Source organism: Astyanax mexicanus, unplaced genomic scaffold (assembly GCF_023375975.1).
Source record: "Astyanax mexicanus isolate ESR-SI-001 unplaced genomic scaffold, AstMex3_surface scaffold_46, whole genome shotgun sequence".
NCBI lineage: Eukaryota > Metazoa > Chordata > Actinopteri > Characiformes > Acestrorhamphidae > Astyanax > Astyanax mexicanus.
In genome coordinates, this window is record NW_026040056.1 from 146,783 (window position 1) to 218,871 (window position 72,089).

A 72,089-nucleotide genomic window follows, 5' to 3' on the forward strand; every position below is an offset into this window, starting at 1 on the left:
AATAAGAATATTTTTATTTGTAATTTGGGAGAAATGTTGTCTGTAGTTTATAGAATAAAACAACAATGTTCATTTTACTCAAACATAAACCTATAAATAGCAACATCAGAGAAACTGATTCAGAAACTGAAGTGATCTCTTCATTTTTTTCCAGAGCTGTATATGCTATCGATGCTTTTGTAAAAAAATATTTAAAAAATGTAATAGTGTGCTCATTGTAAATATATACAGATCAAGCATAACATTATGACCACCTCCTTGTTTCTAAACTCATTATTCATTATTGTTTCAACTCCACTGATTATAATTGTATAATAATTCCAGACTGTAGTTGTGTTTGTGTTTCTCTGTTTACTTTATTATTAATAAATATTAAGCGGTAAATTAATGCTTTGTTTTTCTCCTCCGTATTTTCACTCAGTTCTTTAATACTTAAAACCCACAGGATAGAAAACCACCACAGAGATACAGCTATTATTATTATTTTTATTATGATTATTATTATTTGGGTGGTTAATCTCAGCACTGCAGTGATTAGCACTGATGGGGGTGGTGTATGAGCTGCTAGCGTGTGTGTATCCTGTGGGTGGAGTCCTGTGGTCTATCCTGTGGGCGGAGTCATGTGGTCTATCCTGTGGGCGGAGTTCAGGGTGAAGGGAGTAGAAGTTGATATAACTAATTTTAACTTGTTTCAGTTTTTGCTGATCAGGATGTAGAAAGAGGAAAAAACGTGAAGCTCATTTGTGACGCAAACACAGGAAACGTCACGGCGACGTGGGCGAAGGACGGCTGTCAGCTGCGTGTGAAGGGGAAGCACATCTCAACCGCCAGGAACTCGACCTTCAGCCTGGAGATTAAAAACGTAGAGAAGGATGTAGGAAAATACAGCCTAACTTTAACCAACATCACCGGCAGCGTCTCCCATTCCGCCAACATCACCCTCGGTACCAACCGTCCCCAAACCACAGAAAACACTGATTATCATAATAATTCATACAGAAATACACTTAACATAACTACAGTTATTTAGTGGGAATCATATTGTAAAACAAGCTTTAATTTATTATTAATTAACTGCCAGTTCTCTAGTATTTTTTACTAGTAATTTGTACAGTATATATTTTATAGTTTTTTTAAGTAATTAAAAATAAAAGCGGTACATTAATGGTAAATAGTAATAATCTAATAATGTAATAATTGAATAATATAATAATCTAAGAATCTGATCATTTTATCATGTAACAATCAAATCATATGATAATCTGATAATCTAAAAATCTGTAAAACTGAAAAAATCTCTGATCACTGTTAAACTGTTAAACTGTAAGCCTGTAGTTGAGCTTTAGATGAAATTAGTCACAAATATAACATTATGTGGTTCATTTTTTTTAACCAACCATTAAAGCTCATCAAAACGATAAACAAAAACATTAATATTTGAGAATGTTGTTATTATAGTAAATTGAGACATTAAGTAAAAATTAAGTTATTGTTAAACATCATTTATTTTTGCGTATAAACCAAACCAAGGACTATCAAGGAACCTGTATTATGAAGAATTCCTCACATTTTTTTGTTTTTATTTAATCAATTAATTTGTTTCTATTTTAACAGCACTGAAGGAATGGAGGAACATACCAAAAGAGTAAGTTTATGTTCATAAATATATTTCATGCATTTAACTTGTAGGACCTTATTTATTGATCTAAAGGTGATCTGTTGTTATTTATCAGCAGATCTATAAATAAATAAAAAGCGTGACTGGGATGAGTTCTGGTACAGGGGGTCCAGACTGCTGATAATTTACTTAAGGATTAGGCTTGGTTGTGGTTTAATATTCTGATCATTGTAACTCATTTAGAATTTAATGTTGTTAGCAGGTGATGGTTTACCATTTAAGAACAAAAGCTGCACCTGTTATTGATGTTATCAGCTGGTGGAACAAGTTGTTTACTAAATAGTCATGAGACTGCTCTGTATTTCTGAGCAGGTATTAAGTGTAGAACGGATGATGGACGGTGATTGTTTAGCTGTTTTCTTTGTTTGTCAGGCCGAATGAAATGATAAAATCCCTGAAAAATCTGAAGATCTGTACTGATGAGGTCACAGAACTCCGCCTCCTCCTGCACGGTCCAGTTGGGGCAGGAAAATCCAGCACCATCAACACCATTAAAAGTATTTTTGAAAATCGTCCGTTTGTTAACGCTCCGGCAGCGACAGGTTCCTCCACCAGTTATACTCTGAATGTGAGTACACTTTACCATCATTAATCTGGTCTCTATACAGGGCTCGCAAGTTTTTTTGAAGTGAGAATGAGATGGGGGGGGGGGGGGTTGGGTAGTGGTGGGTTGAGCGCCGTTCTTCTTCTGTTTGAATCTGACAGTTCTTCACGCCTGACACTCTGGCTGAAACTCAACCCTCTTTGACTAGGTCTGCCTAACAACAGAGCGTTCTATATTCTGATTGCCAAGCGTGAGAAATACCATGTGTGGCGTGTGAGTGTGTGAACTCGCTGAGGTGCATGTGTCACACGCTCAAAACGTGAGACTTGAGAACACTGTCTATATATGTATAATTTATTAATTTCCCCTCTAAAAGTATTACAACAGTGATCACTTTATTTCTGCTGTAGACAGAAAACATTTGGGTTTCTCAAAGCTTATTATTTGTCTCATTAGTCCATAATCAATCCGTAGGCATGATGGCAGATTCCAGCCTGGCCTTCCTGTTGTTCTTGTCAAGGGTGTTTTAATTTTTACTACTGAAAGCACTTCTTACGATGGTGTCCTTTTATGAATAAAAAAGAATGTAACTTTATGTTTTATAGAGATTTTTGTCAGAAGTTAATATAAATGTTAGATAACCCAAACTCCTCCAGTCTGATAGCAGAATAAGACATTAACCAGAAGTCGTTTCCATTGCTCTCATCACCGACCTCGCGGTTAAAGCCGACATCCAAAGAGCGAAAGCTCAGTGAATCTGTGTATATATTATAATAAGTATCCTGATATATAATGTCAAAGGCAGAAATTCTGCAAAATGACTGTTGGTGACCTAAAAATAGTATCATATTTTACTAAGAAGCCCATTAATAAATCCATTCCTCAATAAAGTATGCAAAACAGTACAGCAACAACGGATTTCATATAACAATGTTTCTTCTTTCTGAATTGTTCTATTACCTTTTATGACACACTGAAACAAAATATTGAAAGAAATATTAATAAATATTACTCCTAAGGGGCCTACTCAATTAATACTCTTTAAAAGTTATTCATGTTTCATAGTCATAACCTGTTTCTTTTGATCAGTTCAGTTAATTTCAGTCTTCTCCACATTTCCTCATTTACCCCTCTAAATAATAAATTACACCGCAAACTCTAACAGACCCTAACTCTAACCCTGAACTATTAAAATAAATTCATTTTTCAACATTCACAACTCAACTATTAAGATTAACTAATTTTACAACATTCTCTTTCTCTTTATACTTTTTTTGTCTTACTGTCTTACGGTCTTACTGTGATCTACAAATGAACAGAAGTCAGGTTAGATCAGTGTTTCTCAATCATGTTCCTGAATATTCTACTGCATATTCCCACTGTTCTGCATATTCTAGAGTTTTCTCTGCTTTAAAGGCACTTAATAAAGTAAGTGGTGGTATGATGTGTCTAATACACTGCTGATATACATAATGACTGATTTATGATCCATAGGGGGCTAAAGGTTTTTAACAGGTTAACTCAATAAAGTCCAGCAATCCTAAATGAATAAACACAGTTTAAAAATGAAAATTGGCTGATCAGGTACATCAGGGCAAGTTGAACATTCTAATATAGTTTTTTTCTCAAACCTTGATTATCTATGTAGTTAATTCCAAAGTTAAGCTAACTGCATCACAAGCTGCATTTTATTAAGCACACAGTGGGTTTATTCTGTGTTTTGAGTCACAGATGTGTATTTTTAACCAAACATCTCATCCCAGTTTACATGGTTAGCTCTGGTTCTGGTGAAGCCTCCGTACTTTTGTTATGAAGTCTTCTGTGAACAGTAGATTGTGATATCTGATCTCTGGAGGTTGTTGCTGATGTCATCAATAGTTGTTTTTTCCTTTACAGAACTCACAATATTTCTGTTTCATCAACTGCTGTAGTTTTCTTTGGTCTACCTGTTCTACCTGTTAGTACACCAGTGACGACTTTCTTTCTCTAAACATTCCAAATGGATGTTCTGGCTGTGGCCAATATTTTTGATTGCTGTGATTGATTTTCCATTTTCTCTCAGCTTCACAACTGATTGTTTTTCACTTATAGACTCACAGCTCTCTGGTTTTCATGTTACTGGTTAAAAGCTTAGTCAGCACAGATAAAACCTAAATCTGAAACTGAGAGTTTATTGTTTGAATAATTAATGTATCAGGACACACCTGGGCAACAAAACACACCTGACAATCACATGACATCCAATAGTTTTACTAAGAAGGAAAAATTCTCTTTCCAATTTGTCCTCTTGTTATAACCCCATCCCTTTAATAAAGTAGCCTTTGACATCAGTACTGACATCATACAATTTACACTGATTTATTTATATTACTGCTGCATGTTCAGCAATTATTCATATTAATTATTAATATATCATAATAAATTACTTAATATTTCTCCTATTTTTTATGAGCTTTAAAGAGGTAAAGCTTAAGTTTCAGTCCACCCTGTAAAATATCACAGTAATTAAAATCTTTTAGAAAATCTAAATGTAAACAGAAGAACCACATCATCAACAATTCAGTAGTTATCTAACTGCAGCTCTAGATCAACTATGTTTCCATCAAATGCGGGGTTTCACTAGAATTAGCTTTTGAAAAAGCTTTAGACAATAATTTATTATCATTTACAACCAAACTATTTTATTGTGGCTAAACCGTTTAGATGTGTTTATGTACTCGATATTTCTATTTTATTGCATTTAGCTGATGACTGTAAGGTCCTGGCCCTGTTTCCTGTCTGTCCTCGTGCCTGTGTTTTTCCACTCACCTGTGTTCTTCTGTAACTCCGCCCCTTCGTCCCAGGTGTTTCATGTTTCCTGTGTGTGTGCACCTCTATTTAAGGTCCGTGTTTCATTTCCCCGGTGTCGATCCTTGTACGTTTTACGTCTGTTAGTGTTCCATGTGTTCCCCAGTTTCCTCAGCCTTGTTTTCATTATATTCCATGTTTATTTTGTATTTTTGTTAATAAATCCCCTGTTGTTTGCATCTGCGTCCGCCTCCTCGTCCTCCCTGCACCCACCCTGACAGAAGGATCGACCCCAAAAATGGACGCAGCAAACCGCTGGACCGGCTCCAGGTTGGCGATCCGCCATGCACCATGCGGGACCCCGGCGTTGGAATCCCCGAGGCCTAAAGGACGCCGCAGGCCTCGGGGTAGACGTTCTAAGGGGTCCCGCCAGCATGAAGAGGATCCCTTTACGGGGGAGGATTTGCTTGGGGGGGCGCTAAGGGCTGATGCGTTGAGCCTCGGGTCTCATCCCGTGTGTGGCAGTAGCCATGAGTACCCGAGGCAAGTGGCGCGCAGCCCGTGGGACTACCTGGGATGTGCGCCCAGTAGCTCCGAGGAGGAGGAGGAGCTCTACCCCGCACCAGCCCGTACTCCATTGCCGTTTCCCCCAGGGGCTGTACTCTACCCACGCTCGGTGACTTTCGCGGCCAAGATGCCGCGCTCCGTGAAGCTAGCGGATGGGACGCCACGCTCTGTGACTCCCGTGGCTAATCCGCGCTCCGAGAATCCCGCGGCCGTGACGCCGCGCTCCGAGAATCCCGCGACCGAGACGCCACGCTCCGTGAAGCCAGCGGATGGGACGCCACGCTCTGTGACTCCCGTGGCTCATCCGCGCTCCAAGAAGCACGCGGCTGAGGCTCCACGCCCCGTGACTCCCGTGGCTCAGCCGCTCCCCGAGACTTCAGCGGCGGCCGCGCCGCTCCCCGAGACTACAGCGGCAGCGGCAGCGCCGCTCTCTGAAGCTCCAGCTAAGCTAGCTAGCCTGCTAGCTCGATCGGCTTCCAGCTCTCCAGCCCGGCCGACTTCCAGCACTCCAGCGCGGCCGGTTTCCAGCTCTCCAGCCCGGCCGACTTCCAACACTCCAGCTCGGCAGGCTTCCAGCTCACCAGCCCGGCCGGCTTCCAGATCCTCGACTCCGGCTCCGGAAGCAAGCTCCGGTCCGGTGTTTACAACCACGCCCACTGCTGAATCTGCGGCTCCAGTCCGGGTCTTGGCGGCAGCCGCACTCTCAGCTCCGGCTGAAGCGGCTTCTTCGCCAGCGGTGCCAGCCGCCTCCAAGCCCGCGGTGGCAGCAGCCTCCACGTCAGCGGTGCCTGCCGCGCTCACGCCAGCAGGACCCACCGCTTCTGTTTCAGCGCTGCCCGCGGCTCCGGCCGCCTCTGTTTCAGCAGTGCCCGCGGCTCCGGCCGCCTCTGACCCAGTTCCCGCGGCCCCGGCCGCCTCTGACTCTGTGCCCGCGGCTCCGGCCGCCTCTGACTCTGTACCCGCGGTGCCTGCCGCGCTCACGCCAGCAGGACCCACCGCCTCTGTTTCAGCGCTGCCCGCGGCTCTGGCCGCCTCTGTTTCAGCGCTGCCCGCGGCTCCGGCCGCCTCTGACTCTGTGCCCGCGGCTCCGGCCGCCTCTGACCCTGTGCCCGCGGCTCCGGCCGCCTCTGACCCTGTGCCCGCGGCTCCGGCCGCCTCTGACCCTGTGCCCGCGGCTCCGGCCGCCTCTGACCCTGTGCCCGCGGCTCCGGCCGCCTCTGACCCTGTGCCCGCGGCTCCGGCCGCCTCTGACCCTGTGCCCACTCCCAGAACTTTGTATGCCCCCCAGCCTATCCCCAGGCCTGCTCCCAGGTCACGGGCTCCTAGGCCCGCCCCAAGGCCCCCGGACCTCTGCCCAAGAACTGTGCCCAGGCTGGCCCCTCTAACTACCCCACAGACTTTAGCCAGTCCTGGGCATCCCCAAGTTTTGTTTGTTCCCATGTCTCTCCCTGTCCTGGTCCCATTGTCTGTGTTTGTTCCCATTCCTATCCCCGGTGGTTTTTCTGTTCCCATCCCTGTCACCGTATTTGTGTCAGTCCCAGTAAGTATATTTGTCCCGGTTCCATCGCCCTGTCTTGTCCAGACCCAGTTTGTCCAGCCCAAGTCCTCTGTCAAGTCTAAGCCCCTAGCCCAGTCTATGTTCTCCTCCACAGTCCAGTCTCTGTCCCAGTCTAACGTCCAGCCCCCTGTCAAGTCTCAGCCCCGTGTCCAGTCTCAGCCCTGTGTTCTGTTCCCTGTCCAGTCTCAGTCCCCAGTCCAGTCGTTTGTTCAGTCTGAACCCCCTGTCCAGTCCCAGTCTCCGTTCCCTGTCCAGTCTCCGTCTCCTGTTCGGTCCCCTGTCCAGTCCTTGCCCCATGTTCAGTCTGTGTCCAGTGTCATGCCCCAGTCTCCTGCCCTGTCCAGTGTCCAGTCCCCAGTACGGCCTTATGTCCAGTCTCCGTCTCCCTTTGTGTCCCCTGTCCAGTCCCTGTTCCAGTGTCCGTCCCTGTCTCCTGTCCAGTTCCCTGTCCGGTCTCCGTCCTAGTTCTGTCTTGTCTTGTTCTTTGTTTTCCGCCCTCTCCTGACCTGCTCCTGGGGTTTCGTTTTTCGCGCCCCGGGAGTTGCGCGTTAAGGGGGGGGTTATGTAAGGTCCTGGCCCTGTTTCCTGTCTGTCCTCGTGCCTGTGTTTTTCCACTCACCTGTGTTCTTCTGTAACTCCGCCCCTTCGTCCCAGGTGTTTCATGTTTCCTGTGTGTGTGCACCTCTATTTAAGGTCCGTGTTTCATTTCCCCGGTGTCGATCCTTGTACGTTTTACGTCTGTTAGTGGTCCATGTGTTCCCCAGTTTCCTCAGCCTTGTTTTCATTATATTCCATGTTTATTTTGTATTTTTGTTAATAAATCCCCTGTTGTTTGCATCTGCGTCCGCCTCCTCGTCCTCCCTGCACCCACCCTGACAATGACTCCTTTAGTAATAACCTGTTATATAGACTATAGGACATTTGCATTGTTCCTGCAAAAATTAAATATTATTTAAATTAAACCTAAATCGAGCCTCTTTTCTGTCCCTGCTGATACCAGAAACTCCACCTCCCATAATGCACCTCTCCCTGTCACATGACTACTGATAATCATGTGCACCTGTTTTGACCCAATAGCCTCTGTGTAAATAACCCTTTTCCTCAGCTTTACAAAGTATTGCCAATTCATCCTGTCACTGTGTACAAAAGAGACTTCATAACTGTTTTCTATGCTCGTGGTTTACCCTCTCCAGGTCTGCCTTGTTAGCTGTCTTGTTATTAATGCAGTGGTTTAGCCCTGTGTTATTATTATTATTATTATTGTTTGTTTACAGTACAAGAAATACAGTGTGGGACGTTTTGCCATCTATGATGTGAAAGGTCTGGAACGTACTTCAGGAGGGGTTAATCCTGATGACATCATCAATGCTTTAAAAGGCCACATAAAAAATGGCTACAAAGTAAGTACAATCAAACAACAGTAATTTAATTATAATAATTTATTATATATTAATAATATATATATATATTTTTTAATAACTAATGATGAATATCGTCTATTCCCTTAAGTTTGGTGATGATCCAATAAATACAGATGATGAATTTTACAACATCAGTCCCGGCCTGAACGATAAGATCCACTGTTTGATCAGCGTCATCCCGGCAAGCAACCCCTCTGGTCGGGGACCCGACGGCAAAGAGGCCTTTATAGATGAGGAGATGGTGTAAAAGCTGAAGAACATCAGAGAAAACGCTAGTAAACTGGGTGAGTTCACCACCCTGATAACACACTGCTCTATAAACACACTGCTCTATAAACACACTGATCTATAAATACACTGCTCTATAAACACTCAGCTCTGTAAACACTCAGCTCTATAAACACACTGCTTTATAAACACTCACCGCTATAAACACACTGCTCTATAAACACACTGCTCTATAAACACTCAGCGCTATAAACACACTGCTCTATAAACATACTGATCTATAAACACACTGCTCTATAAACACACTGATCTATAAACACACTGCTCTATAAACACACTGATCTATAAACACACTGCTCTATAAACACACTGATCTATAAACACACTGCTCTATAAACACACTGCTCTATAAACACACTGATCTATAAACACACTGCTTTATAAACACTCACCGCTATAAACACACTGCTCTATAAACACACTGCTTTATAAACACTCACCGCTATAAACACACTGATCTATAAACACACTGCTCTATAAACACACTGATCTATAAACACACTGCTCTATAAACACTCAGCGCTATAAACACACTGCTCTATAAACACACTGCTCTATAAACACAATGATCTATAAACACACTGCTCTATAAACACTCAGCGCTATAAACACACTGCTCTATAAACACATTGCTCTATAAACACTCAGCGCTATAAACACACTGCTCTATAAACACACTGCTCTATAAACACAATGATCTATAAACACACTGCTCTATAAACACTCAGCGCTATAAACACACTGCTCTATAAACACACTTCTCTATAAACACACTGATCTATAAACACACTGCTCTATAAACACTCAGCGCTATAAACACACTGCTCTATAAACACACTGATCTATAAACACACTGCTCTATAAACACACTGCTCTATAAACACACTGATCTAGAAACACACTGCTCTATAAACACACTGATCTAGAAACACACTGATCTAGAAACACACTGATCTATAAACACACTGCTCTATAAACACACTGATCTATAAACACACTGCTCTATAAACACACTGATCTATAAACACACTGCTTTATAAACACTCACCGCTATAAACACACTGCTCTATAAACACACTGCTCTATAAACAATCAGCGCTATAAACACACTGCTCTATAAACACACTGCTCTATAAACACTCAGCGCTATAAACACACTGCTCTATAAACACACTGATCTACAAACACACTGCTCTATAAACACACTGATCTATAAACACACTGCTCTATAAACACACTGCTCTATAAATACACTGCTCTATAAAAACTCAGCTCTGTAAACACTCAGCTCTATAAACACACTGCTTTATAAACACTCACCACTATAAACACACTGCTCTATAAACACACTGCTCTATAAACACTCAGCGCTATAAACACACTGCTCTATAAACACTCAGCGCTATAAACACACTGATCTATAAACACACTGATCTATAAACACACTGCTCTATAAACACACCGATCTATAAACACACTGCTCTATAAACACACTGCTCTATAAACACACTGCTTTATAAACACACTGCTCTATAAACACTCAGCTCTGTAAACACTCAGCTCTATAAACACACTGCTCTATAAACACTCACCGCTATAAACACACTGCTCTATAAACACACTGCTCTATAAACACTCAGCACTATAAACACACTGCTCTATAAACACACTGATCTATAAACACACTGCTCTATAAACACACTGATCTATAAACACTCAGCTCTGTAAACACACTGCTCTATAAACACACTGCTCTATAAACACACTGATCTATAAACACACTGGTCTATAAACACTCAGTGCTATAAACACACTGCTCTATAAACACATTGCTCTATAAACACTCAGCGCTATAAACACTCAGCTCTGTAAACACACTGCTCTATAAACACACTGCTCTATAAACACACTGACCTATAAACACACTGATCTATAAACACACTGCTCTATAAACACTCAGCTCTGTAAACTCACTGCTCTATAAAAACACTGCTCTATAAACACACTGCTCTATAAACACACTGCTCTATAAACACACTGCTCTATAAACACACTGATCTATAAACACACTGCTCTATAAACACTCAGCGCTATAAACACACTGCTCTATAAACACACTGCTCTATAAACACAATGATCTATAAACACTCAGCGCTATAAACACTCAGCGCTATAAACACACTGCTCTATAAACACATTGCTCTATAAACACTCAGCGCTATAAACACACTGCTCTATAAACACACTGCTCTATAAACACAATGATCTATAAACACACTGCTCTATAAACACTCAGCGCTATAAACACACTGCTCTATAAACACACTTCTCTATAAACACACTGATCTATAAACACACTGCTCTATAAACACTCAGCGCTATAAACACACTGCTCTATAAACACACTGATCTATAAACACACTGCTCTATAAACACACTGATCTAGAAACACACTGATCTAGAAACACACTGCTCTAGAAACACACTGATCTAGAAACACACTGATCTAGAAACACACTGATCTAGAAACACACTGATCTATAAACACACTGCTCTATAAACACACTGCTCTATAAACACACTGATCTATAAACACCTAGCTCTGTAAACACACTGCTCTATAAACACACTGCTCTATAAACACACTGCTCTATAAACACACTGATCTATAAACACACTGCTCTATAAACACACTGATCTATAAATACACTGCTCTATAAACACTCAGCTCTGTAAACACTCAGCTCTATAAACACACTGCTTTATAAACACTCACCGCTATAAACACACTGCTCTATAAACACACTGCTCTATAAACACACTGCTCTATAAACACACTGCTCTATAAACACACTGATCTATAAATACACTGCTCTATAAACACTCAGCTCTGTAAACACTCAGCTCTATAAACACACTGCTTTATAAACACTCACCGCTATAAACACACTGCTCTATAAACACACTGATCTATAAACACACTGCTCTATAAACACACTGATCTATAAATACACTGCTCTATAAACACTCAGCTCTGTAAACACTCAGCTCTATAAACACACTGCTTTATAAACACTCACCGCTATAAACACACTGCTCTATAAACACACTGCTCTATAAACACTCAGCGCTATAAACACACTGCTCTATAAACATACTGATCTATAAACACACTGCTCTATAAACACACTGATCTATAAACACACTGCTCTATAAACACACTGATCTATAAACACACTGCTCTATAAACACACTGATCTATAAACACACTGCTCTATAAACACACTGCTCTATAAACACACTGATCTATAAACACACTGCTTTATAAACACTCACCGCTATAAACACACTGCTCTATAAACACACTGCTTTATAAACACTCACCGCTATAAACACACTGATCTATAAACACACTGCTCTATAAACACACTGATCTATAAACACACTGCTCTATAAACACTCAGCGCTATAAACACACTGCTCTATAAACACACTGCTCTATAAACACAATGATCTATAAACACACTGCTCTATAAACACTCAGCGCTATAAACACACTGCTCTATAAACACATTGCTCTATAAACACTCAGCGCTATAAACACACTGCTCTATAAACACACTGCTCTATAAACACAATGATCTATAAACACACTGCTCTATAAACACTCAGCGCTATAAACACACTGCTCTATAAACACACTTCTCTATAAACACACTGATCTATAAACACACTGCTCTATAAACACTCAGCGCTATAAACACACTGCTCTATAAACACACTGATCTATAAACACACTGCTCTATAAACACACTGCTCTATAAACACACTGATCTAGAAACACACTGCTCTATAAACACACTGATCTAGAAACACACTGATCTAGAAACACACTGATCTATAAACACACTGCTCTATAAACACACTGATCTATAAACACACTGCTCTATAAACACACTGATCTATAAACACACTGCTTTATAAACACTCACCGCTATAAACACACTGCTCTATAAACACACTGCTCTATAAACAATCAGCGCTATAAACACACTGCTCTATAAACACACTGCTCTATAAACACTCAGCGCTATAAACACACTGCTCTATAAACACACTGATCTACAAACACACTGCTCTATAAACACACTGATCTATAAACACACTGCTCTATAAACACACTGCTCTATAAATACACTGCTCTATAAAAACTCAGCTCTGTAAACACTCAGCTCTATAAACACACTGCTTTATAAACACTCACCACTATAAACACACTGCTCTATAAACACACTGCTCTATAAACACTCAGCGCTATAAACACACTGCTCTATAAACACTCAGCGCTATAAACACACTGATCTATAAACACACTGATCTATAAACACACTGCTCTATAAACACACCGATCTATAAACACTCAGCTCTGTAAACACACTGCTCTATAAACACTCAGCGCTATAAACACACTGCTCTATAAACACTCAGCGCTATAAACACACTGCTCTATAAACACACTGCTTTATAAACACACTGCTCTATAAACACTCAGCTCTGTAAACACTCAGCTCTATAAACACACTGCTCTATAAACACTCACCGCTATAAACACACTGCTCTATAAACACACTGCTCTATAAACACTCAGCACTATAAACACACTGCTCTATAAACACACTGATCTATAAACACACTGCTCTATAAACACACTGATCTATAAACACTCAGCTCTGTAAACACACTGCTCTATAAACACACTGCTCTATAAACACACTGATCTATAAACACACTGGTCTATAAACACTCAGTGCTATAAACACACTGCTCTATAAACACATTGCTCTATAAACACTCAGCGCTATAAACACTCAGCTCTGTAAACACACTGCTCTATAAACACACTGCTCTATAAACACACTGACCTATAAACACACTGATCTATAAACACACTGCTCTATAAACACTCAGCTCTGTAAACTCACTGCTCTATAAAAACACTGCTCTATAAACACACTGCTCTATAAACACACTGATCTATAAACACCTAGCTCTGTAAACACACTGCTCTATAAACACACTGCTCTATAAACACACTGCTCTATAAACACACTGACCTATAAATACACTGCTCTATAAACACACTGATCTATAAACACTCAGCTCTGTAAACACACTGCTCTATAAACACACTGCTTTATAAACACTCACCGCTATAAACACACTGCTCTATAAACACACTGCTCTATAAACACTCAGCGCTATAAACACACTGCTCTGTAAACACACTGCTCTATAAACACACTGATCTATAAACACTCAGCTCTGTAAACACACTGCTCTATAAACACACTGCTCTATAAACACACTGCTCTATAAACACACTGACCTATAAACACACTGATCTATAAACACTCAGCACTATAAACACACTGCTCTATAAACAAACTGCTCTATAAACAGTCAGCGCTATAAACACTCAGCTCTGTAAACACACTGCTCTATAAACACACTGCTCTATAAACACACTGCTCTATAAACACTCAGCGCTATAAACACTCAGCTCTGTAAACACACTGCTCTATAAACACACTGCTCTGTAAACACACTGATCTATAAAAACACTGATCTATAAACACACTGATCTATAAAAACACTGCTCTATAAACACACTGCTTTATAAACACTCACCGCTATAAACACACTGCTCTATAAACACACTGCTCTATAAACACTCAGCGCTATAAACACACTGCTCTATAAACACACTTCTCTATAAACACACTGATCTATAAACACACTGCTCTATAAACACTCAGCGCTATAAACACACTGCTCTATAAACACACTGATCTATAAACACACTGCTCTATAAACACACTGCTCTATAAACACACTGATCTAGAAACACACTGCTCTATAAACACACTGCTCTATAAACACATTGACCTATAAATACACTGCTCTAGACACACTCAGCTCTGTAAACACTCAGCTCTATAAACACACTGCTCTATAAACACTCAGCGCTATAAACACACTGCTCTGTAAACACACTGCTCTATAAACACACTGATCTATAAACACTCAGCTCTGTAAACACACTGCTCTATAAACACACTGCTCTATAAACACACTGACCTATAAACACACTGATCTATAAACACACTGCTCTATAAACACTCAGCTCTGTAAACACTCAGCTCTGTAAACACACTGCTCTATAAACACATTGATCTTTAAACACACTGCTCTATAAACACACTGATCTATAAAAGCACTGCTCTATAAACACACTGCTCTATAAACACACTGCTCTATAAACACACTGACCTATAAACACACTGATCTATAAACACACTGCTCTATAAACACTCAGCACTATAAACACACTGCTCTATAAACACACTGCTCTATAAACAGTCAGCGCTATAAACACTCAGCTCTGTAAACACACTGCTCTATAAACACACTGCTCTATAAACACTCAGCGCTATAAACACTCAGCTCTGTAAACACACTGCTCTTTAAACACACTGCTCTATAAACACACTGACCTATAAACACACTGATCTATAAACACACTGCTCTATAAACACTCAGCTCTGTAAACTCACTGCTCTATAAAAACACTGCTCTATAAACACACTGCTCTATAAACACACTGATCTATAAAAACACTGATCTATAAACACACTGATCTATAAAAACACTGCTCTATAAACACACTGATCTATAAACACACTGCTCTATAAACACTCAGCGCTATAAACACACTGCTCTATAAACACACTGCTCTATAAACACAATGATCTATAAACACACTGCTCTATAAACACTCAGCGCTATAAACACACTGCTCTATAAACACACTGCTCTATAAACACTCAGCGCTATAAACACACTGCTCTATAAACACACTGCTCTATAAACACAATGATCTATAAACACACTGCTCTATAAACACTCAGCGCTATAAACACACTGCTCTATAAACACACTGATCTATAAACACTGCTCTATAAACACACTGCTTTATAAACACTCACCGCTATAAACACACTGCTCTATAAACACACTGCTCTATAAACACTCAGCGCTATAAACACACTGCTCTATAAACACACTGCTCTATAAACACTCAGCGCTATAAACACACTGCTCTATAAACACACTTCTCTATAAACACACTGATCTATAAACACACTGCTCTATAAACACTCAGCGCTATAAACACACTGCTCTGTAAACTCACTGCTCTATAAAAACACTGCTCTATAAACACACTGCTCTATAAACACACTGATCTATAAAAACACTGATCTATAAACACACTGATCTATAAAAACACTGCTCTATAAACACACTGATCTATAAACACACTGCTCTATAAACACTCAGCGCTATAAACACACTGCTCTATAAACACACTGCTCTATAAACACAATGATCTATAAACACACTGCTCTATAAACACTCAGCGCTATAAACACACTGCTCTATAAACACACTGCTCTATAAACACTCAGCGCTATAAACACACTGCTCTATAAACACACTGCTCTATAAACACAATGATCTATAAACACACTGCTCTATAAACACTCAGCGCTATAAACACACTGCTCTATAAACACACTGATCTATAAACACTGCTCTATAAACACACTGCTTTATAAACACTCACCGCTATAAACACACTGCTCTATAAACACACTGCTCTATAAACACTCAGCGCTATAAACACACTGCTCTATAAACACACTGCTCTATAAACACTCAGCGCTATAAACACACTGCTCTATAAACACACTTCTCTATAAACACACTGATCTATAAACACACTGCTCTATAAACACTCAGCGCTATAAACACACTGCTCTATAAACACACTGATCTATAAACACACTGCTCTATAAACACACTGCTCTATAAACACACTGATCTAGAAACACACTGCTCTATAAACACACTTATCTATAAACACACTGATCTATAAACACACTGCTCTATAAACACACTGCTCTATAAACACACTGCTCTGTAAACACATTGACCTATAAATACACTGCTCTAGACACACTCAGCTCTGTAAACACTCAGCTCTATAAACACACTGCTCTATAAACACTCAGCGCTATAAACACACTGCTCTGTAAACACACTGCTCTATAAACACACTGATCTATAAACACTCAGCTCTGTAAACACACTGCTCTATAAACACACTGCTCTATAAACACACTGACCTATAAACACACTGATCTATAAACACACTGCTCTATAAACACTCAGCTCTGTAAACACACTGCTCTATAAACACACTGATCTTTAAACACACTGCTCTATAAACACACTGATCTATAAAAGCACTGCTCTATAAACACACTGCTCTATAAACACACTGCTCTATAAACACACTGACCTATAAACACACTGATCTATAAACACTCTGCTCTATAAACACTCAGCACTATAAACACACTGCTCTATAAACACACTGCTCTATAAACAGTCAGCGCTATAAACACTCAGCTCTGTAAACACACTGCTCTACAAACACACTGCTCTATAAACACACTGACCTATAAACACACTGATCTATAAACACACTGCTCTATAAACACTCAGCTCTGTAAACACACTGCTCTATAAACACACTGCTTTATAAACACTCACCGCTATAAACACACTGCTCTATAAACACACTGCTCTATAAACACTCAGCGCTATAAACACACTGCTCTGTAAACACACTGCTCTATAAACACACTGATCTATAAACACTCAGCTCTGTAAACACACTGCTCTATAAACACACTGCTCTATAAACACACTGCTCTATAAACACACTGACCTATAAACACACTGATCTATAAACACTCAGCACTATAAACACACTGCTCTATAAACAAACTGCTCTATAAACAGTCAGCGCTATAAACACTCAGCTCTGTAAACACACTGCTCTATAAACACACTGCTCTATAAACACACTGCTCTATAAACACACTGCTCTATAAACACTCAGCGCTATAAACACTCAGCTCTGTAAACACACTGCTCTATAAACACACTGCTCTGTAAACACACTGATCTATAAAAACACTGATCTATAAACACACTGATCTATAAAAACACTGCTCTATAAACACACTGCTTTATAAACACTCACCGCTATAAACACACTGCTCTATAAACACACTGCTCTATAAACACTCAGCGCTATAAACACACTGCTCTATAAACACACTTCTCTATAAACACACTGATCTATAAACACACTGCTCTATAAACACTCAGCGCTATAAACACACTGCTCTATAAACACACTGATCTATAAACACACTGCTCTATAAACACACTGCTCTATAAACACACTGATCTAGAAACACACTGCTCTATAAACACACTGCTCTATAAACACATTGACCTATAAATACACTGCTCTAGACACACTCAGCTCTGTAAACACTCAGCTCTATAAACACACTGCTCTATAAACACTCAGCGCTATAAACACACTGCTCTGTAAACACACTGCTCTATAAACACACTGATCTATAAACACTCAGCTCTGTAAACACACTGCTCTATAAACACACTGCTCTATAAACACACTGACCTATAAACACACTGATCTATAAACACACTGCTCTATAAACACTCAGCTCTGTAAACACTCAGCTCTGTAAACACACTGCTCTATAAACACATTGATCTTTAAACACACTGCTCTATAAACACACTGATCTATAAAAGCACTGCTCTATAAACACACTGCTCTATAAACACACTGCTCTATAAACACACTGACCTATAAACACACTGATCTATAAACACACTGCTCTATAAACACTCAGCACTATAAACACACTGCTCTATAAACACACTGCTCTATAAACAGTCAGCGCTATAAACACTCAGCTCTGTAAACACACTGCTCTATAAACACACTGCTCTATAAACACTCAGCGCTATAAACACTCAGCTCTGTAAACACACTGCTCTTTAAACACACTGCTCTATAAACACACTGACCTATAAACACACTGATCTATAAACACACTGCTCTATAAACACTCAGCTCTGTAAACTCACTGCTCTATAAAAACACTGCTCTATAAACACACTGCTCTATAAACACACTGATCTATAAAAACACTGATCTATAAACACACTGATCTATAAAAACACTGCTCTATAAACACACTGATCTATAAACACACTGCTCTATAAACACTCAGCGCTATAAACACACTGCTCTATAAACACACTGCTCTATAAACACAATGATCTATAAACACACTGCTCTATAAACACTCAGCGCTATAAACACACTGCTCTATAAACACACTGCTCTATAAACACTCAGCGCTATAAACACACTGCTCTATAAACACACTGCTCTATAAACACAATGATCTATAAACACACTGCTCTATAAACACTCAGCGCTATAAACACACTGCTCTATAAACACACTGATCTATAAACACTGCTCTATAAACACACTGCTTTATAAACACTCACCGCTATAAACACACTGCTCTATAAACACACTGCTCTATAAACACTCAGCGCTATAAACACACTGCTCTATAAACACACTGCTCTATAAACACTCAGCGCTATAAACACACTGCTCTATAAACACACTTCTCTATAAACACACTGATCTATAAACACACTGCTCTATAAACACTCAGCGCTATAAACACACTGCTCTGTAAACTCACTGCTCTATAAAAACACTGCTCTATAAACACACTGCTCTATAAACACACTGATCTATAAAAACACTGATCTATAAACACACTGATCTATAAAAACACTGCTCTATAAACACACTGATCTATAAACACACTGCTCTATAAACACTCAGCGCTATAAACACACTGCTCTATAAACACACTGCTCTATAAACACAATGATCTATAAACACACTGCTCTATAAACACTCAGCGCTATAAACACACTGCTCTATAAACACACTGCTCTATAAACACTCAGCGCTATAAACACACTGCTCTATAAACACACTGCTCTATAAACACAATGATCTATAAACACACTGCTCTATAAACACTCAGCGCTATAAACACACTGCTCTATAAACACACTGATCTATAAACACTGCTCTATAAACACACTGCTTTATAAACACTCACCGCTATAAACACACTGCTCTATAAACACACTGCTCTATAAACACTCAGCGCTATAAACACACTGCTCTATAAACACACTGCTCTATAAACACTCAGCGCTATAAACACACTGCTCTATAAACACACTTCTCTATAAACACACTGATCTATAAACACACTGCTCTATAAACACTCAGCGCTATAAACACACTGCTCTATAAACACACTGATCTATAAACACACTGCTCTATAAACACACTGCTCTATAAACACACTGATCTAGAAACACACTGCTCTATAAACACACTTATCTATAAACACACTGATCTATAAACACACTGCTCTATAAACACACTGCTCTATAAACACACTGCTCTGTAAACACATTGACCTATAAATACACTGCTCTAGACACACTCAGCTCTGTAAACACTCAGCTCTATAAACACACTGCTCTATAAACACTCAGCGCTATAAACACACTGCTCTGTAAACACACTGCTCTATAAACACACTGATCTATAAACACTCAGCTCTGTAAACACACTGCTCTATAAACACACTGCTCTATAAACACACTGACCTATAAACACACTGATCTATAAACACACTGCTCTATAAACACTCAGCTCTGTAAACACACTGCTCTATAAACACACTGATCTTTAAACACACTGCTCTATAAACACACTGATCTATAAAAGCACTGCTCTATAAACACACTGCTCTATAAACACACTGCTCTATAAACACACTGACCTATAAACACACTGATCTATAAACACTCTGCTCTATAAACACTCAGCACTATAAACACACTGCTCTATAAACACACTGCTCTATAAACAGTCAGCGCTATAAACACTCAGCTCTGTAAACACACTGCTCTACAAACACACTGCTCTATAAACACACTGACCTATAAACACACTGATCTATAAACACACTGCTCTATAAACACTCAGCTCTGTAAACACACTGCTCTATAAACACACTGCTTTATAAACACTCACCGCTATAAACACACTGCTCTATAAACACACTGCTCTATAAACACTCAGCGCTATAAACACACTGCTCTGTAAACACACTGCTCTATAAACACACTGATCTATAAACACTCAGCTCTGTAAACACACTGCTCTATAAACACACTGCTCTATAAACACACTGCTCTATAAACACACTGACCTATAAACACACTGATCTATAAACACTCAGCACTATAAACACACTGCTCTATAAACAAACTGCTCTATAAACAGTCAGCGCTATAAACACTCAGCTCTGTAAACACACTGCTCTATAAACACACTGCTCTATAAACACACTGCTCTATAAACACACTGCTCTATAAACACTCAGCGCTATAAACACTCAGCTCTGTAAACACACTGCTCTATAAACACACTGCTCTGTAAACACACTGATCTATAAAAACACTGATCTATAAACACACTGATCTATAAAAACACTGCTCTATAAACACACTGCTTTATAAACACTCACCGCTATAAACACACTGCTCTATAAACACACTGCTCTATAAACACTCAGCGCTATAAACACACTGCTCTATAAACACACTTCTCTATAAACACACTGATCTATAAACACACTGCTCTATAAACACTCAGCGCTATAAACACACTGCTCTATAAACACACTGATCTATAAACACACTGCTCTATAAACACACTGCTCTATAAACACACTGATCTAGAAACACACTGCTCTATAAACACACTGCTCTATAAACACATTGACCTATAAATACACTGCTCTAGACACACTCAGCTCTGTAAACACTCAGCTCTATAAACACACTGCTCTATAAACACTCAGCGCTATAAACACACTGCTCTGTAAACACACTGCTCTATAAACACACTGATCTATAAACACTCAGCTCTGTAAACACACTGCTCTATAAACACACTGCTCTATAAACACACTGACCTATAAACACACTGATCTATAAACACACTGCTCTATAAACACTCAGCTCTGTAAACACTCAGCTCTGTAAACACACTGCTCTATAAACACATTGATCTTTAAACACACTGCTCTATAAACACACTGATCTATAAAAGCACTGCTCTATAAACACACTGCTCTATAAACACACTGCTCTATAAACACACTGACCTATAAACACACTGATCTATAAACACACTGCTCTATAAACACTCAGCACTATAAACACACTGCTCTATAAACACACTGCTCTATAAACAGTCAGCGCTATAAACACTCAGCTCTGTAAACACACTGCTCTATAAACACACTGCTCTATAAACACTCAGCGCTATAAACACTCAGCTCTGTAAACACACTGCTCTTTAAACACACTGCTCTATAAACACACTGACCTATAAACACACTGATCTATAAACACACTGCTCTATAAACACTCAGCTCTGTAAACTCACTGCTCTATAAAAACACTGCTCTATAAACACACTGCTCTATAAACACACTGATCTATAAAAACACTGATCTATAAACACACTGATCTATAAAAACACTGCTCTATAAACACACTGATCTATAAACACACTGCTCTATAAACACTCAGCGCTATAAACACACTGCTCTATAAACACACTGCTCTATAAACACAATGATCTATAAACACACTGCTCTATAAACACTCAGCGCTATAAACACACTGCTCTATAAACACACTGCTCTATAAACACTCAGCGCTATAAACACACTGCTCTATAAACACACTGCTCTATAAACACAATGATCTATAAACACACTGCTCTATAAACACTCAGCGCTATAAACACACTGCTCTATAAACACACTGATCTATAAACACTGCTCTATAAACACACTGCTTTATAAACACTCACCGCTATAAACACACTGCTCTATAAACACACTGCTCTATAAACACTCAGCGCTATAAACACACTGCTCTATAAACACACTGCTCTATAAACACTCAGCGCTATAAACACACTGCTCTATAAACACACTTCTCTATAAACACACTGATCTATAAACACACTGCTCTATAAACACTCAGCGCTATAAACACACTGCTCTGTAAACTCACTGCTCTATAAAAACACTGCTCTATAAACACACTGCTCTATAAACACACTGATCTATAAAAACACTGATCTATAAACACACTGATCTATAAAAACACTGCTCTATAAACACACTGATCTATAAACACACTGCTCTATAAACACTCAGCGCTATAAACACACTGCTCTATAAACACACTGCTCTATAAACACAATGATCTATAAACACACTGCTCTATAAACACTCAGCGCTATAAACACACTGCTCTATAAACACACTGCTCTATAAACACTCAGCGCTATAAACACACTGCTCTATAAACACACTGCTCTATAAACACAATGATCTATAAACACACTGCTCTATAAACACTCAGCGCTATAAACACACTGCTCTATAAACACACTGATCTATAAACACTGCTCTATAAACACACTGCTTTATAAACACTCACCGCTATAAACACACTGCTCTATAAACACACTGCTCTATAAACACTCAGCGCTATAAACACACTGCTCTATAAACACACTGCTCTATAAACACTCAGCGCTATAAACACACTGCTCTATAAACACACTTCTCTATAAACACACTGATCTATAAACACACTGCTCTATAAACACTCAGCGCTATAAACACACTGCTCTATAAACACACTGATCTATAAACACACTGCTCTATAAACACACTGCTCTATAAACACACTGATCTAGAAACACACTGCTCTATAAACACACTTATCTATAAACACACTGATCTATAAACACACTGCTCTATAAACACACTGCTCTATAAACACACTGCTCTGTAAACACATTGACCTATAAATACACTGCTCTAGACACACTCAGCTCTGTAAACACTCAGCTCTATAAACACACTGCTCTATAAACACTCAGCGCTATAAACACACTGCTCTGTAAACACACTGCTCTATAAACACACTGATCTATAAACACTCAGCTCTGTAAACACACTGCTCTATAAACACACTGCTCTATAAACACACTGACCTATAAACACACTGATCTATAAACACACTGCTCTATAAACACTCAGCTCTGTAAACACACTGCTCTATAAACACACTGATCTTTAAACACACTGCTCTATAAACACACTGATCTATAAAAGCACTGCTCTATAAACACACTGCTCTATAAACACACTGCTCTATAAACACACTGACCTATAAACACACTGATCTATAAACACTCTGCTCTATAAACACTCAGCACTATAAACACACTGCTCTATAAACACACTGCTCTATAAACAGTCAGCGCTATAAACACTCAGCTCTGTAAACACACTGCTCTACAAACACACTGCTCTATAAACACACTGACCTATAAACACACTGATCTATAAACACACTGCTCTATAAACACTCAGCTCTGTAAACACACTGCTCTATAAAAACACTGCTCTATAAACACACTGATCTATAAACACACTGCTCTATAAACACTCAGCTCTGTAAACACACTGATCTATAAACACACTGCTCTGTAAACACTCAGCTCTGTAAACACACTGCTCTATAAACACACTGCTCTATAAACACACTGCTCTATAAACACTCAGCGCTATAAACACACTGCTCTATAAACACACTGATCTAGAAACACACTGCTCTATAAACACACTGATCTAGAAACACACTGATCTAGAAACACACTGATCTAGAAACACACTGCTCTATAAACACACTGATCTATAAACACACTGCTCTATAAACACACTGATCTATAAACACCTAGCTCTGTAAACACACTGCTCTATAAACACACTGCTCTATAAACACACTGCTCTATAAACACACTGACCTATAAATACACTGCTCTATAAACACACTGATCTATAAACACTCAGCTCTGTAAACACACTGCTCTATAAACACACTGCTTTATAAACACTCACCGCTATAAACACACTGCTCTATAAACACACTGCTCTATAAACACTCAGCGCTATAAACACACTGCTCTGTAAACACACTGCTCTATAAACACACTGATCTATAAACACTCAGCTCTGTAAACACACTGCTCTATAAACACACTGCTCTATAAACACACTGCTCTATAAACACACTGACCTATAAACACACTGATCTATAAACACTCAGCACTATAAACACACTGCTCTATAAACAAACTGCTCTATAAACAGTCAGCGCTATAAACACTCAGCTTTGTAAACACACTGCTCTATAAACACACTGCTCTATAAACACACTGATCTATAAACACACTGCTCTATAAACACTCAGCGCTATAAACACACTGCTCTGTAAACTCACTGCTCTATAAAAACACTGCTCTATAAACACACTGCTCTATAAACACACTGATCTATAAAAACACTGATCTATAAACACACTGATCTATAAAAACACTGCTCTATAAACACACTGATCTATAAACACACTGCTCTATAAACACTCAGCGCTATAAACACACTGCTCTGTAAACACACTGCTCTATAAAAACACTGCTCTATAAACACACTGATCTATAAACACACTGCTCTATAAACACTCAGCTCTGTAAACACACTGATCTATAAACACACTGCTCTGTAAACACTCAGCTCTGTAAACACACTGCTCTATAAACACACTGCTCTATAAACACACTGCTCTATAAACACTCAGCGCTATAAACACACTGCTCTATAAACACACTGATCTAGAAACACACTGCTCTATAAACACACTGATCTAGAAACACACTGATCTAGAAACACACTGATCTAGAAACACACTGCTCTATAAACACACTGATCTATAAACACACTGCTCTATAAACACACTGATCTATAAACACCTAGCTCTGTAAACACACTGCTCTATAAACACACTGCTCTATAAACACACTGCTCTATAAACACACTGACCTATAAATACACTGCTCTATAAACACACTGATCTATAAACACTCAGCTCTGTAAACACACTGCTCTATAAACACACTGCTTTATAAACACTCACCGCTATAAACACACTGCTCTATAAACACACTGCTCTATAAACACTCAGCGCTATAAACACACTGCTCTGTAAACACACTGCTCTATAAACACACTGATCTATAAACACTCAGCTCTGTAAACACACTGCTCTATAAACACACTGCTCTATAAACACACTGCTCTATAAACACACTGACCTATAAACACACTGATCTATAAACACTCAGCACTATAAACACACTGCTCTATAAACAAACTGCTCTATAAACAGTCAGCGCTATAAACACTCAGCTCTGTAAACACACTGCTCTATAAACACACTGCTCTATAAACACACTGCTCTATAAACACACTGCTCTATAAACACTCAGCGCTATAAACACTCAGCTCTGTAAACACACTGCTCTATAAACACACTGCTCTGTAAACACACTGATCTATAAAAACACTGATCTATAAACACACTGATCTATAAAAACACTGCTCTATAAACACACTGCTTTATAAACACTCACCGCTATAAACACACTGCTCTATAAACACACTGCTCTATAAACACTCAGCGCTATAAACACACTGCTCTATAAACACACTTCTCTATAAACACACTGATCTATAAACACACTGCTCTATAAACACTCAGCGCTATAAACACACTGCTCTATAAACACACTGATCTATAAACACACTGCTCTATAAACACACTGCTCTATAAACACACTGATCTAGAAACACACTGCTCTATAAACACACTGCTCTATAAACACATTGACCTATAAATACACTGCTCTAGACACACTCAGCTCTGTAAACACTCAGCTCTATAAACACACTGCTCTATAAACACTCAGCGCTATAAACACACTGCTCTGTAAACACACTGCTCTATAAACACACTGATCTATAAACACTCAGCTCTGTAAACACACTGCTCTATAAACACACTGCTCTATAAACACACTGACCTATAAACACACTGATCTATAAACACACTGCTCTATAAACACTCAGCTCTGTAAACACTCAGCTCTGTAAACACACTGCTCTATAAACACATTGATCTTTAAACACACTGCTCTATAAACACACTGATCTATAAAAGCACTGCTCTATAAACACACTGCTCTATAAACACACTGCTCTATAAACACACTGACCTATAAACACACTGATCTATAAACACACTGCTCTATAAACACTCAGCACTATAAACACACTGCTCTATAAACACACTGCTCTATAAACAGTCAGCGCTATAAACACTCAGCTCTGTAAACACACTGCTCTATAAACACACTGCTCTATAAACACTCAGCGCTATAAACACTCAGCTCTGTAAACACACTGCTCTTTAAACACACTGCTCTATAAACACACTGACCTATAAACACACTGATCTATAAACACACTGCTCTATAAACACTCAGCTCTGTAAACTCACTGCTCTATAAAAACACTGCTCTATAAACACACTGCTCTATAAACACACTGATCTATAAAAACACTGATCTATAAACACACTGATCTATAAAAACACTGCTCTATAAACACACTGATCTATAAACACACTGCTCTATAAACACTCAGAGCTATAAACACACTGCTCTATAAACACACTGCTCTATAAACACAATGATCTATAAACACACTGCTCTATAAACACTCAGCGCTATAAACACACTGCTCTATAAACACACTGCTCTATAAACACTCAGCGCTATAAACACACTGCTCTATAAACACAATGATCTATAAACACACTGCTCTATAAACACACTGCTCTATAAACACTCAGCGCTATAAACACACTGCTCTATAAACACACTGATCTATAAACACTGCTCTATAAACACACTGCTTTATAAACACTCACCGCTATAAACACACTGCTCTATAAACACACTGCTCTATAAACACTCAGCGCTATAAACACACTGCTCTATAAACACACTGCTCTATAAACACTCAGCGCTATAAACACACTGCTCTATAAACACACTTCTCTATAAACACACTGATCTATAAACACACTGCTCTATAAACACTCAGCGCTATAAACACACTGCTCTGTAAACTCACTGCTCTATAAAAACACTGCTCTATAAACACACTGCTCTATAAACACACTGATCTATAAAAACACTGATCTATAAACACACTGATCTATAAAAACACTGCTCTATAAACACACTGATCTATAAACACACTGCTCTATAAACACTCAGCGCTATAAACACACTGCTCTATAAACACACTGCTCTATAAACACAATGATCTATAAACACACTGCTCTATAAACACTCAGCGCTATAAACACACTGCTCTATAAACACACTGCTCTATAAACACTCAGCGCTATAAACACACTGCTCTATAAACACACTGCTCTATAAACACAATGATCTATAAACACACTGCTCTATAAACACTCAGCGCTATAAACACACTGCTCTATAAACACACTGATCTATAAACACTGCTCTATAAACACACTGCTTTATAAACACTCACCGCTATAAACACACTGCTCTATAAACACACTGCTCTATAAACACTCAGCGCTATAAACACACTGCTCTATAAACACACTGCTCTATAAACACTCAGCGCTATAAACACACTGCTCTATAAACACACTTCTCTATAAACACACTGATCTATAAACACACTGCTCTATAAACACTCAGCGCTATAAACACACTGCTCTATAAACACACTGATCTATAAACACACTGCTCTATAAACACACTGCTCTATAAACACACTGATCTAGAAACACACTGCTCTATAAACACACTTATCTATAAACACACTGATCTATAAACACACTGCTCTATAAACACACTGCTCTATAAACACACTGCTCTGTAAACACATTGACCTATAAATACACTGCTCTAGACACACTCAGCTCTGTAAACACTCAGCTCTATAAACACACTGCTCTATAAACACTCAGCGCTATAAACACACTGCTCTGTAAACACACTGCTCTATAAACACACTGATCTATAAACACTCAGCTCTGTAAACACACTGCTCTATAAACACACTGCTCTATAAACACACTGCTCTATAAACACACTGACCTATAAACACACTGATCTATAAACACACTGCTCTATAAACACTCAGCTCTGTAAACACACTGCTCTATAAACACACTGATCTTTAAACACACTGCTCTATAAACACACTGATCTATAAAAGCACTGCTCTATAAACACACTGCTCTATAAACACACTGCTCTATAAACACACTGACCTATAAACACACTGATCTATAAACACTCTGCTCTATAAACACTCAGCACTATAAACACACTGCTCTATAAACACACTGCTCTATAAACAGTCAGCGCTATAAACACTCAGCTCTGTAAACACACTGCTCTACAAACACACTGCTCTATAAACACACTGACCTATAAACACACTGATCTATAAACACACTGCTCTATAAACACTCAGCTCTGTAAACACACTGCTCTATAAAAACACTGCTCTATAAACACACTGATCTATAAACACACTGCTCTATAAACACTCAGCTCTGTAAACACACTGATCTATAAACACACTGCTCTGTAAACACTCAGCTCTGTAAACACACTGCTCTATAAACACACTGCTCTATAAACACTCAGCGCTATAAACACACTGCTCTATAAACACACTGCTCTATAAACACACTGACCTATAAACACACTGATCTATAAACACACTGCTCTATAAACACTCAGCTCTGTAAACACACTGCTCTATAAAAACACTGCTCTATAAACACACTGCTCTATAAACACACTGTTCTATAAACACTCAGCTCTGTAAACACACTGATCTATAAACACACTGCTCTGTAAACACTCAGCTCTGTAAACACACTGCTCTATAAACACACTGATCTATAAACACACTGATCTATAAACACACTGATCTATAAACACACTGATCTATAAACACTCAGCTCTATAAACACTTAGCTCTATAAACACACTGCTCTATAAACACTCAGCTCTGTAAACATTCTGCTCTGTAAACATTCTGCTGTATAAACACTCAGCTCTATAAACACTCAGCTCTGTAAACATTCTGCTTTATAAACACTCAGCTCTGTAAACACTCAGCTCTGTAAACATTCTGCTTTTGTAAGGGCTGGTGGCCGACTGGGGCGTCCTCCAGGGCATCGGAGGGCGCGCCAGGCCAGCGCCGAGGGTTAGTTGGCTAATTATCAACACCTGCTTTCAACACCTTATTAGCAACGCCAACCAGCCACTAGGCGCTGGATCTTTGAAGCTCGTGAGAGCGAATCTATGCCCGTTTTTCGAGTGAGCCTCGGCTCTTTTCTCTTTCTGCTATCCCTTTGGAGAGAGTATGATCCAGCACCGCTGGCATACTCCTCCCGCAAAAGTATCTTCCTCTGTCCCTTTCTTCTCTCTCGAGTCTGCTGGAGATAGAGCTGTGTGCTCTCTCCTGTGTCTCTGTGTTTGTGTGTGTGTGTGTGTGTGGTAGCCGCTGCGAGGCGCGCGGTGTGCTCACCTGTTCTCTCCCCTCGCTGTTCCTCTTCTCTCTGGTGGAGCAGCGTTTAATCCAAAAGCACCCCAATTCACTTCTTTGTTTAGTTTGGAAGCTCTTTTGTTTTTACCTCGCTCCATAAGAGGTAGCCGTTAGCTTCCGCGGCGAGTCTTGTTTACATTCTCCCCTTCTCTTTCACTCACGCTGGGCGTGAGGTTTTGTTTTCCACCCGTTTTTCCCTGTCCGCCCGTTTTTCATTGCTCCGCCCCTTTCGGCGGAGGCTCTAAGGGCGAATAAAGCGGCCGCGTCCCAATCCGCTCGCTGGTTCAGTGGTTAGAGCATTGGGCTGCGGCCGTGACAGCCCAGGTTCGATCCCCGCGTGGAGCGGGGTTTAATAATAAATATATATACATAATATTATTATATAATATTATTATATATCCTATTTACGTAAATATATATACATAATATTATTATATAATATTATTATATCTCCTATATATATATATATATATATATATATATATATATATATATATATATATATATATATAGAGAGAGAGAGAGAGAGAGAGAGAGAGAGAGAGAGATATATTTAGATATATATATATATATTTATTTTTATTATTATTATTTTCCTTTTTCTTGGGTTTACCTGCTTTGAGATCTACTGCTCTGCACTTGGGTTCTAAAAACCTTCTGGGCTGGAGAGCTACTGCTCCCAACCCATTACAGCTTTATAAACACTCAGCTCTGTAAACACTCAGCTCTGTAAACACTCAGCTCTGTAAACACTCAGCTCTGTAAACACTCAGCTCTGTAATCAATTCATCAGCTCTCGGACTCCGGCTGATGATGGAGAAACAGCATGGCCCAAAATCATAGTGACAGTACCTTGGCCTGCTGGACATCTCAGAACCGCCAGTGTAACACACTCATTTCCCCTGTGTTCTGCAGAAATCCCTCAGGTGGTTTTCATGACGAAGGTGGATAAAGCGTGCCCCACGACGAAGGAGGATCTGAGTAAGATCTTACGGTGGCCGAGAAAGCCCAGCGCAGTGCAAATTGAAAAGGGCTGCAAAAGCACAAAACACATCCATCAAAATTACAACACAGGCGCAGCAAATAGAAAAACGCGCTGCAAATAGAAAAACGCGCTGCAAATAGAACCACAACACAACGGAAGTGAGTCACAACACAACGGAATTTTCCCGGGGGACCTTAAAAGATGCTGTACCAGCTGTATACAAAGGACAATAAGTGGCAAACAAGCTTCTGAAAAGTAAGTTATGTTTATTACCTGTGATTACCACGGTTGTGTGCATATTATTAAAAGTTCTGCTTCACAAAACGCCTTGTTTGCCACTTATTGTCCTTTGTACACATAGTGAAGTCCGAGACGTTACTGAAGACCCCCGGGAAAATTCCGTTGTGTTGTGACTCACTTCCGTTGTGTTGTGGTTCTATTTGCAGCGCGTTTTTCTATTTGCAGCGCGTTTTTCTAGTTGCAGCGCGTTTTTCTAGCTGCTGCGCCTGTGTTGTAATTTTGATGGATGTGTTTTGTGCTTTTGCAGCGCTTTTCAATTTGCACTGCGTTGGGCTTTCTCGTCCACCGTAAGATCTACACGAGCAAGAAGATCAAGGAGAAAGTGAGTGACTGTAGATCTGCAAACTGTACATTCTGATATAGACCCTTATAAAACTGATATAACACACAGTGTGTGTGTGTGTGTGTATCTGTGTGTGTGTGTGTATCTCTGTGTGTGTGTGTGTGTGTGTGTGTGCGCAGATGGAGGTGTGCAGTAATTTGCTGAACGTTCCAATGAACTGCATCTTCCCAGTCCAGAACTACCATGAAGAGAACAAGCTGGACCCGGTGCTGAACAGCCTGATGCTGGATGCCCTAAACCAGGTGGTCCACTGGGCCAACGACTACCTGAAGAGCGTCTACGAGTCGCAGAAACATGTCGAGTGATCGTACTCAGCAGTAGAACAGAACACCAATACACTGCTTAGCCGTAACTTTAGCACCACCTGCTTATTACTGCGTATGATCCTCTGCACTGCTACAACAGCTCTTTATTATATAATGTTCTTCATGAATGTGCTTTATATTACTGTTGTTCATTAATGTACTTTATTGTATACCCTGTTTTGAAACGTGAATAAAGGAAATGCCACATCATAAAATCTGATAATCCTCACAGTGTACTGATTTATTTTACAGCTTCTCCTCAACTAATGTAAAAAGCAATTTCACTAAGTAAAATCAGCTACATGCAAATGCCTCTGATTGACCACTGTTGTTGACCAACATAGTCTAATGGAAGGTTCTGTCTTCTATCCATTTAATAGGAAGCTGAAATATGAATCTGACATTCTATTTGCAGAGATTTCAGAACAAAAAATCTTTTAGTTTTACTATTTTACTGCATTTAGTGGACACTTTTATCCAAATCAATTTACAACTAATGATCATTATCATTTGCAATAGAGGACATAAAAAGGCAAAGATGAGGTTAGAAGTAGTTAGAATGTTAGGGATGTTAGGAGAGTAAGTGCTCTTTGAAGAACTCTGTCTGCCTAAGTTGGCTTCTGTGACACAATCTACAGGTGCGACAGGGAGAAGGCAGGCCTGCACTGTCTGACCTCTGGATTCTCGGGGGAAGAAGTTTGGCCTAGGTTGACTTCTATGGCACGAAATTCTGCAGGCAACCCAAAAGGTGCCAGTCGGACAACATATTGCGATATCAGACCTATGGATACTCAGAGGAAGGAGTTTGACCTACGTTAACTTCTGAGGTACGAAACTTTGCAGGCAACCCCAAAGATGTCAGTTGGACAACATATTTCGATTTTAGACATCTGGGTTGTCAGGGGAAGGAGCTTGACCCACATTGATTTCTGTGGCACGAAACTTCGCAAGCGATCACACATATGCCAGGTGGACAACATACTGCGATTTCAGACCTATGGATGCTCGGGGGAAAGAGTTTGGCCTACGTAACTTGCCTTCCTGATTAGCTTTTTCTTCCTCTCAATTTCTTCCTCTCTGTTGCTGTGATGCCACTCCCCCAGCAGTTAATCCCATAAAAAATGGTCAAGTCAAAGTCAAAGTGGTTTTTATTGTCATTTCAGCTATATACAGAGTACACAGTGAAATGAAACAACGTTCCTCCAGGGACCATGGTGCACATAAACACAGTGTAGACAGAACAATAGTGCAACAGTACAAAAGTGCAGACAGACAATACAACACAATACAGACAAAGTATAATAAATAACAAGACAGTGTGCAAATTATGCAGTGTGCAAAAAAGACCAGTGAGGTAGTAATTACCTCTATTACACAGTGTGCAATAGAGTCCAGTGAGGTAGTAGGGTTTTTAGTGCTTTCCATTTTCTGGGGTAAGTGGGGTAAGAGTGTGTGTGCATGAACAGAAAAAACATCAGTTCAGTCTCTGCAGTTGAGGAGTCTGATGGCTTGGGGGTGGAAGCTGTTGCAGAATCTGGTCGTGCTGGACCGGATGCTGCGGTACCTTCTTCCCGAAGGCAGGAGGGAGAACAGTTTGTGTGAGGGATGGGTGGGGTCATTCACAATGCTGGTTGCTTTGCGGATGCTGCGGGTGGTGTAAATGTCCGTGATGGAGGGGAGAGAGACGCCGATGATCCTCTCAGCTGTCCTCACAATACGCTGGAGGGTCTTGCGGTCAGAGACGGTGCAGGTCCCAAACCAGGCAGTGATGCAGCTGCTCAGGATGCTCTCAATGGTCCCTCTATAGAAAAGTGTGAGGATGGGTGGAGGGAGACGGGCCTTTCTCAGCTTCCGGAGGAAGTAGAGACGCTGCTGGGCTTTCTTGGCTGTAGAGCTGGTGTTCAGGGTCCAGGTGAGGTTATCTGCTAAGTGGACACCAAGGAACAATCTCCACAGAGGACCCGTCGATGTTGAGTGGAGAGTGGATGTGTTGTGCTCTCCTGAAGTCAACAACCATTTCCATTGTCTTGTCCACATTCAGGTGAAGGTTGTTGACTGTACACCAGTCTGTCAGCCGCTGCACCTCCTCTCTGTATGCTGACTCGTCGCCTTTGGTGATGAGACCCAGCACGGTTGTATCATCGGCGAACTTGATAAAGCTGTTAGAACTGTGTTTTGCAGCACAGTCATGAGTCAGCAGGGTGAACATCAGAGGACTCAGGACACTGCCCTGGGGGGCCCCAGTGTTCAGTGTGATGGTGCTGGAGGTGCTGCCCCCGAACCGGACTGACTGGGGTCTCCCCGTCAGAAAGTCCAGGATCCAGTTGCAGAGGGGGGTGTTGAGGCCGAGCGAGCTTAGCTTCCTGATGAGGTTCTGTGGGATGATGGTGTTGAATGCTGAACTGAAGTCTATAAACAGCATTCTGATGTAAGTGTCCTTCTTCTCCAGGTGGGTGAGGGAGAGATGAAGGGTGGTGGTGATGGCATCGTCCGTGGAGCGATTGGGACGATACGCAAACTGCAGGGGGTCCAGTGAAGAGGGCAGTCGTGTCTTGATGTTTCTCATGACTAGCCTCTCGAAGCACTTCATGATGATGGGTGTAAGTGCAACGGGACGGTAGTCATTGAGGCAGGACACTGTGGACTTCTTCGGCACGGGAACGATGGTGGTGGACTTGAGGCACGTTGGGACAGTGGCGCTGCACAGGGAGATGTTGAAGATGTCCGTGAGAACATCTGTCAGCTGGTCTGCGCACTCCCTGAGCACTCTGCCGGGGATGTTGTCTGGAGCTTTTCATGGGTTGACTCTGCGCAGAGTGTTCCTCACATCCACTGCAGTCAGGCACAACACCTGCTCGTCCGGCTTGGGCATGGTCTTTCTCGCCATCGTGTTGTTTTGTGCCTCAAACCGTGCATTAAAGTTGTTCAGGGCATCAGGGAGGGAGGCATCACGTTCACAGGACGGTGGCATTGTCCTGTAGTTGGTGATTGCCTGGATGCCCTGCCACATACACCGCGCGTCACCCGTGTCCTTGAAGTGGCTGTGGATTCTCTGGGCGTGTGCGCACTTTGCCTCTCTGATGGCTCTTGACAGGTCGGCTCTCGCTTTCCTCAGGGCCACCTTGTCACCCACTCTGAAGGCGGAGTCACGGGTCCTCAGCAGCGCACGTACCTCAGCAGTCATCCAAGGCTTCTGGTTTGGGCATGTAGTGATGGTCTTGGAGACAGTGACATCATCAATACACTTGCTGATGTAGCCAGTGACTGATGCTGCATACTCCTCCAAATCAACAGAATAGCCTTCAGTAGCAGCCTCCCTAAACATGTCCCATGCAGTGCACTCAAAACAGTCCTGAAGGGCAGAGATGGAGCCTGCCGGCCAGGTTTTCACCTGCTTCTGAACTGGTCTGGAGCGTCTGATGAGTGGTGTGTATGTTGGAGTCAGCCAAACACACATGTGGTCCGAGAAAGCGAGGTGGGGGCGGGGCTCCGCCCGGTACGCCCTGGGGATGTTTGTGTAAACAAGATCCAGCGCGCTCGCTCCTCTCGTTGCAAAGTCCACATGTTGATGGAATTTAGGGAGCACTGACTTGAGATTTGCGTGGTTGAAATCTCCGGCGATAATAAACAGTCCGTCTGGGTGTTTGTTCTGCAGATCGCTGATAGTCCGATAGAGTTCACACAGAGCCTCTTTAGCATTAGCACCAATGCTAGCGCTGGGTGGGATGTAGACAGCAGCTATTAGCACGGCGGAGAACTCCCGTACTAAATAAAAAGGTCTGCACTTGACTATCAGGAACTCCACCAGCGGAGAGCAGTGTTTGGCGACAGTCACAGCGTTGTTACACCATTCCGTGTTGATGTAAACACACACGCCTCCACCGCGGGTCTTCCCGGATAGAGTATAGTGCAGAGTATTCTGCAGAGTATAGTGTCTGACACACAATCCTTAAATCTAAAATTAATTTAGAGGCAACCCCAGAGGTGACATTTGGCCTACGTTAACTTCTGTGGCATGAAACTCTGCAGGCGATCATAAAGGCATGATTCTCTGATGGAAATCCCAGAGGGTCCAGTTGGACAGCATATTTTGATTTCAGACCTCTGGGTGCTCGAAGGAAGGAGTTTGGCCCACGTTAACTTCTGTGGCACGAAACTCTGCAGGCAACCCTAGAGGTGCTATATGGACAACATAGTGCAATTTCAGATGTCTGGGTTGTTGGGGGAAGGAGTTTGGCCTACGTTGACCTTTGTGAACCAAAACTTTACAGGCAATCCTACAAGTGCTATATGGACAACATATTTCGATTTCAGACCTCTAGGTGGTTGGGAGAAGGAGTTTGGCCTACGTTGACGTCTGTGGCACGAAACTCTGATAGCAACTCCAAAGGTGACAGTTGGACACTATACTGTGATTTCAGACCTCTTGGGAGTCAGGGGAAGCAGTTTGGCCCGCGTTGACTTCTGTGGCACAAAACTCTGCTGGCAACTCCAGAGGTACCAGTTGGACAACATACTGTGATTTCAGACCTCTTGGTGGTCGGGGGAAGGAGTGTGGCATACGATCACTTCAATGGCACGAAACTTTACAGAGAAAGCCAGATGTGCTATTTGGACATCGTATTCCAATTTCAGACCTCTGAGTTGTCAGGGGAAGGAGTTTGGCCTACGTTGACTTCAGTAACACGAAACTTTACAAACAACACCAGAAGTGCTATTCGGACAACATATTACAATTTCAGACCTCTGCGTTGTCAGGGGAAGGAGTTTGGCCTACATTGACTTCTGAGGCACGAAACTTTACAGGCAACCTCAAATGTGCTATCTGGACAAAATATTACAATTTCAGACCTCTGGGTTGTCGGGGGAAGGAGTTTGGCCTACGTTGACTTCAGTAACACGAAACTTTACAAACAACACCGGAAGTGCCATCCGGACAACATATCTCGATTTCAGACCTCTAGGTTGTCAGGGGAAGGAGTTTGGCCTACGTTGACTTCAATAACACGAAACTTTACAAACAACACCAGAAGTGCCATTCGGACAAAATATTTAAATTTCAGACCTCTAGGTTGTCGGGGGAAGGAGTTTGGCCTACGTTGACTTCTATGGCACGAAACTTTACAGGCAGCCTCAAATGTGCTATTCGGACAACATATTACAATTTCAGACCTCTGGGTTGTCGGGGGAAGGAGTTTGGCCTACGTTGACTTCAGTAACACGAAAATTTGTAAACAACACCAGAAGTGCCATTCGAACAACATATTTCGATTTCAGACCTTTGGGTTGTTGGGGAAAGGAGTTTGGCCTACGTTGACGTCAGTAACACGAAACTTTACAAACACCAGAAGTGCCATTCAGACAACATATTTAAATTTCAGACCTCTAGGTTGTCGGGGGAAGGAGTTTGGCCTACGTTGACTTCTATGGCACGAAACTTTACAGGCAGCCTCAAATGTGCTATCCGGACAACATATTACAATTTCAGACCTCTGTGTTGTCGGGGGAAGGAGTTTGGCCTATGTTGACTTCAGTAACACGAAACTTTACAAACAACACCAGAAGTGCCATTCGGACAACATATTTCGATTTCAGACCTTTGGGTTGTTGGGGGAAGGAGTTTGGCCTACGTTGACGTCAGTAACACGAAACTTTACAAACACCAGAAGTGCCATTCAGACAACATATTTAAATTTCAGACCTCTAGGTTGTCGGGAGAAGGAGTTTGGCCTACGTTGACTTCTGTGTAACGCAATTTTACAGGCAACCTCAAATGTGCTATCCGGACAACATATTACAATTTCAGACCTCTCGGTTGTCGGGGGAAGGAGTTTGGCCTACGTTGATTTCAGTAACACGAAACTTTGTAAACAACACCAGAAGTGCCATTCGGACAACATATTTAAATTTCAGACCTCTAGGTTGTCGGGGGAAGGAGTTTGGCCTACGTTGACTTCTATGGCACGAAACTTTACAGGCAACCTCAAATGTGCTATCCGGACAACATATTACAATTTCAGACCTCTGGGTTGTTGGGGGAAGGAGTTTGGCCTACGTTGACGTCAGTAACACGAAACTTTACAAACAACACCAGAAGTGCCATTCGAACAACATATTTCGATTTCAGACCTTTGGGTTGTTGGGGGAAGGAGTTTGGCCTACGTTGATTTCAGTAACACGAAACTTTGTAAACAACACCAGAAGTGCCATTCAGACAACATATTTAAATTTCAGACCTCTAGGTTGTCGGGGGGAGGAGTTTGGCCTACGTTGATTTCTATGGCACGAAACTTTACAGGCAACCTCAAATGTGCTATCCGGACAACATATTTCGATTTCAGACCTCTAGGTTGTCAGGGGAAGGAGTTTGGCCTACGTTGATTTCTATGGCACGAAACTTTACAGGCAACCTCAAATGTGCTATCCAGACAACATATTTCGATTTCAGACCTCTGGGTTGTCAGGGTAAGGAGTTTGGCCTACGTTGACTTCAATAACACGAAACTTTACAAACAACACCAGAAGTACCACTCAGACAGAAATTTACCAACACGTGAACATCCCAACGCGAGGTAATAATACGTTAGACAGCGTTTATTCCTCCGTGAAAGACGCTTACAGGGCATTCCCGCGCCCCCACCTCGGGCTTTCAGACCACATCTCCATCATGCTGGTCCCCGCATACCACCCCCCGCTGCGACGCTCCAAACCCACACAGAAGACCATCACTGTGTGGCCCAGTGACGGCGACGCTGTGCTGCAGGACTGCTTCGGCTGCACAGACTGGCAGGTCTTCAGGGATGCTGCTGAGTGTGAGGGGGAGCTGGATCTGGAGGAATACACATCTGCTGTTCTTGGGTACATCAGCAAGTGCACTGAGGATGTCACCACCACCAAGACTGTGACTTGCTACCCCAACCAGAAGCCCTGGCTGAACGCAGAGGTGCGTTCTCTGTTGAAAGCCAGGGATGCTGCCTTCAGGTCTGGAGACCCAGACGAACTCAGAAGGGCTAGAAGAGAGCTGACTGTTGGAGTTAAGAGGGCAAAAGCTGCATATGCTCAGAAAATCCAGGGACACTTTTCCTCCCAGGATCCACAGAGCATGTGGAGGGGCATCAAGTGCATCACGGACTACAAATCCAACGCTGCACAAAGCTCCAAAGACCCATCCCTGCCTGAGGTTCTCAACAAGTTCTACGCCCGCTTTGAGAATCCTGACACCCCCCCCAGCACCAGACTCCCACACTCACCAGGAGAGGAGCCCCTCAGCGTGACACCAGCAGAAGTAAGGAGAACGCTGAGAAGGATCAACCCCCGAAAAGCTGCTGGCCCGGACAACATCCCCGGACGGGTGCTAAGAGACTGCGCAGACCAGCTCTCGGACGTCCTGGCCGACATTTTCAACGCGTCCCTCATCCAGGCAGCTGTCCCCACTTGCCTGAAGACCGCCACCATCATCCCAGTCCCCAAGAGCTCCGCAGTGACAGGTCTGAATGACTACCGGCCAGTGGCCCTCACTCCGATAGTCACAAAGTGCTTTGAAAGACTGGTTCAGACCCACATCAAAGCCACCATCAACGTCACTGTGGATCCACACCAGTATGCATACAGGAAGAACCGATCCACAGAGGATGCCATCTCCTCCGTGGTCCACACTGCCCTCACCCACCTGGAGCAGAAGGATTCCTACGTCCGTATGCTCTTTGTGGACTTCACATCCGCTTTCAACACCATGATTCCACAGACCCTGATAAATAAACTCTCCTCACTAGGACTGAGCTCTTCGCTGTGCAACTGGGTCCTAGACTTCCTGACCAACAGGCCGCAGTCTGTGAGAATTCACAACATCTCCTCCCCCACTATAATCCTCAGCACTGGCTCCCCTCAGGGCTGTGTGCTGAGCCCCCTCCTGTTCACACTGCTCACATATGACTGCTCACCTCTCCATCCAGGCTGTCATATTGTGAAGTTTGCAGACGACACAGCAGTGGTTGGATGCATCACAAACAGAGATGAGTCCAGCTACAGGCAGGAGGTGGAACACCTGGAGGGTTGGTGCAGAGAGAACAACCTCTGCATCAACGTAAAGAAGACGAAGGAGATGATTGTGGACTTCAGAAGAGGCCAGCATGCCCACCTCCCCCTGCACATTGGAGGATCTGCGGTGGAAGTGGTCGACAGCTACAGGTACTTAGGGGTGCACCTGAGCAGCAACCTCACCTGGAGCAACAACACCTCCACTCTGGTCAGGAAGGCACATCAGCGGCTCTACTTCCTCAGGAGGCTGAGACGAGCTGGACTCGGGAGCGCAGTCCTCACCTCCTTCTACAGATGTGTGGTGGAGAGCGTCGTGTGCTCCAGCATCAACGTGTGGCATGGAAGCTGCTCTGCTGCAGACAGGAAAGCTCTGCAGAGGGTGGTGAAGGCTGCACAGAGGATTGTTGGAGTCAGCTTCCCCAGCACCATGGACATCTACACCTCCAGATGCAGGAAGAGGGCCACCTGCATCAGGAAGGATCCCACCCACCCAGCACACGCACTTTTTGTCCCGCTTCCCTCAGGACGGAGGCTGCGGAGCATCAAGTGCAAAACAACAAGACTCAGAAACAGCTTCATTCCGGAAGCTGTAAGACTCTTAAACTCCACTTAACAACACACTGCACTGACACCAAGGACAATTACTGTACAAACACGGTCACTTTACTTGCACTGAGACACTTTATTTTCTACTGCTCTAATTCATTTCATGCTGCTATAGCACATTTGCACTCTGGACTTGTTGTTACAACCTGTCTACTCTTTCTATTTATTTCATTTGGGGTATTTATCTTTAACTATTTTGTATATTCTATTTTTATTGTATTCCTTTATTGTACTTTTATCTATATATCTATTTAATAACAGCTCCTGGGTGTAAACTGGATCGTGAGATCACAATTTCGTTCCACCTCATGTACCACATAAGATGCGAATGACAATAAAATCTCCTTGATTCCTTGAATCCTTGAAGACAACATATTTAAATTTCAGACCTCTAGGTTGTCGGGGGAAGGAGTTTGGCCTATGTTGACTTCTGTTGCACGAAACTTTATAAACAACACCAGAAGTGCTATTCGGACAACATATTACAATTTCAGACCTGTGGATTGTCGGGGGATGGAGTTTGGCCTACGTTGACACTCAGAAACTAAGATGGCGGCGCGTGCACACGCTGCGGCTTCTCGCTCTCCCGAGGATACAGCGCTTTCGTGTTTTTTGTCCTGTTTTTGTACGTCTTTGTCATGCGTTCACGTCCTGAAACGCACCTACAGCCGTGAGTTTCTGCTGGAAGCCGGTAGAAACTCACTTTTGGATTTAAACCGCGATCTCCGAGAAGAGCTGCGAGCCTGCGGCGTGCTCCGGACACCCGCACCCCCACCGACCCCCACCGCTGCAGCTCGCCCACAATGGAAGCGCCACAGGCGGCGGGAGAGACGGCAGAAGCGCGGTAAGCGGGGAGGTATCCGAGCGAGGCTAGCAGCTAGCCCACACAAGCCAGCTATCCCCACCATGCTTTTGGCGAATGTAAGATCGTTGGACAATAAACTGGACTACATCCGCTTACTTCAGTCAACTCAGAAGACCGTGAGAGACTGTTGTGTTTATATTTTCACGGAAACTTGGCTCAACAACAGTGTCCCGGACCATGCCGTTCAGCTGGAGAGGCTAACATGCTATCGGGCAGACCGCGCGCTAGCTGACGGAGGTAAGAGCCGCGGCGGCGGACTCTGTGTTTACATCAGCGATGCTTGGTGTCGGAACGTTGTTGTGGTCTGTAAACACTGCTCACCGGTAGTGGAACTGATGATTATCAAATGCCGTCCGTTCTATCTACCGAGAGATTTCTCCGCCGTGCTGATCGCTGCTGTTTACATCCCTCCGACCTCCAACAACAGCGTGAGGAGTGAAGCACTGAATGAACTGTACCAGTTCATCAGTGAGCAGCAGACAGCACACCCAGATGCTTTTCTCATTCTGGCTGGAGATTTCAACCATGCAGACCCAAAGAGTGTGTTTTCTGGACTTTTTAAACACATAGACTTTCCAACCAGGGGAAACAACACTTTGGACCAGGTCTTTACTACAAAAAGAGGGGCTTACAGAGCCTCCCCCCTCCCCCACCTCGGAGCGTCTGACCACCTCACCATTATGCTAATGCCAGCTTACAGACCACTGGTTAAAGTCTCCAAACCAGTTCTGAAGCAGGTACGAGTGTGGCCAGAGGGTTCCTCAGAGGCACTTCAGGACTGTTTCAGCACAACAGACTGGAACATGTTTAGAGAGGCTGCCACCCACAACAACTCCACGGACATTCAGGAGTACACAGGAACTGTCTCTGCCTACATCACCAAGTGCATTGATGATGTAACCGACCTCAAGACCATCACTGTTCGGGCTAATCAGAAGCCATGGCTGACAGGAGAGGTCCACAAGCTCCTGAAGGCTAGAAATGCAGCCTTCACAGCTGGAGACCAGGCAGGCCTGAGGACAGCCAGGGCCAACCTGTCCCGCGGCATCAGGAAAGCTAAGAGGCAGTACTCCAAGAAGATATCCCAACGCTTCAGCGACAGCAGAGACACACGGAACCTGTGGCAAGGGATTCAGTCTATCACAGGCTACAAACCCCATCCACAGACCTGCAACAGCGACACATCTCTGCTGAACGACCTGAATGGATTCTTCGCAAGGTTCGAGCCACTCAACAACACACCCGCCCAGAAATCCATCCCTCCTCCTGGTGACCAGGTGCTAACGCTCTCCCAAGACAGTGTGAGGAGAGCATTCAGCAGGATCAATGCTCGAAAATCTCCTGGTCCTGACAACATTCCTGGTCGTGTGCTGAAGGACTGTGCCTGGGAACTCGCAGAGGTTTATACGGACATCTACAACACCTCTCTGAGTCAGGCGGTGGTTCCCACATGCTTCAAAGCCACCACCATCATCCCTGTCCCTAAGAAGGCATCGCCATCCTGTCTCAACGACTATCGTCCGGTTGCACTCACCCCCATCCTCATGAAGTGCTTCGAACGACTAGTCATGCACCATATCAAGTCTTCACTCCCCTCCTCCCTGGACCCCTACCAGTTTGCATATCGGTCAAATCGCTCGACCGATGATGCCATCTCCACTGTTCTCCACTCAGCCCTCACACACCTGGACAAGAAAGACACCTACGTCAGAATGCTGTTTGTTGACTTCAGTTCAGCATTCAACACAATCATCCCCCAACAGCTCATACACAAACTGGACAGTCTGGGGCTGAGCACTTCCCTGTGCAACTGGCTGTTGGACTTCCTGACTGGTAGACCACAGGCAGTGCGGGTTGGCAGCAACACATCCAGCATCACCACACTGAACACAGGGGCTCCCCAAGGATGTGTACTGAGCCCCCTCCTGTTCACTCTGCTGACCCACGACTGCACACCAGAACACACCTCCAACCTCTTTGTCAAGTTTGCGGATGACACGACGGTGGTGGGTCTCATCAGCAACAACGATGAGTCACACTACAGGAGCGAGGTGAGCCGCCTGGCCTCCTGGTGCAAACACAACAATCTCTCTCTGAACACAGAGAAGACTAAGGAGATTGTTGTGGACTTCAGGAGAACTCACACACTGCACACTCCTCTGTCCATCAACGGAACTGCTGTGGAGAGGGTGAGCAGCACCAAGTTCCTGGGTGTGCACGTCACAGAGGACCTCTCCTGGAGCACCAACTCAGCATCACTGGCCAGGAAGGCAAACCAGCGTCTCTACTTTCTCCGCAAGCTGAGAAGAGCTGGAGCCCCCACCCCCATCATGACCACTTTCTACAGAGGGGCCATCGAAAGCATCCTGACCAGCTGTTTCACCGTGTGGTACGGGGCCTGCACAGCATCCTGCCGCAGGACCCTCCAGCGCATCGTGAGAGCAGCTGAGAAGATCGTTGGCACCTCTCTCCCCTCCCTTCAGGACCTGTACAGCTCCCGCCTCACGCGGAAAGCCCTCCGTCTGGCTGGAGATCCCTCCCACCCACTACACAGCTTCTTCAGCCTGCTGCCATCAGGGAGAAGACTGCGGAGTCTCGTGTCTAGGACCAGCAGACTGCGAGACAGCCCCATCCATCAGGCTGTGAGGATGCTGAACTCTCTTCCCGCACTACCCCCCATCCCAATCCTGCCCACAGCACACACACTCATCATCCTGACCCCACATCCTCCCACCAACACAGTACTGAAACTCTGCACTAGAACACACACAGTACTGTAACTTTTGTAAAAGGACCTGCACTACACACCCAATACCTGCACTACTGTTACGCTGCACTGTCATACACACTTTAATTCCCCAAGAACTGGGAACTTTAAGAACTTTACCAGTCTTAAGCTAGATACAACATTGCACTACTGTTATACGGGTTCTATTTATATTGTCACTTGATCTTAATCACCATTAATATTGCACTATTATCTTCTGTCTCACAAATGTCTATTGTGTTTTTGTTGTATTGTACATATAGTGTCTCCCACTCATTTAGATTTAGATTATATATTTATTTCTTTTTATTTCTATTTATATATCTATTTCACCCCCACCACTACTGCACCTTGTTCTGTCTCATGTATGTCTGTGTCCCTGCTGCTGTATTGTACACATAGTGTCTCCCCTTTTTCTTTATTTTTCTTTATTATCCATTATCTGTACTTGCTGTAAAATTGGGAAGGAGAGTAACGTAATTTCAATTCTATGTATGTCCTGTACATATGCAGCATTGACAATAAAACTACTTGACTTGACTTGAGTAACACGAAACTTTGTAAACAACACCAGAAGTGCCATTCGGATAAAATATTTAAATTTCAGACCTCTAGGTTGTCGGGGGAAGGAGTTTGGCCTACGTTGACTTCAGTAACACGAAACTTTACAAACAACACCAGAAGTGCTATTCGTACAACATATTACAATTTCAGACCTCTGCATTGTCAGGGGAAGGAGTTTGGCCTACGTTGACTTCTGTGGCACGAAACTTTACAGGCAACCTCAAATGTGCTATCCGGACAACATATTTCAATTTCAGACCTCTGAGTTGTCGGGGGAAGGAGTTTGGCCTACGTTGACTTCAGTAACACGAAACTTTACAAACAACACCAGAAGTGCCATTCAGACAACATATTTAAATTTCAGACCTCTAGGTTGTCGGGGGAAGGAGTTTGGCCTACGTTGACTTCAGCCACAGGAAACTTTATAAACAACACCGGAAGTGCCATTCGGACAAAATATTTAAATTTCAGACCTCTAGGTTGTTGGGGGAAGGAGTTTGGCCTACGTTGATTTCTATGGCACGAAACTTTACAGGCAACCTCAAATGTGCTATCCAGACAACATATGACAATTTCAGACCTCTGGGTTGTCGGGGGAAGGAGTTTGGCCTACGTTGATTTCTATGGCACGAAACTTTACAAACAACATCAGAAGTGGCATTCAGACAACATATTTCAATTTCATACCTCTGGGATGTCGGGAGAAGGAGTTTGGCCTACGTTGACTTCAGTAACACGAAACTTTACAAGCAACACCAAAAATGCCATTCAGACACCATATTTCAATTTCAGACCTCTAGGTTGTCGGGGGAAGGAGTTTGGCCTACATTGACTTCAGCCAGAGGAAACTTTATAAACAACACCGGAAGTGCCATTCGGACAAAATATTTAAATTTCAGACTTCTAGGTTGTTGGGGGAAGGAGTTTGGCCTACGTTGATTTCTATGGCACGAAACTTTACAGGCAACCTCAAATGTGCTATCCGGACAACATATTTCGATTTCAGACATCTAGATTGTCGGGGGAAGGAGTTTGGCCTACGTTGACTTCAGTAACACGAAACTTTGTAAACACCAAAATTGCCATTCGGACAACATATTTAAATTTCAGACCTCTAGGTTGTCGGGGGAAGGAGTTTTGCCTACATTGACTTCTATGGCACGAAACTTTACAGGCAACCTCAAATGTGCTATCCAGACAACATATTACAATTTCAGACCTCTGGGATGTTGGGGGAAGGAGTTTGGCCTACGTTGACTTCTGTGGCACGAAACTTTACAGGCAACCTCAAATGTGCTAACCGGACAACATATTACAATTTCAGACCTCTGGGTTGTCGGGGGAAGGAGATTGGCCTACGTTGATTTCTATAGCACGAAACTTTACAGGCAACCTCAAATGTGCTATCCGGACAACATATTACAATTTCAGACCTCTGGGTTGTCGGGGGCAGGAGTTTGGCCTACGTTAACTTCAGCAACACGAAACTTTAAAAACAACACCAGAAGTGCTATTCGTACAACATATTACAATTTCAGACCTCTGCGTTGTCAGTGGAAGGAGTTTGGCCTACGTTGACTTCTGTGACACGAAACTTTACAGGCAACGTCACATGTGCTATCCGGACAACATATTTCGATTTCAGACATCTAGGTTGTCGGGGGAAGGAGTTTGGCCTACGTTGACTTCAGTAACACGAAACTTTGTAAACAACACCAAAATTGCCATTCGGACAACATATTTAAATTTCAGACCTCTAGGTTGTCGGGGGAAGGAGTTTGGCCTACATTGACTTCTATGGCACGAAACTTTACAGGCAACCTCAAATGTGCTATTCGGACAACATATTACAATTTCAGACCTCTGGGTTGTCTGGGGAAGGAGTTTGGCCTACGTTGACTTCTGTGACACGAAACTTTACAGGCAACCTCACATGTGCTATTCGGACAACATATTACAATTTCAGACCTCTGGGTTGTCGGGGGAAGGAGTTTGGCCTACGTTGACTTCAGTAACACGAAACTTTGTAAACAACACCAGAAGTGCCATTCGGACAACATATTTAAATTTCAGACCTCTAGGTTGTCGGGGGAAGGAGTTTGGCCTACATTGACTTCTGTGGCACGAAACTTTACAGGCCACCTCAAATGTGCTAACCGGACAACATATTACAATTTCAGACCTCTGGGTTGTCGGGGGAAGGAGTTTGGCCTACGTTGACTTCTGTGGCACGAAACTTTACAGGCCACCTCAAATGTGCTAACCGGACAACATATTACAATTTCAGACCTCTGGGTTGTCGGGGGAAGGAGTTTGGCCTACGTTGATTTCTATAGCACGAAACATTACAGGCAACCTCAAATGTGCTATCCGGACAACATATTACAATTTCAGACCTCTGGGTTGTCGGGGGAAGGAGTTTGGCCTACGTTGACTTCTATGGCACGAAACTTTACAGGCAACCTCAAATGTGCTATCCGGACAACATATTTCGATTTCAGACCTCTAGGTTGTCAGGGGAAGGAGTTTGGCCTACGTTGACTTCTATGGCACGAAACTTTACAGGCAACCTCAAATGTGCTATCCGGACAACATATTACAATTTCAGACCTCTGGGTTGTCTGGGGAAGGAGTTTTGAGTGTTGAGTGGCAGGTAGAACTTTGCTGCCACAGCTTCGCTGTGGCACATCTGCCTGTGCACAGCTGCCTTCTTAGAAGGGCTTAGGTCCTTAGTCTGAAAAAAAATCAAACAAATAAGCAAATTATTAAAACTTGAGTTCAGTCTAGCCTTGGTTGTTTAGTGTATGTCAATAGCCCATGTACTTACGTAGTGCACCACTGAAGTTCGGAGGTTACGGAACGTAAAGGAGCCCTTCAGCCCCATCTTCTTCCACTCCTTCTGGAAGTAATACAGAAGCTTTCTGCATTTTCCTCCAGAAGCAGAAAAGAAGAAGTAGGGGCTGTCGGACCCCTCAAAGTTGTCTCGCATGTCAAGCAGGGACATGAACCAGCTGTATTCCTTTTCGTTCACTGACACCTGAGCATGCCCATAGGTGCCCGCAGATTTGTGGCTTTGAACCTATGAGAAAGGGGAAAATAAAAAACATAAAAATAAAGAAGCTGTAAACATCCGTTTAGGGACAAAGTTCACAAAAGTGTGGCTGTTCACCAAACTGTATTTTGATCAAATAACACATACCTCAATGATGCTGCGGTTGTCCTCAAGTTCGGCCTCTCGGACCTCGGACACGAGCATGTTTTCCATCACCCCTGTCCGATGTCCAGAGAGGCTGATGAAGTACCCCGCCAACAGACCGAACACTTCACAGAGTCCCTTTCTGGAAGGATCCTTCTCCAATGCACCTATGAAAAGGATATGGCACTAAGTATGCTTGTATTAAAAGAACAATTTTTTAGCCTTTTTTCATAAAAATAATACTTACTCAGTTTCATGGGAAGGATCCTCCGCGCCTTCTTTCTAAAGGCTTTTGAAGAGTCAATTGGCACTATATTTCCTGTAGAATAAAGAACACATAAAAAAATAATAATTACAACAGTGTTTAGGTAAACAAAAAAAAAAAATAATAATAATAATAAAATAATTAGATACTTACTTCGGCCGGCTTTCCGGATCTTCTGCCGGTGAATCGTCACATCTCTGTGGAGGTCCCTCAGCCGCTGTTTGAGCTGGCTCAGGAGGCGATCAAAGGCCTTATCACTGACCTTTGTGACCCCGACCGGCTGGTCTTTCAGGAAGAGCACGAATTTCCTAATATTTATTAGGTTCACCCTGATAGTAGTTGGCTTCATGCCATCCTCCTTTAGGACCTGCACCCAGCTAAAATAAATACATAATAGAACAAAGCAAACAGTTAATAAAAAGTAAAAAAAAAAAAAAATAATAATAATAATAAATAAAGTATTTAACAAATACTTACTCAGATACTACTTTGGCTTCCTTAAGGAAGGCAAAGTCCCCTCTCAACAGCTGCCCCTCTCCTGAAAAAAGCAGGAAACGCCGTACGTGGCTGCGGCACGTGTTTCCGTTGTCTTTTACTTTACTGCTCGGGTTAGACCCGACACAGTATAGAAAAAAGTCATTGAGCATTTGTTCTGTAACACACAGGTAATAAAACTTTGTTAAAATGTTATTAAACAGTCATTACAATAAATAAAACATTCAGTTAAAATTCTAAAACAATTTTGTATAAACAGGTAGAATGAACATATATGCACTTACCATATTTGGGGTTATGCTCATCTTCAAAGGAGTCTTTTCTTGTAAACTTTTTCCTTGTCTTCTTCTGGGGGCTTGACATATAGAGCCGGACCAGCCGGGCCAGCTCTTCGTCTCGTGACTTGCAGTCCTGCCTGGGGCAGGCCCCCGGACTCAGCCCCAAACGTGCCATAAGCTCCATATTTTGGCGGCGGAGGTCCTCCTTCTCCCTATCGCAAGCCTCATTCCCGCAGGATGTGCATGGGATGAAGGGGTCCTCCCCGCCGCTTGCCCCGCCTCTGCTTGCAGCTCCTCCGCTAGCCGCGCCGCTGCCGCTTGCCGCTCCGTCGCCGCTTGCCGCTCCGTCGCCGCTTGCCGCTCCGTCGCCGCCGCTTGCCGCTCCGTCGCCGCTTGCCGCTCCGCCGCCGCTTGCCCCGCCGCCGCCGCTTGCCCCGTCGCCGCTGCTGCTTGCCGCGCCGCCGCTGCTTCCCGCTATGCTTCCTCGTCCTCCGCCGCCTCCGCGACTGGTGGACGGCCCGCCGATGGCCCCCCCGCTGGTGCCCAGCCCGGCACTTGCTGGCCCGATCCCCACATCAAGCACGCTGACCATGGGTATGGCCGGGGAGGACGCCCTTAGCTTGGCCAGCTGTTGCAGAACGTAGTTCTGTTTACATTTTTGGATCTGCCACTGTGCTTTTGGGAGCTATAAAGTAAACAAACGTATAAAAAAGTATTCACTAAGCATGTTACTACCAATGTACAACTAATTCAATTCAGAATGCTAAATATATATACACATATAAACATATATATTAGTTTTACATGCCTCAATATCGCCGTGGCAGTCCACATAGTGGCGATCCAAACGCTTCACTGTTTTGCCACATCCTAGCTCCTGGCAGACGAACTGCCCAGAGACACTAAACATCAAAAAAAACATTAATATTACTTCAATCCTATACAAATGTACTCGGATAACACGTTTTTTTAAACTAATTAAGCATCAAGTGTAACTATTACTAGCCTAATATGCGTAAATAAATGAGTTTTTACCGTCCGCTGGAGAGGCTAAGCAATAGCAGCTTCTCCTCGTTTGCAACGTTATGAATGCCTGAGAGGTGTTTAGGCAAGTTGCTATACACCACATGGCACAAAGGGCACAACTGTTGTCTCATTTCTGCCACAAAACATAAGCAACATCAAAACAATCACTTTAGGTTAAGACAAATCCGTTTTTATTCTAATTTATCACTAAAATCTGAAGAGCTCTAATGTAACGCTACTTACTTGGTCAAACTCCGACGACTCCACTGACTGACGAATACGCTTACTCACTGTAACAAAGAGGACTCCACTGACGCATGCGCTCTTCGGGTGTCGCACTGCGGAAAAAAGGGGCGGTGCCCCGTTAGCGATGACGTGGCGCTATGTTCACTAAAGGGTGGATGTTCACTTAACTGTATTTTGACCAGTTTTGAAGAAATGACAAGTCAAATAACATCCATTCTTAATGTAGGTTATTTTAGGCAACTATACTGTTCAAACTACACACTTGGTGGTGTTAAAAATGTTTGTTTAAACTTAGTTAGGAAACATGATCACATAAACGTGGCTGTTCACAAAAGTGTTATTTTTCCACTTTAAATCCACCTGTAAGTCACACCTTCACCAAACCACGGTTAGGTTGTTCAGGGCGCCCAGTCAGATAAACTGACATTTGTAAGCTGTTTATTACGTTGTAAAAAATCATGGTTAGGTGGACTTAAAGTGGAAAAATAACACTTTGGTGAACAGCCACGTTTATGTGAACAAGTATCCTAACCATGTTTTTTACAACGTAATAAATAGCCCAAAAAAAGTGTCATTTGATCGGCCTGGGCGCCCTGAAGAACCTAACTGTGGTTTGGTGTATGTGTGACTTAAAAATGGCGTTAAATTGGAAAAATAACACTTTGGTGAACCCCCACGCTTTGGTGAACATACAGTGCCCTCCATAATTATTGGCACCCCTGGTTAAGATGTGTTCTTTAGCTTCTCATAAATTGAGTTTTGTTCAAAATAATATAGGACCACGATGGAAAAAAAGAGTAAAATACAACCTTTAACTCAAGTGAATTTATTCAGTAGGAAAAAAATCCCACATTAAGAAATAATTATTTAACATCAAATCATGTGTGCCACAATTATTAGCACCCCTGATGTTAATACTTTGTACAAACCCCTTTTGCCAACAAAACAGCACCTAATCTTCTCCTGTAATGTTTCACAAGATGGGAGAATACAGAAAGAGGGATCTTTGACCATTCCTCTTTGCACATTCTCTCTAAATCATCCAACGACCTGGGTCCTCTCCTCTGCACTCTCCTCTTCAGCTCACCCCACAGGTTTTCAATGGGGTTGAGGTCTGGGGACTGAGATGGCCATGGGAGGAGCTTGATTCTGTGTGCGGTGAACCATTTCTGTGTAGATTTGGCCACATGTTTAGGGTCATTATCTTGCTGAAAGACCCAGTGACGACCCATCTTCAGCTTTCGAGCAGAAGCCACCAGATTTTGTTTTAAAATGTCCTGGTATTTTAGAGCATTCATGATGCCATGCACCCTAATAAGGTTCCCAGGGCCTTTAGAAGAGAAACAGGCCCACAGCATCACTGATCCCCCGCCGTATTTCACAGTGGGCATGAGGTGCTTTTCTGCATACTCAGCTCTTGTGTTACGCCAGACCCACTTAGAGCATTTGTTGCCAAAAAGCTCTATCTTTGTTTCATCTGACCAAAGCACACGGTCCCAGTTGAAGTCCCAGTACCGCTTAGCAAACTCCAAACGTTTGCGTTTATGATTGTAAGTGAGAAATGGTTTCTTCCGTGCATGCCTCCCAAACAGCTTGTTGGCATGTAGATAGCGCCTGATGGTTGTTTTGGAGACTTTGTGACCCCAAGAAGCTACCATTTGTTGCAATTCTGTAACAGTGAGCTTTGGAGAACTTTTTATTTCTCTTATCATCCTCCTCACTGTGCGTGGTGGCAAAATAAACTTGCGTCCTCGTCCAGGCTTGTTTACCACTGTTCCAGTTGTTTTAAACTTCTTAATAATTCCTCTGACAGTAGATATGGACAGGTGTAGGCGAGTAGCGATTTTCTTGTAGCCATTGCCTGACTTGTGAAGGTCAACACACATCTGCCTCACTTGAATGGTATGTTCCTTTGTCTTTCCCATGTTGAAGATAAATGGCCTCTGTGTCACGTCATATTTATACCCCAGGGAAACAGGAAGTTGTGAATTACTAATTAAATGTTCCTACATACTCTGATCAACTTCGTAAACTACTGTAGAAGTGACAGAAATACTTTTATTAAATTTATTTCCTAAGAATTGTTAGGGGTGCCAATAATTGTGGAACAGGTGATTTTATGAAGAATAATTATTTCTTAGTCAGGGATTTTATTTCCCCCTTAAAATTTACTTGAGTTAAAGGTTGGACTTTACTTTTTTTTCCCATCGTGGTCCTATATTATTTTGAACAAAACTCAATTTATGAGAAGCTAAAGAACACATCTTAACCAGGGGTGCCAATAATTATGGAGGGCACTGTATGTCCTAACCATGTTTTTTTTTACAGCGTAATAATTGTAGTTATATAGTAATTACATAGTAATAATAGTATAAAATGTGTTTAATTATATTCAAATACGTATTAGGTCAATGATCAGAACTGGTAAGTTTAAATACATTCTTTAATGGTTAAGAAATTACTCTTTTATTGTAGTTATATAGTAATTGCATAGTAATAACACAGTATAACATTTAAATGTGTTTAATTACATTCAAATACGTATTAGGTCAATGAGGAGAACAGGTATGTCAACATAATGCACTTTTTGGGGGTGTGAAAGGTTTTTTAGTTAGGAGTTAGGAGGTTAGGAGTCAGGTTCACCAAAGCGAGGCTGTTCACCAAACTGTTTTTTTTTATCAATTTTGGACAAATGAAAGGTCAAAGATAAAATATTTTTAGTGTAGGTTACTGTAGGGGAGGAGACTGTTCTAATGACATATTTTTTTGCTGTGTAAAATCTTTTTTTCAAGTAGTTAGGAACTTTGTTCACCAAACTGTATCAAGTTCACCAACATGTCGTTGTTACCTAACCCTAACCAAACGTTACCAAATATGGTGGTGGATGAGTCACAGGGGGTGTGGCCAAGTTCACCAAAGTGTATTGGTACCGTTTGGTGAACTTCATGCCTACCCCTAACCGAACTTTACCAAATATGTTTGTGGATGAGTCACAGGGGGTGTGGCCAGGTTGACCAAAGCGTCCAGGTACCGTATGGTGAACTCTTTCCTAAGTAACATTTTTTTCATGTCCGAAATCGGTGGGCGTGGTCTGGGGGAGTGATCTAAAGCTAACTTTTGAACCTTGACTTGTACAGCTAAACCAGAAAACTTAGCCATTTATCGGATTGGAGTACAGTGTTTTAGGGTTAGGGACCAGGTTCACCGAACTGTATTAAGTTCACCAATACGTGGAAAGTTCACCAACAAGGTATTAAGTTCACCAACATGTTGCTGTGACTGAATCCTCAAACAGACCCTTTCTTTCCAAGTTATGAGTGTTTGAATCTTGGGTTTTCTAGGTTGTTTTTTGAGTTCAACATGCCGACTTCTGCCAAAGGTCACTAGGCTTTTCCGTTAGGTTGTTCAGGTCAACTATACGGACATTCTGACAGTGGGTTCGAGTGTCTTTGTCCCATACTTTAGGAGATAGGACTTCAAGTTCACAAATCCGTTATGGGTTCACAGAGGTGTTATGACTTTGGTCTGTATGTTTTTTTCACGCATGTATAACTTTTTGCCCAAACATCCTAAAATTATGGGACGCCCATGAGGGCGCCCTACGCGTCATGAGGATGATGCCTGTGTCATTTACGTGCGAATCGGAGACATTTTGTTGAATAGGTGTTAGGACTGACCAAGACAGTTCAGTGAACCAATGACAGTTTGGTGAACTTTCGGCTATGGACTGATCATGGTCTCCTCTTTCAAATTAGGAGAGTTAGGAGTGACGTTTACAAAAATGTTACTCACTGTGAACGCCATCTGGTGGTTTGGCTGCGGTACTGCAATTTTTACTAAAATGGAAACGGAAGTAGATAGAAACGCCATTCCAATTTAAAAAAAAACTAGGGCCTCCCTGGATCACTACACAGTTGGAATGGTGTCTCTAGCTCTTTCCTACGATCGTCAAAGTTTTTCTATGGGATTTCCCATTCATTTTTTTTGACCTTTGAACTTCAATAACTTTTGATAGAAAGGTCAAAGGTCAATTCTGACACCACCACTGGATTCCATTTTTCGAGTAGATAATTATAGACCCCATGTTCACAAAAGCGTATCGTGCCCTAATTAGGGTTAGTGTTTAAGAAATTGGCTGGGCTGAAGATTCTGAGCTCGTGCTTACGTCCTCACATGTCGCGGGAAGTTCAGTGTTCACGTGTCTTCAGTGAGAGCTGCTCCCAGGCAGAGAGCTACATACGTTTGGCTCCACGTTTCTCCGTGAAGAGTCATTTAATTTACATTTTAAAGTCATTTTCTGTTCCTTCTGTGCGTCATAGAAGATTTTCCTCCACCTATACCCAACGTTCTCACATACGTCAGCAGCGCATCACTCTCCTCGGCGCAGTTGTTTTGAGAAGGACCGCTCTTCTTTCACCATGCCTCACTCCAAGCCTCAGAGATGATCAAGTCTGGAATGAACATTGGTCGTTTGAACTTCTCCCACGGTTCTCATGAGGTTTGGCCTTTTGTTTTTCCCACTATTTTTTACGTCACTGTGACGAGCAGACAGGCTTCTGTGCTTGCTAAATTTCCTTCGTGATCAATAAAGTATCTATCTATCTGTCTGTCTGTCTGTCTGTCTGAGCCCAGGCAGCCGCAGGAACGTCCGGTTTCCTTTTATGCACCACATCCCCCGTATCCCTTGGTTCTGGAGGAGAGTGGTCCAAGGCCTCATTATGACAACTTGGAGGATAAGGTAGACAAGAACGAGATGCCGAGGCCGATGCCGACCACTGACATTTTCTTCAAGGAGCTACCACACACACGTAAGTATTATTCCTATTGAGAGGTTTAACAATTGTTATTTTAATAGAAGCATATTAATTGTTCTGTGCTTTTAATAGACTTGTTACAGAAGGACCCAACACGGGACCGCCTGTGCGGAGTGTTCGGCCTTCTGGCCGGATATTTCATAGGAATATGCGGCCACAGGACAGGAGTCCTGACAAATATGTTGGTCTCGGAAGTCCGGGAAGCCCAGCTAGAAGGTGAAACTGTGAGTATGTTACAGGAATGATTCTTACATATTTGGAAAGTACACAGGAAATTTGGCAGTGTTAAATGAACACTGTTAGTGTAAAATTAACACTTATTAGTGTTAAACTTTACACTCTCAGTGTTGATTTAACACTGCCAAATTTCCTGTGTACTCACCCCCTGTGTTACAGGAAGTCTAAAAATACGCTTTGGTAAACACAGACACTTTAGTAAATATATTTCCTAACTCCCTAACCCTAGCTCTCAGGAAGCTCAAAATGTACCAGTCTTGTCTGTCTAGTCTCCATAATAAACATTATATAAACGATAAATACATATTCACTGAAATCAACTTTTAATGGGTTGCTCTTGTTTTGTTTCTCATTTTTCAGGGAGCAGGGAGAAAGTGATAGCGAGGAACCGGACCTTCGCCAAGGACACCATTATTATTATTATTTTTTTTGTAAATAGTTAATATTTGTAAATATATTTACAAATATTAATAAAAATATGTTTTTATATAGAATAGCAAAATGTGTCAATCTGTCCGTCTAGACGCCAAAATAAACCTAATGCTACCGATAATTACATATAAGTTAACATTATTAAAAAACTTCAAAAATACACCTTTGTAAACTAAGACACTTTAGTAAACACATCCCCTAACTCCCTAACCAAAGGTTTTGGGAGGCTCAAAATGTGTCAATCTGTCCGTCTAACCCCCCATAATAGCTGGTATTCCCCCCTTTATATTGATATACCATTAAGAGAAATTTATTTTTCTTTATTAACAAAAGGTATTATGTCTAATATAAAAATATATTTATATTTATATCCAATTAATAGAAGATTCACAGTTCACTTTTTTTTTCCTGTTTCCCTTTTTTGCCCCAGGGAAGAAGAACAAATTGCGAGTGTATTATCTGTCCTGGCTGAGGAACAAGATCTTGCACAATGACCCGGAGGTGGAGAAGAAGCAGGGCTGGACCACAGTTGGGGACCTGGAAGGCTGTGTCCACTACAAAGTTGGTAAGTTCCAAGTTCATTTCTGGACACAAGACAGTAAAGCCGTTTCAGTTTTAAAGAATTAACTGAATCCTGCTGTGACTTTAAAGAAGTCATTTCTTACGCTGGTGCGGTAGATTAATGCACCCCCTGTGACTCATCCACCACCATATTTGGTAAAGTTCGGTTAGGGTTAGGCAGACAGTAAAAGTACAAAAAGGAACGTTGGACGAGGAGTGAGATGAGGAAGTTAGGAAAAATAAAAATACACCCTGGTAAACACAGACACTTTAATAAATACATTTGCCAGTCTTGTCTGTCTAGTCTCCATAATAAACATAATATAAACAATAAATACATATTCACTGAAATCAACTTTTAATGGCTTGCTCTTGTTTTGTTTCTCATTTTTCAGGGAGCAGGGAGAAGGTAATAGTGAGGAACCAGACCTTCGCAAAGGACACCATTTTTTTTTTTTTTTGTAAATAGTTAATATTTGTAAATATAAAAAGTTTTGAAGTTTGCTGTGTTTGTGAGTGTGTGTCTCTGTGTGTGCAAATAAATATGTTAATGTTTAAGAAATGTCTCTTTTTTCTTGTAGTGTAATACATTAATAACATATAAACAACATTTTAAATTAAGTTTAATTATATTCTAATAGGTATTAGGTTATTGAGAAGAACTAAATAGAAACTTTAGATACTTAATATTCGACGACTCTGTTAAGAAAAGGTGTTATTTAAACATATTTTTGATGTTTTTATATAGAATAGCAAAATGTGTCAATCTGTCCATCTAGATGCCAAAATAAACCTAATGCTACCGATAATTACATATAAGTTAACATTATTAAAAAACTTCAAAAATATCACGTTACATGTCCCAATGTGTCATGATTTTTCATTTCTAGGGCTCTGGCAACACTTTGGGACATTGTTTACATACTTGTTAATCTTGAATAAATGTTATTAATGGTTAAGAAATGTCTCTTTCTTGAACATACACGTCAATATAATAAGTCAATATAATATACACGATGTATAAGTAGTGCAGGGTTCTTTTGCAGGGTCCATGGTGGTAAGTTAAATGTAAAACCTGAAGATACACCCCTTTTAAATTTTTCTTTTTGGTTTAGGACTAAGGATCACGAAAGCGTGGCGGTTCTCCAAATTGCTTTTTTGTCATTTTTGGCTAAACCTTAAGTCCTATTTTCACCAAACCTATACCTATGTGTTGGGGACGGCAAGCCGCACCAGATGACACAAATTTTTTGACCAAAAGTATTTACCGTAAGGAGATAGGGCCCAGTTGTTTTTTTACGGAAAGCGAAGGGTTAATCCACTAATTCATTGGAGTAAATGTGACATAGGGCTTTGGACGTGGGAGGGGCCTGCGAGGGAGGGGGAGGGGCTAGGGCCGCAGGACCACTGCAGGCCACAAGGGGGCGGTCGTGTGCTTCACATATCCGAAGCACTTGTCCCTACCACCTAAAGAAAGGAGAGAAGAAAAAGTGTCCTGAAAGACGACCTGCAGCCTTTCAGAAATGGTATATCAAAGGAGCTGATGCTGAACACGGTGCAGCGAGGTGTGGGAACACATTACCAGGTTATCGGGCACAAGCTCTACCGAGAACAGGACTGCATGTTCCCGGCAAGGTGCAGTGGAGTGGAGCATTTTATCCTGGAAGTGATTGGACGTGAGAGATAAATTTGAAGGGGCTGAACGTTAATTTTAATTAGTTGCTTTTGTTTTCTTATTTTTCAGACTAAAAACCTCTCACCAACCAAAAAGGCGGCGGTGCGCAGGTACATGTGCCACTTGGAGGCAGTAGCCTCCAAGTTTTATGTGCCACTTAGCACCGAGGAGGCCCGGATGAAGAGGAGGAAGAGGATGTACAGGAGGAAGAGGACAGTGAAGAAGAGGAAGAAGAGGAAGAAGAAGGCCCAGAAGAACCAGAAGAAAAAGAAGAGGCCCACCGCCACTCCGGAGAGGCCATTCTCAGTTCTCCACGCTATAAAACATACAGCAAAAGACATTTTAAAATATTAAGGGATGGGAATTTTCTTTTTTGTGCAGTACATTGCTTTAATTTTTTTTTTTGTTGCTTTTACATAGTTTTCATTGTTTTTGAATAGAAACCTTTTATATTGTGTAGTATTTTTAAAGAATGAAAACTTAATGCTTGCTTTTATTTGTTTTCCCCATTGTTTATTATTATTATTATTATATTTAATTTTATTTTGTTTAGTGTCTTTTTTTTTGCTTCTTTTTCTATTTATTTTTTATTTCTGTATTTTATTTATTTATTTTTTAACATTGTTTTCCTATTTAGATTTGGTTTTCCTTCTGTAGTTTCTTAAAAAAAAAGAATGCTTGCTTTTATTACATTTAATTGTCCTCTGTTCATTTATTGTTGTTGTTTTTTAATAAAGTCGCTGCTTGAATTATTTTTCCGCTTGTTTATTGTGCATACTTTATTGCATCTTTCTGAAAATAAGCAATTTTATAGTGTTATTAAAACACAGACAAGCATGCTATTAGAAAATGTAACAGGTTACTAGCAATCAAAACAACTAGCTAAGTTAGCCGATTTTGTCAATGAATGTTTTATATTACAACACAAACCTATTGCCTACATCTCAGTCAAACCTAGAATCTCCTAGGTATTTAGTTCGCTAACCAGATATATTAATATTCAAATTCCACAAAAACGTTACATCTCAGTCAAACCTAGAATCTCCTAGGCACCCCAAACCCAAAGAGTATAAAATATATTTGTAAAGTATAAAGTTCATTAAACTATTGTTGCTTGTTATAACCGTGGTTTCGTACAATGAGCAGTCGGCCAAGTTGACTTTTATTTTGAAGCATGTGAAAAAAAACTGTGGTGACGTCGTTTCCGGGACTCAGGGACGAGCTAGGTGTCGTAGAAGAGGTCGACTGACAAATGATATCTGCGGCCTGACGCTGTTGTATGGAAGCCCATTCCCGCCACCTAAAAAAAAAAATAATCCAGCAAAATGTTTTTTTTATTATTATTAAGTAAACTGCTATCTCAATATTTTGAGATACTAAGTCAATATTTTGAGATACTATCTCAATATTTTGAGATACTAAGTCAATATTTTGAGATACTATCTCAATATTTTGAGATACTAAGTCAATATTTTGAGATACTAAGTCAATATTTTGAGATACTAAGTCAATATTTTGAGATACTATCTCAATATTTTGAGATACTAAGTCAATATTTTGAGATAGTATCTCAATATTTTGAGATACTATCTCAATATTTTGAGATACTAAGTCAATATTTTGAGATACTAAGTCAATATTTTGAGATATTATCTCAATATTTTGAGATACTAAGTCAATATTTTGAGATACTAAGTCAATATTTTGAGATACTAAGTCAATATTTTGAGATAGTATCTCAATATTTTGAGATACTATCTCAATATTTTGAGATACTAAGTCAATATTTTGAGATACTAAGTCAATATTTTGAGATACTATCTCAATATTTTGAGATAGTATCTCAATATTTTGAGATACTAAGTCAATATTTTGAGATACTAAGTCAATATTTTGAGATACTAAGTCAATATTTTGAGATAGCAAGTGTGTTTGCTTTTGTAAAGAAAAAAAAAAAACGTTTTTTTTCCTCCAGTGAAGCCTACTACCATATATAACATACAGCATAGTCGGAGCCACAGCCACACTCTTTAACACGCTAAAATAGTCCAGTGTGTTATTAAATGAATCTCAGCAACCAGTCACATCTGAATCGGATCTCCGTCTGCATACATGTGAGTTTGGTGGCAATTTTAGCACAGTATTTGTGCTGGGTCATGGGCATTAAAAAGCACGATTGGCATGCATAGAGAGCAAAGTTATTGTTGTGTTAACTAGCTGACTAGCAATAGCTAACTAGCTATAGTTAACTACGTTACCTTACAATGCGCTAGAAGCCTCTTTATTTACTGCTTCCTGCCATTGTCAGTCTTTTTTTACATTATCACTTTATAACAAGCTGGTATAAACAGCTGGTATTGCTATCCTGAAGTATAATCCTGTGCTTTTGTTACTATTATTGCCTTACAGTTCTGAATTATATTGGCTCAACGTTGTATGCTTACTAATGGTGGTTTTCCAGTTTGCCAAATGTCGCCCTGAAACATAAAGCTTATTACGCTTCTGACAGAGACTAAAGGAGCCTGCAGGTTAGTCAGCAACACACATGCAAACATAAGCTTAGCATAAACATAAACCTACAGATGCAGTTTGTCCAAATGTTGTGTTCTTGTAATGAATGCCTTTAGTTACTTCATGCACAAACAGCTTGCCCCTGTAGAGAAGCACTGCCAAGAAATAGGACTTTCTGGAGCAGATAAATGAACATGCACAGGTACAGGTAACACCCCAGTATTGAGGTTTTTTTTCTGGAATGAGTGAGCCCCGTCCAATATTTTTGAGCATCACCCAACATCTTGTCCTCACTAAATTTGGATTTTTTTTGTACAACCCATTGAATGAAACCTGTTAGTCTACACTTTAATAACATCTCACTTGTTTCGTTTCAAATCCAGTGTTGTGGCATGCAGAGCCCAAATCACTAAGATTGTGTGATTTGTATCTTCATTACATTACTTTCACTAACCAACTTTACCTAACATAAAGGTGTGTTTGCAGTCCTCTGATTTTACAGACTGTAGTCCAACTGTTTATTTGTATTTTTGTTACCCTTCCTTTTCTTTATTAATTCATGGTCAGGTGCACCACAGAGTAGGTAGAGTCAGATCTTAAGGTTTGATGTGTAGTTTGGTTGGTCATAAAGAGTAAGTGTGACCTCATGTTTTATTACAGCCTAGCTGAAGCACACATGGTCAGTTGTTTGAAGACTGACCAACCAACCAGTCTTTTATCTGTGGTCACAAGATTCTTACCCAGGACACTGCTCACAGGATTCTGTAGATTGACTATTTTCCATCCAGCAGTGACACGTTGGTGTTTCAAAACGCAAGCAGCACTGCCGCGTCTTATCCACTCTTACCAGCACAACACACTAACACTATGCCAGGGTCACTGCAGGGCTGTGAATGTAATGGTCCTGTGCATTTAAGGGCAGAGTGAGAGATGGATAATAAAGTATACAGAGAATCAGAAGGATTACAGTCTGCAATTATAGAACTACAAAGTATCTTATATGATCAATGAAGCTGATAAGATTAATGTATGTCACTGTACTGGGTGTCCTAGAAAAGTGTTTATATTTTGTCCGTAAGTGCCTGTTTATTTACTGCTTTTCTCCAATAGAACTTTTGCAAAATTAGAATAAACCTGTATTAACTCTATAATAATATAGTCTGTATAAATTATAGTAAAATACAATTAAAAAGTACAATAAACTTTTAAGGAATATTTAACCTCATTGCACCTCAGCCATATGCGTTTTGTTTTTGTTCTCACACCACTAGGTGGCAGAATGTGTGTGAACGTGTGTGTGAATTATTTTTGATTTATCACAGTCAAATTAGTTCACTACTTTTTTTTACTCTGATTAATCACCTTTCTTGATGCGCTTTGGCTAAGGTGTCATTAACAGTTCTGGTTCAAATTGAGTGAATGAGGCACACCACAACAGCTCTATTCAGAACCCTTAATGGGGCAATTTCTAACTGCACAATACAAAAAAAGAGGTGGCATTAAACGCTGAGCATTTAGACAAGGTTTTCAGACTTAATGTTCATCTTCCAGTTCAAATCGGAAATAAGTGAAAATATATTTTTTCTGCAATTCGAAGGGACTGTTAATCAATTGTTTTATTCAGGGTATTTGGTATTAGAATGACCTAAATATGTCTAGTGCATAATATGTCCCATCTGAAATTTATTTTTATGTCTGTTATTCATTCTTTGAATTACTGCTCTGCTAAAATTCAATTGCAGTGCACATTTCTAAAAAGCTTACCTAGCAAGAAGTGATCGACTAGATACAGTTATATTAATTAATCTCATTTTTTTTAGTCACCTGACAGCATGAAACTCATATTTATATTTAACAAAACTTTAATATTTATTTTGTTGTAGTAGTACATTCTTAAAATTAATATAAATTTTCATATCACCAACAATATCATTATTGCAAAAATACAGTGAAATATTGAGATATTATTAGATATTATTGATGTTATAGGTGTATGTATTATTATATGTATATTATATATTTATATGGCAATAGCACCATGCGTTGCAGGACACCCTGTTACATGTTGGGTCTCTGATGTGTTATTATTGTAGCGTGTCATATAGCACTGGATAATATTGACGATTAACTAAATAAATAATTTATGGAAGAGTGCTCACTTCCCATCATCATAGCTAATCTGCTACCCAAGGTTTATATGTGTTTATAATGCATGTATATTACTAGTGTATTTACTTTATAATTTGTAATCACAGAATGGATGACCTCAGTCAGTTCCTGAGAGAAAGAAAGGTTCCTGAGGAAACAATATGGACAATGGAGCAGGAAAAGGTACTTAAATTTAACACAAGAACATTTGTTGATCTATTAAAGAAATTAACTCAATGGTTTATTGTGCCATCAGGAAATTCTAAATAAATGTTAGTATCTCAAAATGTCATCAGCAGTGAATAGGTTGTTTAACTAAAATAACACTCCCATAACAATTTCTCTCTTATTTAGATTGATAGAAGCACTATAGTGTTGATGACCGATGAGCAGCTGAAGACTTATTTACCATCATATGGTGATCGTCTAGCAGTAATGGGATTTTGTAGGCGAAGTGAAGGTAACCACAATGAAACTCGGAAATCAAGGCTTTTTGATCGGCTGAGAAACAGATTATCCAGAAGAAAACTTTCCAATGATGGAGATCAGAATACAGAGCACAGTGGTCAACCCTCTCAAAAAAGGAATGCTCTGAAGACCATGAGAAAAGTAGAAATAGGATGGATGACCTATGATAACGAAAATCAAAATTTCAGGCAGGTGAGGACAAAGCGTGGAGGTGGAACAAGAAAAGTTGAAGTTTCAAAGGAAGCACAGAAGAAAGATTTGATAGAGCAAGCGGTCAATCTCTTCTTTCCAGATGGGAAAAGTCTTCTGGGGCCCATAACAGATTTTGAGCTTGATCTCAAGGATTACCAAGAGTTGACATTTGATGGCATAACCACAGTTGGACAACTGTACAGTGACACAAAACTCTCTCTTCTGCGGTTTTACCTGACCACAAAGCAAAAAAGAAGTGACACTCCAAACAGTCAGAGCACAGATTTGGCTCCTGCTTTGGAGAAACCAGAAAGCTCTCAGAATTCCTCTTCTGCTTCTTCTTTTTATGTTGCTTCAGCCTCATCAGCAAGTGTTGAAACAGTCAGCTCAGAAGTGATATTTTTTGCAAGCACTGTCAATGATGGGGGTTTTTCACTGTATTCGACTGAGGATGTGTGCAGTGTCATTGAAGATGTTTCAGAGGAGAGCAACATTGTTTTTATGGGAGACCTCTCTGAACATGAGCATCAGAATCTGGATGAGACACTGCCTGTTTCACTACAAAATATGCCATCCAGTGAGAGAACAAAGAGAATATTGGTTGTCCACAGAGGACAGGTTCTGCCAGAGCTCATACAACATTTCTGTGAAGATGGAATTCAAGATGTTGATGTCAGAATCCAGCTTGTACTTCCAAATGGAGCACTTGAGAAGGCATATGATGATGGGGGAGTTGTGAGAGATTGTCTCTCAGAATTCTGGAATGAGTTCTATGACCAATGTACTATGGGAAATATATTTAGAGTTCCTTTCCTTCGTCATGATTATGGACAGCAGCACTGGGAGAGTGTAGGGCGAATAATTGAATATGGATGGGCAAGGGAGAAGTATCTTCCTGTGAAGATTGCACCAGTTGTGTTAGAACAGGCTGCCTTTGGATGTGTGAAGAGCGATGTAGTGGATAATTTCCTCAAATACATGTCTGAATCAGAGCGTGCAGTGTTGGAAACATGGCGATCAGATTTTAACAGCACTGACCAAGAAGAATTGATTGAGATCTTGGATAACCACAGCTGCAGGAGAGCACCAACAGCGAGCAATGTAAACGAAATCCTCCAAGAACTTGCACACAAAACACTAATCCAGGAACCTGCCTACGTAATAAAACAGTGGGCAAAAATTCTCAGTCCAGTTCGGCATAACTTTGAAGACCTCCTAACAGTATATGGCACCTTGCAGCCAACTGGGAGAAAGATTTTGAAGTCACTTGCCTTCCCAGACACAATGGATGACCGCCAGAAAGAGATTCAGAGGCACCTTACCATCTACTTGAGGAATGCTGATCCCCATCATCTGTGCTTGTTCCTCCGATTCTGCACAGGTTCTGATCTGTTTCTGGGGAAGACGATCACCATTGATTTCACACAAATTCAAGGATTCCAGAGGAGACCTGTGGCACACACATGTGGTTGTGTACTGGAACTGTCAGAACATTACGACAGCTACCCAGACTTCAGCTCTGAGATGAATAAAGTCTTGGAATCTAAAATAGTCCACAAAATTACAGTGTTTTCTATAATACTGCCATCAGTGTTTTTGTGGGGAGGGCAGTTTGTCCTTTAAGCTCATGTGCTGTCATTTTGTATAAATGAAAAATGAAAATATCATTACCAGATATTGAAGTATTGAAAATTTTCTGGTTATGATTGTTGTGAAAACTCTGTTACACTCCTTTAGGTTATGTCAGGTTTCAACATTCCTCTTACACTGAATGTTTGTTCATAACAAAATATTTGGCCCTCGGGGTACATGTTTTCTGAAAATGTTGAGAAATTCACCAAATGCCAATGGTTTGACATGCCTTACATGTCACTTGTCTTAATATCTGTTCCCATTGAATCTGCTTCTGCATTTTTTATTGAGTGTTTTAAGAAAAAAGTGTTCGTTTGTTACCATGAATTCTTTGGTGCACACATTTGCCTACTAAATGTGGGGAGGTCAATTTGTTCTATGAGCTAATATGCTGTCATTTTGTACAGATGACAATCTCATTACCATATTTTGAAGTATTGAAAATGTTCTGTTTATGCTCATTGTGAATATTCTGTTACACTCCTTTAGGTTATGTCAGGTTTTAACATTCCTTTTACACTGAATGTTTGTTCATAAAAAAAAAATGGCCCTTTGGGTACATGTTTTCTGACTATGTTGAGATATTCATCAAATGGCAATTGTGTGACATGCATGGCTTAAATGTTACTTGTCATATTGCCTGTTTCCATTGAATCTGCTTCCATGTTAAAAAGTGTTCGCCTGTTACCATGAATTCTATGGTGCACGCATTTTCCTAATAAACGTTACCTTTTTTAACATTGTGTTTTGGTCGCCTTTTCAAAGTTTTACTTGAAGGTCTTAACAAATTTTATTCCCATCTGTAAAATTGTATTTCCATTTATAATGTATTGTTTGTGAAATCAGTATATTGTTGACAATTAGTACAGGCTTCCAGACATATATTTCTTATATAATTATTTCTATATAAAAACACTTCTGATAAAGGTATTATTTCCTAGGGGTAATTGTGGAGATGTGGTTGCTTGGTCCAGTGTTTTAGGCAAAAAGCAGGAATAAGCAGAGATTATAGGTAATTTTGCATGATTACAGAGGCACAGAGATAAGTTTGGGTAATATTACAAATGCTCAGGTATAGATGATGTTATTATCAGTGCTGACAGTAAAAAAAAATTAAAACCTTACAAGGGGGCCTCCATTTTCACACTGACCATTGGCCACTAGGGTATTACTAATGCAAGCTATGCAGTAAATACAAGCAAGTAATGGAGTACACCCTATGTGGTACGTTTGAGAAAAAATTGTAATAAACTGGCAACTCAGAATGTAGCCGTTTTATTAGAAAATGCACAAATAAACAGTATAGGTAAATGCATTAAATGTACCAAAGGTTAATCATCATCAATGGCAATACACTATATTGTCAAAAGTATTTGCTTACCCATCCAAATCATTGAACTCAGGTTACAATCACTTACATGGTGACAGGTGTATAAAACCAAGCACCTACACATGCAGACTGCTTCTACAAACAGCATCATATGCTAGGAACAGTACTGTTTATTCCTCCAATCCATCATGAAGCATCTGACGAAGTCTCAAATAAAGGTCAGTAATTTCAAAAACATCATCAGACATTGACAGGTTGTGCTCAGCCATAAGTTCTACACAAATGTCAAACACGTCTTCATCACAGGGATAGTCCTTAAAGCAACAGTCCGCCCTGCAAATCTCTACCTTGGTTTGGTCACTTGGCTGAAGATAAGTCTGTGCCCCATACAGGTTAGGAACCGCATACATTATAGAAGGCCGGCCATTGGGAGCCCGGGGATTGTTGGTTGTTCTGATGCGATGGTCATTCCAGGCGAATGCGATTTCATTAACCTCTTACTGCAGAAGCGCCCTCTAGCGGGCCCGCCGGCGGGCCCGTTCTGACTATGTAAATTAGAACGCTTAAAAGCGTCAAATATTCTAAACATACCGACCAACTAACCAACTCATATTCATTAGTACTACTTTAACTACCTGCATGCTAATTTACAGCCATCTACATGAAACCAGTCGCCAGAAATCGCCAACTGAAAACAGCCTGTTTTTTCACATTGTTTACACGAGAAACACGCCTCCCCAACAAAATAGCCTTATAAAATAATATTAGTGTATAAAATAACATCATATTATATTATTGAAAATTCACTTACTATCACAGCATCCACAATACAGCACTGAACCGCAGATAAAATATCCATAAAGTCCTTTATTTGCCTGCTCACTGCTCACTGCTCCTCAAAAACATGCGTTTAGTTTCAGCGCAGCCGTAACGTCGTATTCTCAAGCTCCCAGCGACTACACAATGGAATATTTTCCGTAAAGTTGTACGTGAATACAAAGCTAAGGGTGTCCTCTTCTAGATTCAGTGGTTTTTATTGGTCTACAATCCACTACTTTTCTTGAGTGATCGTCTTTTGAACCAATGGCGTGAGCGCTGGATCGCGCTGGTGTTCAGGGCTGTCCAATCAAATCAGATCATAGGCTTTTTCCAGCGTCACAAAAGTGATTGACACCTATTTCAACCAATAGTCCACCCTTAGACGAAAACACTGATACGTAATTTGCCCTGATTGGTCTCCGAATGGCTGGGGGAGGGGCATGCCAAACCGTCACCAAGTCACAAAAAAAACACCCCTCTCCAAACGCTAAAACTCCTTAGCGCACACAGCGCGCAAACATGTGATTTTATGTGTCATTTCATCAAAAAAATATTAATATTACCCTGAGATGGACTCACATTAATTTATTTTATCACAAAGAAACAAAAAAATATTAAAATGTTGTTTTATAGAGACAGATTCACCTCTGTATCAGACTGGGGCGCTCTGGAGAGGTTTTTAAGCCTTTGGTGACGCCTGGTGGACACCTTATATATAATGCAGTATAAAATTCCATGCTGTTAAAATAATGTTTTCAAATTTTGTACTTTGTTTGACAAGACCCTAATAAACCAGGAAATGTAGAGAATGATTAGCTAATAATCACCAACATCCATACACACACTATAAACTCAAAATATAATAGGCGCTTTTTGTTTTTTTTACATTTTCCTCTGCATTTAATGTTCTCAAATAGATCCTAAATAATGAAAATTACCTCTTGAAAGTGAATTACTGTTTTGTCCCAAGTGTCTACTTCAGTTTAAGCCCTGACTGGTCATTGTGCTATATGTAAAACTTAAGATATCCAGTGTGATAGCATAGTAGTGCAAATCGCATGAAAATGAGCAAAAACATGGATCAGCAGTAAGCTCCTCCTAAACAATAGACAAGAGAAAATGTTGGTTAACTCTTACCAATATGGCAACAATGTTTTTCTTATCAAATTTGTTGAACATTGACATCATTTTTTAGTGTGTGTGTGTGTCGTTTGTCTAATTCCATGTCTTCCAGATGCAGTCTGTATTTTTGAAGTGTTCTTAGTGGAACATCAGTTCTAAAGCCAAATTATTTCTAGGGAAGTTACATTTATTTTTCACAAGTGAAAGCATAGATGCAAAATGCAGCTGTATACTGTATACAACGAATCTGCAAGTGTATTTATTTATCTAGTGGCAAGGAGACCTGTCACCATTCACTGCTGTGAAAAAAAATTCTCCCTTACAGATTTATTTTGTTTTTGCTCTGCTGTCAAATTTACATTTTTCAGATTAGCAAACAAATTTTTTAATCAGACAAATATAACCTGAGTAAATATAAAAAGTACCTTTTATATGATGTTGTAATTTCAAGGCAAGGTTTATTTAATAACAGATATTATACACATCAGAAATTCACAGTCCTTTTAATAATAAAATGGATGACATAGAGGGAAAAAACTATCCAATAATAAAAAAAAACACTGATTGTTATGGGTTTAGTTGTGTAATGTGCGCAATTTGTTGGGTGTAAAACAGTATTTTATAATTTGCTAAATTAAGCTGCTATTTATTTAATTCTATTTTCTGGTACATTAAATCATTAAATAATGAAATATAATCTCTGCTAAAAATCAACTGCATTTATTTTTAGCAGGGATTAAAAAATAGATTACACAGTTTAGAAAAAAAATCTCTGCTGATAGGAAATATTTAGACCGTACCTGTATTATACTTAGGAAGCAAAACTGGATCAGGGATTTGTCAATGAAGCCGTCGTCAAAATAGCCATCTGCTTTCAGCTGATCAAAGTGATCCATCCAGAACTGAGTGCATTCACTCCGCAAAGTACACCACCAACGTTCAATTCTTTGATTGCCAGTGCTTGGACCTAAAGTGACGCACTCTGACGCGTTTTCCTCCACACTGTGCAGAAACACCTGCATCGTTGCAACATGTGTATTCTCTGTCCCGTGGTCCAATCTGACTTTTTGGGGAAATCCATTATTTTCAGCCACCGCATTAATATAATAACCAGCGATAACACGAGGGTCGCTGTTGGTCTTGTATGCTTCTAACCACATGATTTTTCTTGAAAAGCCGTCTATGCAACCATTGATACAAATACCATAAGGTTTTAGTTTGTCATACCCATCTATATGCCATACGTAGTTTGGCCCACGACTGCTATACACACGTCGCCTCAAACGGTTGCGCGCCCGAAGATCTACCCCAGTTCCGTCCATCAGTCGCATCAGCTGTCGAACAGTTTCTCTGTCTGTTATTATCCCAGCCATCCAGCATTTTTGGTGCATCCATCTGTAGCCGTGTTGTTTTCCGGACGTTTGCAGCTGTTGGTCAATGAAGGATGCCACTTCAGCTATATCTGTTTTGTATTTCCTCCGCCAAAGCTTTTTCTTCTGTAGCTTTCTCTCCAATGTCCGGAGGCTTATTTTGATATTGTGTGATTCCTCTAAAAGTTCCAATATTTCATGATTTGTGAATCCACGTCTGAAGTAATCCCCAATAATAGTATCCATTTTGCGTCTTTGTCTCACCTGCCACTGTCTCTGTACAGTCTACTAGTATCTCAAAATATTGACTTAGTATCTCAAAATATTGACTTAGTATCTCAAAATATTGAGATAGTATCTCAAAATATTGACTTAGTATCTCAAAATATTGAGATAGTATCTCAAAATATTGACTTAGTATCTCAAAATATTGACTTAGTATCTCAAAATATTGAGAAACTATCTCAAAATATTGACTTAGTATCTCAAAATATTGAGATAGTATCTCAAAATATTGAGATAGTATCTCAAAATATTGAGATACTATCTCAAAATATTGACTTAGTATCTCAAAATATTGAGATAGTATCTCAAAATATTGAGATACTCTCAAAATATTGACTTAGTATCTCAAAATATTGACTTAGTATCTCAAAATATTGACTTAGTATCTCAAAATATTGAGATACTATCTCAAAATATTGACTTAGTATCTCAAAATATTGAGATAGTATCTCAAAATATTGACTTAGTATCTCAAAATATTGACTTAGTATCTCAAAATATTGACTTAGTATCTCAAAATATTGAGATAGTATCTCAAAATATTGAGATAGTATCTCAAAATATTGACTTAGTATCTCAAAATATTGACTTAGTATCTCAAAATATTGACTTAGTATCTCAAAATATTGACTTAGTATCTCAAAATATTGAGATACTATCTCAAAATATTGACTTAGTATCTCAAAATATTGAGATACTATCTCAAAATATTGACTTAGTATCTCAAAATATTGACTTAGTATCTCAAAATATTGACTTAGTATCTCAAAATATTGACTTAGTATCTCAAAATATTGAGATAGTATCTCAAAATATTGAGATAGTATCTCAAAATATTGACTTAGTATCTCAAAATATTGACTTAGTATCTCAAAATATTGACTTAGTATCTCAAAATATTGAGATAGCAGTTTACTTAATAATAATAAAAAAACATTTTGCTGGATTATTTATTTTTTTTAGGTGGCGGGAATGGGCTTCCATACTGTTGGCTGAAAACCGAGAATATATTTAGAATATATTCTTTCCTCCTCAAATTTTTTCAAGCACTAGTGGGATAAAACTGTGGATTATAGGAGACTGGATTGACTCTTAAGTTTGGACGCGTTTTGAAGGTAAGAGCTTGGGCTAGCGCTGAGGGGTGTTGAGGGGGATGTGGGGTTTCCCGCCGCGGTAAACAAACAGTTTTTAACTGTAAACATGCGCTTCGACGCGCTTTTTCAGCTCTAATTCAGTAAAACAGAGCACAGTTTCGGAATCAGGAGAGCCAACCGATTAGAATGGTGTATAACATGACCGCATTCATCAAATATGAACGAACTATAAACGCAAATATGAGAGTTATGTATTCTTATATTCATAACCAAGGCATATTTCGCCCTAAATGTTTATTTTCTGAAAGGAGATACTGCTAAATAGGCTAAATAACTGAAAAAGCAGAGATTCTAAGCTTTAAAATTATATATTGTTTGTCTATAATGAGCCTATAAGTGTTCATAACTATTCATAAACACATCCATATATTATTTTTCATTTCTGGCCCGCCGGCGGGCCAGGGCGTGTTAAGAGGTTAACCTCTTAAGCTCCAAGCCTATTTTGACCATTTTCCGCCTGAAATTACATACTCACATTTGAAGG

At 41.0% G+C, this 72,089-nt stretch overlaps 2 protein-coding genes and 1 pseudogene across 2 annotated transcripts; 2 read left to right on the forward strand and 1 right to left on the reverse strand.

Annotated features, from left to right (window-relative positions):
• The first annotated feature begins 634 nt into the window (after window positions 1-634).
• On the forward strand, window positions 635-32,719 carry LOC125795253 (interferon-induced protein 44-like; annotated as a pseudogene).
• Window positions 32,720-47,540: 14,821 nt separating this feature from the next.
• On the reverse strand, window positions 47,541-53,802 carry LOC125795254 (uncharacterized). Its single transcript, XM_049473759.1, has 10 exons — window positions 53,715-53,802; window positions 50,853-50,947; window positions 50,392-50,472; window positions 49,590-50,268; window positions 49,288-49,462; window positions 48,964-49,187; window positions 48,793-48,864; window positions 48,549-48,712; window positions 48,177-48,428; window positions 47,541-48,083 (listed from the first exon to the last, which is right to left on the reverse strand). Exons 1-10 carry the CDS (start codon window positions 53,800-53,802, stop codon window positions 47,946-47,948), a joined length of 1,968 nt encoding a protein of 655 aa, XP_049329716.1. The 3' UTR covers window positions 47,541-47,945.
• Window positions 53,803-60,564: 6,762 nt separating this feature from the next.
• Window positions 60,565-65,516, forward strand: LOC107197365 (uncharacterized). Its single transcript, XM_022675939.2, has 3 exons — window positions 60,565-61,102; window positions 63,341-63,416; window positions 63,588-65,516. Exons 2-3 carry the CDS (start codon window positions 63,342-63,344, stop codon window positions 65,514-65,516), a joined length of 2,004 nt encoding a protein of 667 aa, XP_022531660.2. The 5' UTR covers window positions 60,565-61,102; window position 63,341.
• The last annotated feature ends 6,573 nt before the right edge of the window (window positions 65,517-72,089 follow it).

Coding starts and splice junctions, on each gene's coding strand:
- LOC107197365 (XM_022675939.2), top strand. CDS start 63,342: ATGGATGACCTCAGTCAGTTCCTGAGAGAAAGAAAGGTTCCTGAGGAA. Junction 63,417..63,587: donor GGACAATGGAGCAGGAAAAG/GTACTTAAATTT, acceptor TCTCTTATTTAG/ATTGATAGAAGCACTATAGT.
- LOC125795254 (XM_049473759.1), bottom strand. CDS start 53,802: ATGAAGTTCACCAAACGGTACCAATACACTTTGGTGAACTTGGCCACA. Junction 50,473..50,852: donor AGTCGTCGGAGTTTGACCAA/GTAAGTAGCGTT, acceptor GTCTCTGGGCAG/TTCGTCTGCCAGGAGCTAGG. Junction 48,865..48,963: donor GATCCGGAAAGCCGGCCGAA/GTAAGTATCTAA, acceptor TTTATTCTACAG/GAAATATAGTGCCAATTGAC.